At 36.3% G+C, this 72,089-nt stretch overlaps 1 non-coding gene across 1 annotated transcript; it reads left to right on the forward strand.

The window, feature by feature from the left end:
- Positions 1-71,919: 71,919 nt before the first annotated feature.
- LOC141626111 (small nucleolar RNA R71) lies at positions 71,920-72,026 on the forward strand. Its single transcript, XR_012535835.1, has one exon. It is a non-coding gene; the product is annotated as a small nucleolar RNA R71 (small nucleolar RNA).
- Positions 72,027-72,089: the final 63 nt, after the last annotated feature.

A 72,089-nucleotide genomic window follows, 5' to 3' on the forward strand; every position in this document is an offset into this window, starting at 1 on the left:
AATGCTTCTCAATGTATCTTTGATAATCCTAAAGCTGTTGCAAACATACCTGCCATTGTCATAATGCCCAGGTGCATTGACCAAAATACAGAAGAATGGTTTAGTATAGGTGATAGACATTATTTTGTGGTGTTATTTTATGTTAGTGGTTATTGAGATGCCCTTTGAATGTTTGTGTAGATGTAAACTGAGCTTGGGTTATTTATAGGCAAACGATGTGTAAAGCAATAGCTACTCATTGGACAAAATAAATAATTCATAGTTTATTTATTTTACAGTTGTATTCAATTTTGTTTTGGATTGACAGGCATGCGCGTGACATTATCTGCTGCAAATCACTGTATTTTGTCATCGAGTTTTTAACAGTTTGTTTTTTTGTAGCGTTGAAGCAAGATATGCTATTTAAACCGACTTGGCACGTTTTAGGGTTTCATTGTTCATTCAATTTTGAAGCATTTAGTTGTTAATTTTTGGACGGTTGTTTACGCTCAGACAATTTTATTGCAATATTTTCGTTTTATAATTTGCATTCACCGTAAGCGTTTCTAAGTGTTGTAGGTTAATGTCGCTGATATTTGTATTTGTTTTAATTTTATTACAAATTTAAGAAAGCTTGAATGTGCGCCGTTCTTTTATGGATATCTAAGTTACTTGACACAACAGACTGCATTCAAATTGCCCGATAGGCAGAGAATTAAAAGGGAAACGACAGACGAAGCGGCGTTTGAAATGAAGGTATGAAGTGGATTATAAATAAGTAAATTAAAAACAAATATTAAGCATGTTGTTTTTATAGATTCTGAAGATTTATAGGGTTACATTCGAAGGCACTGTTACTTAGATGGCTAGATTGATACAACTATATGTGCAAACATCATCTTCGTAAACAAGTTCTCTTCCCGCCTTCTTGACTGTGTGCGGCACCTTTATCCATGTTGCTGTACAAGTGAAATATTTAGAGTCACGCATAGTAGCCACCCACATATATGGCCCTTGACTCGGCTTGTAATTGCCGAACCAGTCGTCACGGCCACGTCCTACTGAATCAAATTTTTCCTGTAATTTGAATGCAAATTTGCAAGCTTCTTCATCGTCACCAAATTCTATGTGCACTGCTCCTGTGAAATGAATTCCTAAGCTACATATAGCAGTGTTTAGTGCTTCAACGGGATATCCATGGTCGCTTAAAGTTTTTGCTAATTTCGTGAGATTTCTGGGAACATAGCGGCCTTGCTCCTCTTTGCCCCTGACATTTTCTAAGATACATGTATATGGGTATACAAACTTGTTGGCCATCTGTAATTTTTTTTTGGGTGGTTGGCGTTGTGAATTTAAGATGTTTGGTGGTTCTCTGAATGAGATTGGCTGCTTATATACACGATCAAATGGGAAAGCCATCTGTTTGGGATGATGAATTTCATTGGTCATTATTAAATGCTTTCTTTGAAACTAGTGGTTATGCGTGAATCTGTAATATTTTTTGTATTCCTATTTCAATGCGCTGCCCTTTAACATTTCTTTGGAAATGACAATGCTTTATTACATTGAATCTGAAATCATTCCCTCATATATTCTTGTCCCCTACTCTTTAATTTAACGCAATTGTTAATCTTTTGGACTGTAAATATAATCCAGAAATATGTTGTTCGAACAACTGGGAGCACGTTTTTAGACAGAGTATGCAAATAGCGTAAGAACCTTATAGGTTATATAATCGGGTGATTATAATTTAGATGGTTGTGCATCTGGGCATTGTTAGTTTTAGAATTAACTGTAAAAACTTAATAAAAAAAAAAAAAGAAATTGGAAATGGTTCTGAATATTGTAGCATAGGTGACAATTGTTAGTTTATTTGTTCATATATTGCTAACTGGAAAAAACTTAAGTTTAATTTAGTGTATACTGATTGAGGCTTGAATTTTTTTAAAACTTAAAAGTAGGTATGATGCTGCTACATTTGTTATACTGTTTATAGTAGCTTGCCTTCAGCTTGATAGGCTGAGAATTCATATATAGGATTGAATTGTTGCTTAGTTATTGACTATAATGAGCTTTGATATGATAGTTCTTATTTAGAATTTGTGTGCCTTTGTGTGTAATACTACGGTTTTATGTGTTGTTGGGTACTCTATCGAATAAGGCTTACTCTGTCGAGTAAGTGAGTTTTGGTTTCGAAAAACTGTACTGCTAATGGGTACTCGATCGAGTAAGTGGGTTACTCGATCGAGTAGGGGGCACTCGATCGAGTAAGTCGTGTTTTACGGGTTTTCAGTCGGGTTCGATTAGAGATATATAAACCTATTTCGATAATTCCTCTTTACTTTTACTCTTATTCTTTAAAGTTTTTACAAATAAAACAAAGCAACGTCGATTGTTCTTCTCTCATTGCTATTCAGATCGTTGTGTTGTCGTTGGATCGTTGTGTTCTTTACGCTGTTCAAATCGTCGTATTGTGGGTAAGATCCTTGTATAATTTTTATATTGTTTAATTGATTTTAGTTGAAACCCTAATAGGGTATTTTGAGGGTTTTGGGAGTATTTTGATAATAGATGGTGATTGTATGATTGTATGTTTGACAGGAGGTGATTTCGTAAGAGGAACGTTTCTGATTAGCTGATTATGACGATCTTGGTGATTGCTTTTCCAGGTAGGGTTTCCCTACTCGGTTATTGGTTACATAGTTGTTTGGTCATGGTTGTGATTATTGTTGATCTTTAACGTGTCGGTATTGTATTGGTATTGTTGTTGTACAATTGGTTGTGTTCTTTGTTTGTGGTTCGCGAGGCGTGTCCTCACCTGAGTGGAGTCACTTGCGGGAGTGGCTTCACGCTCTTGATTCGCCCTCTGTGGAACCCGGCACAAGAGGGGATGTGCACATTAAGGAACATGGGTTATCGCTCGGATTAGATGAGCGGGGATTTGATGGGTACTGCTGCGGTCCCCCACTGGCGGCGTGGAATATCTGTTGCGGTGGGTATTCTGGCAGGACTACACACTTTAATGTGTAGTCAGGTGTGTGGAGATATAATGGAGTTGGGAGTTGTGTGTGTTGTATCTTGTGTATCTTGTTTTATGTAATCAGTAACTGACCCCGTTTTAAATGTTTTGAAAACTGTGGTGATCCATTCGGGGGTGGTGAGCAATTGTCTAGCAGGTATACTATGAATGCGCGCGGATTAGGTAGGGATGGAGTCGCCACGAGTCTGATAGTAGTCTTCCGCTGTGTTATCATAATACCTTTGTTACTTTAGTTGTATTTTGGTTTTAGAACAGTTGTACTTACTTTACAGTCGATTTTGATGTAATCACTTTAAACTTATTTATTTAAAGTATGTTCTTTTATGGTCAATTTGATATACATTGCCTCGGGTACCTTGGTGTATGGGGGTGTTACAATGTGTTTGTTTTTCCAACCTACGATAGTGTAGATACCTCATTTCTACACCTCTCGCCAAACACCCAGTGAAGATTGGGCCGCATGTTTAACATATTTCGCGATTTTATGAGATTTCGTAAATCGGTTAATAAAAGCTAACTCATACACTTTTGTATACCCCTTGGGTGTCATCTAGGTGTCATTACGGTTGTTTTGGCAGTAATTAGAGTTCATTTGGAGTCCGGGTCAAAAACCGTCTTCATTTCCTAAAACCGTCGTATTCCGAGTCAAAAAGCAATGTGCTTGTCTACCTAAGGTTAGTATGTCATAAAATGTTATGAGTATATTTCATTTTGAGTCCCACGTCACTTATTTGGGCTAAACTTAGAGTTTACATTAAAAAATGTGCATTTCATTTAGCTAAAATGACAACCCGCCTTTAGGCCCGTTTTACGAGTTGATAACGACATTTTTGGGTCTGGCCTATTTCACGGAAAGTTCTAGATCATTCTTTTAGCTTTCCAATTCCACCTAATCACCTTAATCCGAGTCTTTAAGAGAACGTTATGCCTAAAATACGACAAGCTGTCAAACGCGTTATCTTGCGCAGAAGGATACTACCTGGGAAATGACGCAGTAAGTACTGTGCCTCTTCCAAGGGACGCAGCACCTGCTGCGCCTTTTCTCAAGGCATTCTTTTCGTCCACGTTTCCGTGTTTCAACCTAAGTCGTTGGTTTCCGGATCTTTCTTTCCTATTCCTTTCCAAATTCTACCCTTACCATAATTCCTCCGTGTGTTTAATATAAATAGAGGCCTTTGCCTGACATATTTTTCACGCGAGTGTCCGCCCTTCTCTTCTCCATTTGTATTCTAGACCTTGATCTACGCTTTTGGCGCCTACATGCTTGATCAATCGACCACGTAAGCTCAGATCATTCTGAGTACCAGTCACGTTTGCATGACCGACCCATTTACCACTACACAATCAATTAATCAGTCTTTTTAATTCCTTTTACAAGGGCACTTTCATATTTGCATAGATCGAGTCGAGTTACCACTAAAAGCCGATTTAGTTAAATCTCGCTACGCTAACATGTAGGTCTGAGGGTGTAAAATCACAATTTTATTTATTGTACTTTTTATTTTATAATTAATGTAAGATTTATATCATAAGTATGCTCAAAACCACCTTTTAAAACGTTTTGACGGAAACAGCAGAGATCTGACAAGGGGAAGAATCGCATCAACTGATGCGCCTTCTGGAAAGGCCGCAGCATCTGCTGCGCCTCTTCCAGGGGCTGCTTTTAGTTGTTGCACTTCTTCTTCTTCCTCGGGTTTTTGCTCCTTTCGCCTTATGTTTTCTTTCTTCGTTCTTTTTCTCCTATTTCATCTAGTAATTTTCAAATTAGTCTTTTATAAATCTCTTTAAACCTTTTCGACTTAAATCCCTTATAATTAATATTTGCGGGTTTCCGTCGCAAATTCAAACCCGGATTTTAGAGACTCAATTTATCCATATCAAGTCCCAAGAATTCGTCTTTTGTACATATTTCTCTTGATTTTTCCATATTTTGTTTTCTTGTGCTTTCACCCGTCTTGAATCCGAATTTTGTATATAAATAAATTCCGACATCATAATTATGTAATCCGCTGTAATTTTCTAGTCTTTTATCGTTTTATGACGGTCCCAGATGCATGTAATCAATTAAATCACTTCTATTCGAGTCTAACATCAATAAGCTATCCTAATCAAACAATTAACGAGTATGACTTTCACAGTCAGAAACCAACTGAAGAACAGTCGCATGAACTGATGCGCCTCTTCTAAGGGACGCAGCAGATGTTGCGCCTGTTCTGGGATGGTTTCTGCCCCTAAACTCTTCTCGTTTTGACATAGTTTTTGTAATTAGGTTTTAATCGACTATTATTCTTATTATCACCATAATTCGACAGATTTTCCATAATTCGACATATTTTCCATATTTTCTATTTTGTTTTTATTTCTTTATTTTTATTTTCCTAATTTATTTTATTTCCTATTTTCTTTTAATTTCCTTATTTAAATCAATTTCCAATTTTCTATTTTTCCTTATTTCATTTATGCTTTTCTTTTCTTTTATATCTAAAACTCTTTTGGGCATGTTTATGATGCAAATTCAAATATCCATTGTAATTTATTTCTTATTCCTTTGTAATATTTCTTATTATCTTGTATGATTTTAATTATATGGTATTCACATGTAATTAATCTAAATTCCAATTTCGACATAATTAGTTACTAAATTACGTGTTAACCGACATAATTTAATCTCACATGTTAGGATTATTCTATTGTTTGTTGCATTGCATGCATATAATCGACGACACATCAACTATGACCAATTTCCGTAATCATTAGCAGAGGCCGCTATCGAGGCGGGCGGGATTAGGTGTTCAGTAAAAGGACTTCCTAATACGTAACCCTCACCCCTTACTCCAGATCTCTGTGAACATCCGTGTTCATTGGCATCCATGAGAGTCATTCTAGACATAGAACACTAAGAGTAACGAGTTCTTAGTGTTCACGTCATTACTTTGTGTCTTGACATGACATGAGATATTCGAACGGTTCCAATTTTCCATAAAAATTGGTGGCGACTCCACAAATACACACTTATTCTAGCGCTTCCGTGTGCACCGCGGGTGGCCCATGTCCACAGTTTGGCGACTTCGCTGGGAATTATACACTTACGTGTCACCCAGGGTGAAACTTGAATGAGGTTAGGGAATAGTTTGTACGAGACAGTTGTCGGTTTTCATTACTCGACCTTCTTAGGTCGTTTCATTCGGCTTTCATAGGTTTAACCCAACCATTTTGACCAATCGTCCCGTCTGGACAGTCAAAATTCTTATCTGGGCCTAAAGATGGATAGCGATTAACGTCACCCATACCACAATGCATACTCATGTTTGTATTAAGGGCTTTCACTACTCGAGGAAATGGACTAGGAACCGACCTTACTCTTGTTTGGCACGGACCTCTCCATAGACAAGGGTTTGATTGCTTGGTATGGCAACCCACCCTTTAAGCCAAAACCCTTTAAATGCACTCAGCATACCGTTGTAATGCCCATATGTATCTTTGTATCATATACGTGATCACCTTTTTCTAAACAAAACCATGACGAAATTTTGTGAAATAAAATCCTTTTCAAAATGTAAACATTTTCAAAACAGCGCAAAACCAAACCGAACTCTGTCCAAATGTCGAGTCAAACTTCGGGCCTCAAACCCATTTCAAAACCTGTGCAAAAAAAAAAATTTCCAAAATTCCAAAAAACGTTTTAAATCAAAATATTTTCAAACCATGTAAATGTAAATGTGTAAATTCAATTGAGTTAAGTTAGAGTCAAAATTCAAACTGACTATGTCCTAGTCGGAACTTTGTCGAGTCATGAACCCGTCTTCCTTTACATTTTGGGTCTTTTCAAATTCGAGTCAAGTCCTAAGGCGTCACGCGTCATTTTGGACCCCCCTACCCCAATTCAGTTAGGATCTAAACATATCCGACACCCCGAGTCACACGTGCCCGAGTCATACACAAAAGACTTATTAACACCTATAAGCACACCTCGGGTATCTACACTTATACCCGAGTCTAGAATCAACACGTGTCATCAATCCCATCAATAAGGTCAGCCATATAAGGGTCACTCCGTCAAAGTCAATACTCGAGTCTAAATTAAAGTCAAGCACCGTGAAGTCGCTCACGACATTTCATGAATTCACAAGTCGACGTCTAGATTTTGTTGGAGTATGTGTCCTCGACGATAATGTGATCACATGTTTAAATCTCATATTAAGAATGCTGAAGGGAAAGTAATATTTTATTGTCAACTGATCCACATTAATCTCATATTAAGAATGCTGAAGGGAAAGTAATATTTTATTGTCAACTGATCCACCTTGCATTGAGTGGGAGATAGTAATAGGACAAGAGAATTGGTGACGCACACTTGTCGAGGACAAGTGGGAGATTGTTGGAATATGTGTCCTCCGACAATAATGCGATCACAACTGTCGATCATGATGATCACATATTTAAATCTCATTTTAAGAACACTGTGGAAAGTAATATTTTACTGTCAACTGGTCCACACATATCAGTAATGACTGGCTGACTAGAGTTTGACATTACTGTCGTGCGACGGTGGTGATCAGTTGATCCCCTTAGGTCATACCTAAAGGGTAACACTCTTAATTGAATATTTAATTGATCGTATGACGATACGAGTTAATTAAATTACTTAAAATTGACGGACGGTTTTGGAAGTAATATTTACGTGTCTTATTGTAATTTGATTAAATAAGATACGGTCTAAGTAATTGAATTGTTTTATTACTTAGATGAAATTATTGTTTACAGAAACAATTGAATCTGAATGAATAATTTATTATAAATACAAGATGTTGTGATTTATAAATTGGTAAAACATTTTGGTACAAGTAATTGTGAATTACTATGTTAATTTTTAAAAGTGACATATTTTATTAATATGTTGATTTTTAATTGTTAAAAAATACATTTTATATATAAGATGTCATGTAATGTGTCACAAGTGACATATTGACAAAATCACAAATAAAATGGATTCAACCATTTTATGTGTGTGTACCGAAATGAAGGGTGTATTAGGATAAAAATTGTGTTGATTATTTATAAGTGGAAAACATAATTATAAGACCTAAACATAGCCTTTCATACATAGCTTTCTCTTGGGAAGAAAAGGAGAGCATGCATTGGGCTATCTCCCCTTCCCATTTCGGTTTCCCCACATGAAAAAGAGCAAAAGTTTTGCTTATTTTTCCACTCTTACACTACATGCAAAACTAGTGTATTATTCATTCATTCACATAATAACTTAAAGAAGTTTAGAAAGAGAAACAAATACTCCAAAAATTCCTCTCCTCTTGGCCGAAAATTGAAGAGGACAAAACAATATTTTGGGTCAATTTTATTAAGATTAGTATTGTTCTAGTAATAATAATATTAGTGTTTTAAGAGGTTATCTTGGGTATAATTCCTTCGGAGGGATTCTAAGCTTGAATCCTTGTTCATCCAATATTAGGAAGCTCAAGAACAAGTAAGAAGGAGATCTTACTTGTGCCCTTTTAATCCGAAAATCCATAGTAAGAATGACGATTTCTTCTCTATTTCTACTTTTGTTTGCATGCATAAGATCTAAATTAATTTTATGACTATAATATTTGCTACATATATGAATATGTTATTTAATGAGATTAATAATTTCCTACATTTACCTCTTTCCATGTAATTGCTTCTTAACATGTTATAATGCATTCTAACCATTTATAAGACGATTAACCATTCTTACTCTTTCACCACATGCATAACTAAGATGAAACCATATTATGTCATAAACCCTAATCACCAATAACATGTTATAATGCAACTACGATGAGACAAGTGCAATTAATGATAATAAATGCATAATTAAACACTCATCTTATTAGAGCTAAGTAGGAAAAACCCTACCTTAAGCTTATCTTCACAAAGCCTTAAGCTAACCACTAGAACTGCTCCTCAATGAAGTTTCCTACACACATTCATTACTACACTCATTACCATAATCCACTACAATAAACATACAAATTATACCCCTTAATTCCCCATAACCTAATTAATTGTGAGATAATCTACTAGGATAAATTAAGTTTTACTAATATAAGATTTGGGAAATAAAGTGTAAACCGACTTACAAACAATGTGGATGAACAAATGAGAAAAGTTGGCAAGAATCCTTCACTTGTGGAGACTAGGTTTTAGAGGATAAGTTTGGTGAGTGTTTTAAAGGGAAATTAGGGAGTTTACACAGTGGTGGGGTTAGGTTCAGGAGAGAATTTAGGTGAGGAAATCTAAAAAGATAAGATTCGAAAGCGACACTCAACCAACCAATTTCTCGTGTAAACTAAACTCGACCGGGCACTCGGTCGAGTGGCCGGTCCACTCGATCGAGTGGGGGCTACACTCGGTCGAGTAGATGGTCACTCGATCGAGTGACCGACTTTCAGAACTTCCCGCCTCCAGCCAAATCCCACTCGGTCCTCCACTCGGTCGAGTGTGCTCCACTCGGAAGACTGGATTGTCTACTCGGTCAAGTGAGGTCTTTATAAATGCGAGGTATTACAATATTCCCTCCTTAAAAAGAAATTTGTCCCCGAAGTTCACACCCGACACTATAATCACCAAAATTTATATGTCCCTTAATGCCCTAAGGGTATATGACGTTAGGTCGAAATAATCATGAAACTAGTAAGATATAATAAACTAAGGTGTGGTTGTGTCAACTTAAGAAAGAAAGAAAGAAAACTTGTGCTTCTTGTACTAGCATAATACGCCATACCCCTCTAGAAACACGGTTACGACCTCGTAACCAAGTCATACCTGAGCAAAAATGTGACGGTATCGTTCTTTCATGGTTTCCTCGGCCTCCCATGTGGCCTCTTCTACTAGATGGTTAGACCACAATACTTTCACTAACGTCGTCTCCCCACGTCTTGTCTTCCTTATCTTCCGGTCTAGGATCTCTTTGGGCGTTTCCACATATGTTAAGGCATCATCCAACTCGATCATCTCCGCCTCAAGTACATGTGAAGGGTCACTTATGTATTTACGCAATTGAGACACATGAAAGACGTTGTGAACCCGGTCCAAGGCCGGTGGAAGTGCTAAACGGTAGGCCACTTCCCCGACTCTACTCAATATCTCATAGGGACCAATAAACTTTTGGCTTAACTTTTCTGTTTTCCCAAATCTCATGGGTGAAACCTTGAGTAACACCTTGTCTTGTAACACCTACTATTTTTCTAATTTGGTTTCGTAATCGTATTTAATTTTCTATTACAATTTAACCGGTTTTACTCGGAATTTAATCCTGTGCAACTTTTTATTCTTATTAAGTTGTAATTTCATACATTTCATTTTATTTATGAGATTTAAATTTTATTTCTTATTATATGATTTTGGTTTAATATTTTAATAAAACCCGTTCTTAGTCGAGTTTTAAGCCTATTTTATAAATAGTGACCTTTATACAAATGATCATTTTTAGATCACACATTTCGAAAATCATGGACTGAGGCACAAGCTAGAACACCGAGTAATATATGATATGTTGGCATCTTTTAATATTTATTTAGTTAATATCTTTACGTATGCACAAATTTTTTTGTCGGCAAATCCTTTCCTCATTTGCTATGTACATGATCTTTCATAATGAGGAAAATATCTCCTTAATCCTACTCCTTTGAACCTTGATTTAGGGGGGTTTACAAAAAAAGAAGGCAAAGTCTCTTTTCTCTTCTCTTCATTTGGACGTGTAGTACCATTGTTCAACACATAATTGTTCATTATTTTTTTTTCATTATTCATCCAATTCTAAGGGTACTTAATCACTCTTAATCGTTATCTTTAATTAGTTTTTATTTTTATTTGATTAATATATGATTTTAATCATAAATGTATATGTTTTTTTTCGAAGGCTACCGTCAAGATCAGCTCGATGACGAGTATTTCATTGTTTCGAACAGCGATTAGAGGTAACACGTGATGTCTGACGCTATATTTCATTAAGTGAATTGAGTAGTTGCATGTATTATACTTGTTTTAATGTTTTTATATGATTTTAAGGACTTTGTATATTTCGTAATTATGGATGAATGATCTATTATTTTATGGTTTTTATTTCTAATTCATAACATGTGATTTTATGATATTTAACAAGATCAAGTTTATTAAAAATGGAATTATTATGTTATTGTTATTATCGTTACTATTTTGACCAATTGGGTTAGTTTTATCAATCAATTATGAAAATGTTTAAAAGTTATAGATTCCGATGTTAAAAGATTTTGTGCAAAATAGAATTGGCCGAGACTATATTTTAGTTTTTGTGTCGAAATTTCTTTATTGTTCCGTATTAGTGTCTTCAATAAAGGTTCAGCAACTTTTAGAATCTGTCCGTCAGCTTGTTAAATTTATTTCTCCTTTATAAATTGTCTGTCTTCGACAATGTTGAAAAGAGACTCCTATTTAATTAAGTCTAGAGTGTACCAGTAAAATTTCATAATTTTTTTACGTGTCGTTTGTTCACAATAAAATGTTTATAAACAGCGCGCTGAAATACTCGCGAAACGGACAGTAGCTCAAAGATTATTTCGAAAACCTATTTTATCCTTTGAAACTATTATGGGTCGTTTTTGTAAATAAACTTTTAAGAATTTAGATAATGTTAGAATTTTACTTTGCCCCAAAATGATTTGTTAAACCCGTTTTATGAATCGATGCATTTTGTGCGACGTTTTCTGTCACAGTTTAAAAATCAGTTTCTAAACCCATGTTAAGTTCGTCATTTGGAAAATGTTTATTTCACAAAGGTTGTAGCTAAGAGTCTTAAGAATCCAATCCAATTTGTCTTGTATCATTTCAATTTTTCTAAAATTAGTTATGATTTTTACACTAGGGCTATTCTGTTTTAGAAAATCTGTAAGTTTTGTTTGTTAAGGTTTTTGATCATTTCGGTCCTATATGTCCTTTCCAATTGAATTGATTTCCATTTTAAGCATCTCTTTAAAAGTGATTAGGACTTTTATATAATGATTAAGGATATATGTCTCAAGGCCTATTAATAGCTATTTTGATATAATACTTAGTTTAACGGTTTACTATTTCGAATAGTTACTATTTTCATGAGGTTTCTATTTTAAGAAGTTTCCATTTTTGAAAAGTTACTATATTTGGAAGTTCCTATTTTTGAAAAGTTTCCATGTTTAGAAAGATGCCTTTTTAGGAAAGTTTTCTTTTAAAGAATTTGAATAATGAGTACCATTTGAATTGGGTTTGAATAACTTATTGAATAAGTAAGGTGTAAGGTTTAGAATAATAAGCTTAGGTATCTTGGACATGCTTTAAAGGTAGCCTCTGAGCCGGATACTTATGTGTTGTGTCTTGGACATGCTTTAAAGGTAGCCTCTAAGCCGAATACTTGTGTGTTGTGTCTTGGACATGTTTTAAAGGTAGCCTCTGAGCCGTACACATTTGTGTCGAACGTTGGACATGCTTTAAATGTAGCCTCTGAGCTAAGTACTTGGATTTATTCCGAACTCTTATAACTTATCATGTTTTTATGTATGTTGATATATTAATGTTTTAAGTTTTCAATTACTTTGATATACTAGCATTACTTGTTAAACTTGATGAATTGTGGCTGGGAGAACGCTTGAGTTACTCCCCACTGATTGTGGTTGTTATGTATATAACATGACAGGTGTTGGATTTTTGCCGGGATTCAAGTGAGAGCTAGCGAGTAGTAGATCTTACTCTTTTATTATATTTATGTTCGATTTGTTACACACTTTTGAGGTTTTAATTTTAGCCCTTTCTAATAAAAGTGGCATTTTTATTGACTTATCGTTTTGGGAATGTTCCCATGGATTATATTTATTTTAATCCGAGTTTGATATATTTAGTTTATCAATGTGTTACTTAATCCCATTCGACAGTGTTTCCGCCACTGTTTTGCACTAGATTTTGTAGGGGATTACAGTTGGTATCTGAGCATCACTGCTCCCGACGATCACACTTTGATCTTTAGGCAAAAAGACCAATAATAATTTGACAATTTAAAATGAGATTGAAAGAGATGGGTAGAAACCAATAAGGACTTGAATGCTAGTCTATATGTTTTTGAATTCAGTGATTTAGCATTGACTCTATGTTATCTCTTTTACCAAGATGTATGGACATGGACGTGGATGAGGTAGTGGCCCGGATTAGGACGCTATCAACCAAGCACTTCTCGCTTCGCTCAACCAGATAGCTACTCACATGGAGAATATGGTGCCCCACGGGTGTGGGAATAGAGGACATCATGAGTTCAGTTTTGCCTATACTACTGGGCAAATGGCAAAAAAGCAAGTAAACATCTTACCAAGGCGTGGTGGATCCCGAAGTCATGGCATCATGGATCCGCCAGATGGAGCGTCACTTCGAGATTTATGTGGTACCCGAACAACACAAAGTGGCCCTTACTGCTCACTACCTAGAGACTGAGGCAGACCGATGGTGGAGGTTAGTAGGTCTTGTTGCGACCCTTACACCTGGCTTTGGATGGATCAAGTTCGTAGCTATGCTCGAGAATATATTTTACCCACTGGTCGAGACTTCCGAAGCAAAAAGAATTCTTGGCCTGCAGACAGGAGAAGAAATCAGTCCAGGAGTACACTGACGAATTCAACAAGCTAGCTCATTTTTCTGCCGAGCTAGTACCACCCGAGAAACAGAGAGTCTTCTTCTACCGTGAATGAATGAGCACCAATGTCGCCCTTTATATTCATCCTGATGTCGATTCTATGCAGAAAGTCTACAATGAAGCTTTGTGGGTCGAAAGATCTCTGAAGCGCGTCAAGGAGGAAGTTTCCCCTGCACCCGTTACTTCCTACAAGAGGCCTTACCCCTTTTCCTTTACTTCTTCAACTCCGGCCAAGAAGTTTCTTTCTCATGGAGATGATGGATATAAGAAGACCGATTTTTCTCCCCGTGATGATTGGAAGAAAGACGATGACAAGAAGGACGATGGAAAGAAAGAAGTTTTCTGCTTCGGTTGCAGCAAGCCTATCCACCGAGGATTTACTTGTGGAGGAGTTGCTATTGTCTTCTATCATTGCAATGAACCAAGCCACATATCCAACAAATGCCCAAAGAAGAAGACCGTTGCATCCTCAACTGCTACGAAGACTAAAGTTGCTCCTCGACGTAAATCACCCCACTAATTAACATAATAATTTCCTAAATCACCCCACTAGTTTCGGTCATTTAGAGATAAAATGGATTCCATTTTATCTTTGTCAATTTGTCACATGTCACATGTCATGTAAAATTGTTATGTATTTTTAACATATTAAAAATCAACGCATTAATAAAAATACGTCATATACAAAATTGACTTAGTAATTCATAATTACTAGTACCAAAATTATTTACCAATTATAAATCACAACATCTTGTATTTATAATAAATTATTCATTCAAATGCAATTGTTTCCGTAAACAATAATTTCATCTAAGCAATAAAACAATTCGATTACCTAGACCGTATCTTATTTAATCAAATTATAATGAGATACGTAAATATTACTTCCAAAATCGTCCGTCAATTTTAAGTAATTTAATTAACCCGTATCGTCATACGATCAATTAAATAATCAATTAAGAGTGTTACTCTTTAGGTATGACCTAAGGGGATCAACTGATCACCACCATCGCACGACAGTAATGTCAAACTCTAGTCAGCCAATCATTACCGATATGTGTGGACCAGTTGACAGTAAAATATTACTTCCCAATTGTATTCTTGAAATGAGACTTAAACATGTGATCATCATGATCGATAGTTGTGATCGCATTATTGTCGGAGGACACATATTCCAACAACTTTTTATTTAATTCTGGTTAGTACTACCAGTTTCTAGGACGAAACTTTTTTTTAGTGGGGGAGATTGTAACACCTGCTATTTTTCTAATTTGATTTCGTAATCGTATTTAATTTTCTATTACAATTTAACCGGTTTGACTCGGAATTTATTCTTGTGCAACTTTTTATTCTGATTAAGTTGTAATTTCATACATTTCATTTTATTTATAAGATTTAAATTTTATTTCTTATTATATGGTTTTGGTTTAATATTTTTATAAAACCCATTCTTAGTCGAGTTTTAAGCCAATTTTATAAATAGAACGACCTTTATACAGCTGATCATTTTTAAATCACATTTTGAAAATCATGGATTGCGGCACAAGCTAGAACATCGAGTAATATATGATATGTTGGCATCTTTTAATATTTACTAGTTGGTTGCACCGCGCGCTACCTCAATATATAGAAATCGTGTATGTTGAATGTTATGTAACGTATATTTCTCCGGTTTCTCTGTTTATATTTCTCTTGTTTATTGGGTTATATATTTGGGTTATTATGTTTTAGTTAATTATGATGATGTTAAAATATCAACATTGAGCTTGGAGTGCTTTTAAATCGGACATTTGAACTTTAACTTCCATTGAAATGATGTCGTTACATTTTGATCTATTAATAATCATTTATAGTGCGCTAAAGTTTTCCTTCCATTTTTGTGCGGCTTTGTATAACAGACTTTGAAATTTCAGAGGTACATTTGAATAAATGTTGCTACAACATTGCCATATGCGCTGATTTCTTCACCAATAGCTTCATATTCGGCTGCATTTCTGAGCACACTTGATACCTGTACATATTGTACATTTCTGGTTCCGAAGTATTGTTGATCATACTCTGTAGCAATCCAAAGGTATGGTTGGTATGGTTGTGGTTGTGTAGGGTCTGTGGTTTGGAAATTTGCGCGTCCATGATTTGCTTTCTCAAACATTTTGGCTAGCTTAAAATCAGAAATGCACTGGTCAGTTGAACAACCAAAGTCGAGTATAACGGCTCCTGTAAACTCATCTTCATTTGCAAGGTAAAGAGTGCGGATTTTTGTGACTAAGTAGCCAATGCTTCTCAATGTATCTTTGATAATCCTAAAGCTCTTGCAAACATACCTGCCATTGTCATAATGCCCAGGTGCATTGACTAAAATACAGGAGAATGGTTTAGTATAGGTGATAGACATTATTTTGTGGTGTTATTTTATGTTAGTGGTTATTGAGATGCCCTTTGAATGTTTGTGTAGATGTAAACTGAGCTTGGGTTATTTATAGGCAAATGATGTGTAAAGCATTAACTACTCATTGGATTAAATAAATAATTCATAGTTTATTTATTTTACAGTTGTATTCAATTTTATTTTGGATTGACAGGCATGCGCGTGACTTTATCTGCTGCAAATCACTGTATTTTGTCATCGAGTTTTTAACAATTTGTTTTTTTGTAGCGTTGAAGCAAGATATGCTATTTAAACCGACTTGGCACGTTTTAGGGTTTCATTGTTCATTCAATTTTGTAGCATTTAGTTGTTAATTTCTGGACGGTTGTTTACGCTCAGACAGTTTTATTGCAATATTTTCGTTTTATAATTTGCATTCACCGTAAGCGTTTCTAAGTGTTGTAGGTTAATGTCGCTGATATTTGTATTTGTTTTAATTTTATTACAAATTTAAGAAAGCCTGAATGTGCGCCGTTCTTTTATGGATATCTAAGTTGCTTGACACAACAGACTGCATTCAAATTGCCCGATAGGCAGGGAATTAAAAGGGAAACGACAGACGAAGCTGCGTTTGAAATGAAGGTATGAAGTGGATTATAAATAAGTAAATTAAAAACAAATATTAAGCATGTTGTTTTTATAGATTCTGAAGATTTATAGGGTTACATTCGAAGGCACTGTTACTTAGATGGCTAGATTGATACAACTATATGTGCAAACATCATCTTCGTAAACAAGTTCTCTTCCTGCGTTCTTGACTGTGTGCGGCACTTTTATCCATGTTGGTGTACAAGTGAAATATTTAGAATCACGCATAGTAGCCACCCACATATATGGCCCTTGACTCGGCTTGTAATTGCCGAACCAGTCGTCACGGCCACGTCCTACTGAATCAAATTTTTCCTATAATTTGAATGCAAATTCGCTAGTTTCTTCATCGTCACCAAATTCTATGTGCACTGCTCATGTGAAATGAATTCCTAAGCTACATGTAGCAGTGTTTAGTGCTTCAACGGGATATCCATGGTCGCTTAAAGTTTTTGCTAATTTCGTGAGATTTCTGGGAACATAGCGGCCTTGCTCCTCTTTGCCCCTGACATTTTCTAAGATACATGTATATGGGTATAGAAACTTGTTGGCCATCTGTAATTTTTTTTTTGGGTGGTTGGCGTTGTGAATTTAAGATGTTTGGTGGTTCTCTGAATGATATGGGCTATTTATATACACGATCAAAAGGGAAAGCCATCTGTTTGGGATGATGAATTTCATTGGTCATTATTAAATGCTTTCTTTGAAACTAGTGGTTGTGCGTGAATCTGTAATATTTTTTGTATTCCTATTTCAATGTGCTGCCCTTTAACATTTCTTTGGAAATGACAATACTTTATTACATTGAATCTGAAATCATTCCCTCATATATTCTTGTCCCCTACTCTTTAATTTAACGCAATTGTTAATCTTCTGGACTGTAAATATAATCCAGGAATATGTTGTTCGAACAACTGGGAGCACGTTTTTAGACAGAGTATGCAAACAGCGTAAGAACCTTATAGGTTATATAATCGGGTGATTATAATTTAGATGGCTGTGCATCTTGGTATTGTTAGTTTTAGACATAACTGTAAAAACTTAGTAAAAATAAGAAATTGGAAATGGTTCTGAATATTGTAGCATATGTGACAATTGTTAGTTTATTTGTTCATATATTGCTAACTGGAAAAAACTTAAGTTCAATTTAGTGTATACTGATTGAGGCTTGAATTTTTTTAAAACTTAAAAGTAGGTATGATGCTGCTACATTTGTTATACTGTTTATAATAGCTTGCCTTCAGCTTGATAGGCTGAGAATTCATATATAGGATTGAATTGTTGCTTAGTTATTAACTATAATGAGCTTTGATAGGATAGTTCTTATTTAGAATTTGTGTGCCTTTGTGTGAAATACTACGGTTTTATGTGTTGTTGGGTACTCTCTATTGAATAAGGCTTAATCTGTCGAGTAAGTGAGTTTTGGTTTCAAAACACTGTACTGCTGATGGGTACTCGATCGAGTAAGTCGGTTACTCGATCGAGTAGGGGGCACTCGATCGAGTAAGTCGTGTTTTACGGGTTTTCAACCGGGTTCGATTAGAGATATATAAACCTATTTCGACAATTCCTCTTTACTTTTACTCTTATTCTTTAAAGTTTTTACAAAGAAAACAAAGCAACGTCGATTGTTCTTCTCTCATTGCTATTCCGATCGTTGTGTTGTCGTCGGATCGTTGTGTTCTTTACGCTGTTCAGATCGTCGTATTGTGAGTAAGATCCTTGTACAGTTTTTATATTGTTTAATTGATTTTAGTTAAAACCCTAATTGGGTATTTTGGGGGTTTTGGGAGTATTTTGATAATAAATGGTGATTTTATGATTGTATGTTTGACAGGAGGTGATTTCGTAAGAGGAACGTTTCTGATTAGCTGATTGTGACGATCTTGGTGATTGCTTTTCCAGGTAGGGTTTCTCTACTCGGTTATTGGTTACATAGTTGTTTGGTCATGGTTGTGATTATTGTTGATCTTTAACGTATTGGTATTGTATTGGTGTTGTTGTTGTATAATTGGTTGTGTTCTTTGTTTGTGGTTCGCGAGGTGTGTCCTCACCTGAGTGGAGTCACTTGCGGGAGTGGCTTCACGCCCTTGATTCGCCCTCTGTGGAACCCGGCACAAGAGGGGATGTGCACATTAAGGAACATGGGTTATCGCTCGGATTAGATGAGCGGGGATTTGATGGGTACGGCTGCGGTCCCCACTGGCGGCGTGGAATATCTGTTGCGATGGGTATTCTGGCTGGACTACACACTTTAATGTGTAGCCAGGTGTGTGGAGATATAATGGAGTTGGGAGTTGTGTGTGTTGTATCTTGTGTATCTTGTTTTATGTAATCAGTAACTGACCCCGTTTTAAATGTTTTAAAAACTGTGGTGATCCATTCGAGGGTGGTGAGCAATTGTCTAGCAGGTATACTACGAATGCGCGCGGGATTAGGTAGGGATGGAGTCGCCACGAGTCTGATAGTAGTCTTCCGCTGTGTTATCATAATACCTTTGTTACTTTAGTTGTATTTTGGTTTTAGAACAGTTGTACTTACTTTACAGTCGATTTTGATGTAATCACTTTAAACTTATTTATTTAAAGTATGTTCTTTTATGGTCAATTTGATATACATTGCCTCGGGTACCTTGGTGTATGGGGGTGTTACATTGGGTTTGTTTTTCCTACCTACGATAGTGTAGATACCTCATTTCTACACCTCCCGCCAAACACCCAGTGAAGATTGGGCCGCATGTTTAACATATTTCGCGATTTTATGAGATTTCGTAAATCGGTTAATAAAAGCTAACTCATACACTTTTGTATACCCCTTGGTTGTCATCTAGGTGTCATTACGGTTTTTTTGGCAGTAATTATAGTTCATTTGGAGTCCGGGTCAAAAATCGTCTTCATTTCCTAAAACCGTCATATTCCGAGTCAAAAAGCAATGTGCTTGTCTACCTAAGGTTAGTATGTCATAAAATTTTATGAGTATATCTCATTTTGAGTCCCACGTCACTTATTTGGGCTAAACTTAAAGTTTACATTACAAAATGTGCATTTCATTTAGCTAAAATGACAACCCGGCCTTTAGGCCCGTTTTACGAGTTGATAACGACTTTTTTGGATCTGGCCTATTTCACGGAAAGTTATAGATCTTTCTTTTAGCTTTCCAATGCTACCTAAATCACCTTAATGCGAGTCTTTAAGAGAACGTTATGCCTAAAATACGACAGGCTGTCAAATGCGTTTTCTTGCGCCGAAGGATACTACCTCGGAAATGACGCAGTAAGTACTGTGCCTCTTCCAAGGGACGCAACACCTGCTGCGCCTTTTCTAAAGGCTTTCTTTTCGTCCACGTTTCCGTGTTTCAACCTAAGTCGTTGGTTTCCGGATCTTTCTTTCCTATTCCTTTCCAAATTCTACCCTTACCATAATTCCTCCGTGTGTTTAATATAAATAGAGGCCTTTAACCTCACATATTTTTCACGCGAGTGTCCGCCTTCTCTTCTCCATTTGTATTCTAGACCTTGCTCTACGCTTTTGACGCCTACATGCTTGATCAATCGACCACGTAAGCTCAGATTATTCTGAGTACCAGTCAGGTTTGCATGACCGACACATTTACCACTACACAATCAATTAATCAGTCTTTTTAATTCCTTTTCCAAGGGCACTTTCATATTTGCATAGATCGAGTCGAGTCACAACTAAAAGCCGATTTAGTTAAATCTCGCTACGCTAACATGTAAGTCTGAGGGTGTAAAATCACAATTTTATTTATTGTACTTTTTATTTTGTAATTAATGTAAGATATATACCATAAGTATGTTCAAAACCACCTTTTAAAACGTTTTGACGGAAACAACAGAGATCTGACGTGGGGAAGAATCGCATCAACTGATGCGCCTTCTGGAAAGGCCGCAGCATTTGCTGCGCCTCTTCCACGGGCTGCTTTCAGTTGTTGCACTTCTTCTTCTTCCTCGGGTTTTTGCTCCTTTCGTCTGATATTTTCTTTCTTCGTTCTTTTTCTCTTATTTCATCTAGTAATTTTCAAATTAGTCTTTTATAAATCTCTTTAAACCTTTTCGACTTAAATCCCTTATAATTAATATTTGCGGGTTTCCGTCACAAATTCAAACCCGGATTTTAGAGACTCAATTTATCCATATCAAGTCCCAAGAATTCGTCTTTTGTACATATTTCTCTTGATTTTTCCATATTTTGTTTTCTTTTGCTTTCACCCGTCTTGAATCCGAATTTTGTATATAAATAAATTCCGACATCATAATTATGTAATCCGCTATAATTTTCTAGTCTTTTATCGTTTTATGACGGTCCCAGATGCATGTAATCAATTAAATCACTTCTATTCGAGTCTAACATCAATAAGCTATCCTAATCAAATAACCAACGATAACAATTAATGAGTATGACTTTCACAGTCAGAAACCAACTCAAGAACAGTCGCATGAACTGATGTGCCTCTTCTAAGGGACGCTGCAGATGCTGCGCCTGTTCTGGGGTGGTTTCTGCCCCTAAACTCTTCTCGTTTTGACATAGTTTTTGTAATTAGGTTTTAATCGACTATTATTCTTATTATCACCATAATTTCTATTTTGTTTTTATTTCTTTATTTTTATTTTCCTAATTTATTTTATTTCCTATTTTATTTTAATTTCCTTATTTAAATCAATTTCCAATTTTCTATTTTTCCTTATTTCATTTATGCTTTTCTTTTCTTTTATATCTAAAACTCTTTTGGGCATGTTTATGATGCAAATTCAAATATCCATTGTAATTTATTTCTTATTCCTTTGTAATATTTCTTATTATCTTGTATGATTTTAATTATATGGTATTCACATGTAATTAATCTAAATTCCAATTTCGACATAATTAGTTACTAAATTACGTGTTAACCGACATAGTTTAATCTCACATGTTAGGATTAATCTATTTTTTGTTGCATTGCATGCATATAATCGACGACACATCAACTATGACCAATTTCCGTAATCATTAGTAGAGGCCGCTATCGAGGCGAGCGGGATTAGGTGTTCAGTAAAAGGACTTCCTAATACGTAACCCTCACCCCTTACTCCATATCTCTGTGAACATCCGTGTTCATTGGCATCCACGAGAGTCATTATAGACATAGAACACTAACGGTAACGAGTTCTTAGTGTTCACGTCATTACTTTGTGTCTTGACATGAGGTATTCGAACGGTTCCAATTTTCCATAAAAATTGGTGGCGACTCCACAAATACACACTTATTCGAGCGCTTTCGTGTGCACCGCGGGTGGCCCATGTCCACAGTTTGGCGACTTCGCTGGGGATTATACACTTACGTGTCACCCAGGGTGAAACTTGAATGAGGTTAGGGAATATTTTGTACTAGACAGTTGTCGGTTTTCACTACTCGACCTTCTTAGGTCATTTCATTCGGCTTTCCTAGGCTTAACCCAACCATTTTGACTAATCAGCCCGTCTGGACAGTCAAAATTCTTATCTGGGCCTAAAGATGGATAGCGATTAACGTCACCCATACCACGATGCATACTCATGTTTGTATCAACGGCTTTCACTACTCGAGGAAATGGACTAGGAACCGACCTTACTCTTGTTTGGCACGGACCTCTCCATATACCAGGGTTTGATTGCTTGGTATGGCAACCCACCCTTTAAGCCAAAACCCTTTAAATGCACTCAGCATACCGTTGTAATACCCATATGTATGTTTGTATCATATACGTGATCACCTTTTTGTAAACAAAACCATGACGAAATTTTGTGAAATAAAATCCTTTTCAAAATGTAAATATTTTCAAAACAGCGCAAAACAAAACCGAACTCTGTCCAAATGTCGAGTAAAACTTCGGGCCTCAAACCCATTTCAAAACCTGTGCAAAAAACAAAAAAACGTTTTAAATCAAAATATTTTCAAACCATGTAAATGTAAATGTGTAAATTCAATTGAGTTAAGTTAGAGTCAAAATTCAAACTGACTATGTCCTAGTCGGAACTTTGTCGAGTCATGAACCCGTCTTCCTTTACATTTTGGGTCTTTTCAAATTCGAGTCAAGTCCTAAGGCGTCACGCGTCATTTTGGACCCCCCTACCCCAATTCAGTTAGGATCTAAACATCTCCAACACCTCGAGTCACACGTGCCCGAGTCATACACACAAGACTTATTAACACCTATAAGCACACCTCAGGTATCTACACTTATACCCGAGTCTAGAATCAACACGTGTCATCAATCCCATCAATATGGTTAGCCATATAAGGGTCACTCCGTCAAAGTCAACACTCGAGTCTAAATTAAAGTCAAGCACCGTGAAGTCGCTCACGACATTTCATGAATTCACAAGTCGACGTCTAGATTTTGTTGGAGTATGTGTCCTCGACAATAATGCGATCACATGTTTAAATCTCATATTAAGAATGCTGGAGGGAAAGTAATATTTTCTTGTCAACTGATCCACATTAATCGGTAATAATTGGCTGACTAGAGTTTGACATTACTGTCGTATGACGGTGGTGATCAGTAGATCCCTTAAGGACATACCTCTAGGGTAACACTCTTAATTGATTAATTAATTAATTGTAAGTTAATAAAAGTTAATTAATTCCTTAAAATTGAACAAATGATTTTGTGAGTGAGAATACGTATCTTATTGTAATTTGATTAAATAAGATTCGTACTAAGTAATTAAATTGTTTTATTACTTAGGTTTTATTATTGTTTATGAAACAATTAAAATAAGAATGAATGGTTTGTTATAAATACAAGTTGTTGTGATTTATAATTCTATGACCCATTTTAAGTACTTGTAATCATGAATTACTAGTTAATTTTTGTATGTGATTTATTTTGTTAATATAATGATTTTTAATAAGTTAAAAATGCATTATTTATAGACATGTCTAGTAACATGTCCAATATGTCACACTACACAAATTGAACAATTGACAAACTTAAAATGGGCCCTTATCAACATAAGGATGCCGTGTAAATGGGTGTTTTAGGGAGTTGGTTGTGTTTTGTTCATTTAATTAACAAAACATAATAATACCCTACTAATGATAGGCATGCAAGCCTAATTCTTGAGAAGAACAAACTTGAACATGTATTGGGCATTCTACCCCATGCTACCCGGCCACCCATATGAATAAGGAGAGTTTTTCTCTTCTTATTCCAATAATTCATTCTTACAAAATATTATATTGATAATTGAAATTCTCTCTAAATTGTTGAGAACTTATAAGAAAGAAAAATCACAAAATCTCTAATATTATTCCACCATTACTAGAAGTAGTATACCATAATATTAGTTATATTTTTGAGGGCTCATATTCTAATTTCTAGTATTTAAAATTAGCATATGAATTAAGGGTGATTACCTTGGTACAAATCCTTGAGGAGTAGATTCTACTATTGAATGTAGGGGTTTGTTGGAGCACTTGGATTTTCTTAAGAAGACTAATTTCGTAGGAGACCGATAAGTATATGCTGGAAATCATATTTTAAATATCACATATTTTAGTTTAAAGTTTTAGTCATAAAAACTTAAGGATCTTATGCATGCAAAACATATAAATAAGTGTAGAGGAAAACCGGCTCCTTACATTGAATATTTCGGTTTATGGGCACAAGTAAGGTCTCCTACCTTCACTTGTTCTTGAGCTATGATGAGTAATAGGATGATCCTCCAAAGACTTCAAGTATAGAAGCCACTCCTCTTGATTGCACCCAAGATTATCCCTTATCTCTACTAAATAATATGTGCTAGATATTTGTTTAGTAGTTTACCTTAAAATTGATTACTAATACTCATATATTACATTAATAATATTAGTAATGTGATTTGAACAATTTGGATCATCATTTCTTAAGTTTTTAGAGAAAGATGAACAAAAATATGAGAGAGGAAAGTTATGCATGTGAAAATGAATGAATGTGCATAAAGAGAATTAGTGGAGTACAAAATTCTCTAGTGTAAGAGGGGAGCACGGTTTTGGGGAGGTGGAGGACCAATATATGGTCCTTCCCTTTTTACTTTTTTTCTTATCTAAACCTTAGGCATGTAAGGCTAGGTAAGTAGTGTCATGATGATGTTATTTTAGCTTATTAAAATAAATCACCACCATCCACTAACCCTCTTCATTTCGGTCCACTTATAAAATGGACTACCATTTTATTTTGTCAATTTGTCAATTGTCACACAATATGTCACATGTAGTATGATACATGTTATTAATTAATTTAATGCATATTTATCACATAAATATCATTTCATGAATTAATTAAATTACATACAACAATTTGACTAGTGATACTTGATCACATAAATAAAATGGGTCATATAATTATAATTCACAACATCTTGTAATTATAATTAACCATTCATTCTTATCTCTATTGTTTCTCAAACAATAAACAATTTTAGAAACAAAGCATTTTATTACTAAAATAAATCTTATTTAATCCCATTACAATAAGATAATTATTCTCTCTCACAAATTGAATTGTTCAATTTTAAGGAATTTATTAACTTGTATCGTCATAAAATTAATCAACTTTACAGCTTAGGGCATCATCCTTTAGGTGTGACCTTAAAGGATCAACTGACCACCACCGTCTCACGATAGTAACGTCAAATTCTAGCAAGCCAATCGTTACCGATTAATGTTGATCAGTTGACTATATATAATGAATCATCCCTTACGTATTCTTAAAAATGAGATTTAAACATGTGATCATCATGATCGACAATTGTGATCGCATTAATGTCGGGGACACTCCAACAATCTCCCACTTGTCTTCGACAAGTGTGCGTCACCAATTCTCTTGTCCTATTACCATCTCCCACTCAATGCAAGGTGTCTTTCAGGTCGTACTTGAAAGTGATCACATCGAGAGTGGTTTCCTCGATCTGGAGAATAACTGATTGACCGGAATTATCTACCATAGATACCTTCCGAGCGTGGCCACGCATTTCCAGTTCATTACTCCTCGAGTGGCCCTGAGATATTGTTTAAACCCTGACAAGGGGGTGGACAATTCCTATCGCACTATTCCCTTCGACTAGCCACAGCCATCATAACCCAAAATATGCCCATTTGACCCTATTTACGAAGGTCGTAGTAACATAAATCAAAGCTAATCTGAAACTGTGCCATCTTAGGCGAACAGTCTTTAGTCAAAAGAATCAACTCATTTGAATACTATAGTAGCTCTCGCCACGACCAGGCTTTATAAATTTGCCAGAACTCTATAAGCGGTCACTGCCCGACAAAGTGTTCCTAACAATCTGCATATGTGATCGACTAGTCATCTCACATGACTCTATGGCACTTGAACTTGTCATCAATCGCATCACATTCTAGTCACTTCGCGACATCACCTCATACAAGTGACTATGGGCAAATACCATGTTAATCCGAGTTCACTTTAACGGGGTTCAATATTGTCTCTACAACCCGTTTGGATGTAACAAAGTATAAAATGAGTTTTTAGATTTAAAAACTCGAACGACAAATGTGATTATTACATATGAATAGTCAATACCTGATTACTACTTCATATTTTTATAATCCATTTTAATTTTATATGTAGTTGTTCATCTTAATGCAATTGAAACGACATATGACATGACTCATCATGTTAAGCCTATGAGAAGGCTTTGGTTAGTAGGTTTTAGCAACTCCTTGCTCAACCTTGCTACATACTCGTTTTCCTTTCGTAATGCATACATTTGCGTTACAAAACTTTCTGAGTACGTGTCTATATCTAATCTAGACATAGGCCCTCTAGCCTTAGAATAGCTCCCACTGTTTTCACAATGTGCGGGACTCATCCTTCTTGCACATCTCATGATTGCAAGCGTACTCAATTTCCGTTATAAATATTTCTCATTGTTATTTATTGCCTAGAACGATTCTAGAAAATCTATTTCTTAAATAACATAGCTACAATGGTATCTTAACCATCCTAATGTGTTTTGATTATGGTTTTGTCGGAAACCATGCGCAATTTCAATTGTCAATTGTCACTTGTATAACACCCTTACACAAAATTGCATCAAAAAACACTTAAGGGTAATCTTTATGGCTTACTTGGTAACTATTACTTAAATTCGATTTTGAAACAATTCATCATACTCAAAGTATATGAAGTGTTGTACATCATTACTCATTTAATTGATCCGGCAGCGGAAGCAAATGGAATCAATCAAATATGTTCAACCTTGATTGAACTAGTCATGAATCTTATCAACATAAGACTTCTTATTTGACGCTAATATCATGTGGATTTATCTCCATAAATCTGGATATTAAAGATGTATTATATTTCTCCAAGTCTTAAATCATTCGCAATGATCAATGTGTCATCCACATATAAGACTACTAAAAATTTCCGTAACTCCCACTAAACTTCATGTAAAAACACAACTTCTCGACTTATCGGGAAAATTTTTATACCATGATCAAATCATTGATTCCAACCCATTTATGTCCTACTCAAGACCTTCTCTTAAGTTGCACATTATCTTAGGATTGCAAGAATCTACAAAACTCAAGACATGTATTGAATACATTTCTTCTAATTGAATAAGTGGGTTTTAGATTCACTTGCTATATGTATATCATCATAATGAAACACAATCCCTAAGATGATCCAAATAGACTTAAGCATTTTAACTAGTGCAAAACCCTTTTCTACCAATCAAGCTTTGAAATCTCTCTTTATTAGTGCAAAACCCTTTGTCACTAATCAAGCCTTTTATTTCGAATTTTCATGGCTCTAAGTCTTGTATTGAGTTGTGACTTAAACATTCTCATGTAAGTCATATGTTCATTACTTTCCAGAAGTAATTAACTTGAATCAAACAATTTCTTTGTAAGTTGTAAGCTCTTTACTTTGTTAAAAGTAACATGAATTCGTCATCTTCAACAAGTGATGACTTTAACCTCCTAGGTTTTGAAGAAACAACGTCTTACACAAAACGTCTCATGTAGCCAAGAAAGACCAGTTTCTTGCGACATAACATTATTTGTGGCTCTTGAAAAATTTCTCCTACTCTGTCTTCTAGAAATAAACTTGTATTCTAGAAAGACAGCTTCACGAGCCACAAACCCGTTGTACTCGTGATTATTGTAAGGAAAAATGAGCATTTGTTTCTTGTGAAAAATTACAAGCATAGTACCCTACCATTTCATATCTCATATGAATTGTTTTAGATTTAGTGGAAAAAAAAATAATTTAGACAATATGATAAAATCCCCAAAAGGATCAAGTAACTCAAAGTAACTTGATTGAAGTCCAAACCATATCGAATAGTGTTTGATTTCTTTATCCAACCACACATTATCCCATAATGCGTGCTAAGAGAGATTAATTTGTGATACTATATCACATTTCTTTTGACTTATATCAAAGTCTTCACTTTGATAATCACATCACGACTAGATCGTGATTCTTTGAACTCATTGAATTTCTTCAAGGATTTCTCTATTTACCTTATTAAGTAAACACATTAGCGTCAACTTAAATCGTTGGTAAAAGAAAATGATCAATCTATTTTGGATCAATGATTTACAACCTCGATCTCCTTTTCAACCAAAAAAGGGCACGAGACATCTTGTTTTGAATACAAGATACGCATATACCATAAGATCTAATGGTTTCAAGAGTACTCGATAACTCTTTGCGTTCATCATTCCAGAATCTAAGGTTTAATCTTGGGTTACCAATTTGAGTCTTGCATCATCTTCATGATGTATCATTCTAGTTTGGTTTAGAATATAATCACCTTGATAATGGGCTAGCCATACATCAAATCATGGTGTATAGGGTCACAAAAGTGAAACCTCTTTTGTATCTTAACAAGTTCATATTCTTATTTAGAGTTTATGCACTTAATAGTCATAATTAAGTATAACTATAAACCCTAAACTAGATTGAGTACACAATGACTCTATCTCTCGACATCATCGTTGCTAGTCGTCATATTCTAATCATCCAATGTATCAAATACAATGATGAAAACCACCACCGGTTTCTAATATTGACGAAGTAGTACTACAAAAATTTGTGTTAATCGAATAAACATTTAAAGAAGAAGGTCCCATTAGATGTCCCACAACTAACTTGTTGATTCTTCAATAATTTGGGGTAGTTTCCTTTCTAGCGTCCAACAATTAACACAATGGAAACTTTATCGGTCGGGATTGATAGGTTTAGTATCGTTATTCTCAATAACTTTACTTTTAACATTACCTTGGATCAATTCTAATTTTACTTCTTTAAAACCTTATCCTTTTCTTAACGGTTTAAGAGAATGCTCCCACTCCTTTCAATGAGTCTTTGCTAAGAGAAGCAAAATTGAAATTCACGAAAACTACTCTTCATTCGTTTGATTAATCTTAAAACTTTCATTGAAGTGGTTGCGGTATTTTGGTCAATTTTGATTTCAAACAAATCTAGTTACCAAAATGATGTAACGTTTCAAAGTACTTAACTCAATTAAGCATATGAGAAACAATTCATTATAAGTAGATATGTTAGTCAAGAATCAAAAACCCTTTTGATCACGAATAACTTTTATCTATACTCTTCACAAGAGATCCTTACAATGGATAATACGAGGTTTTTAGAAGAAAAATTCAAATTTTGTCTTTAGTTACGATTATTTAATGGAGATTTGAACTAAAATTGAAATGATATCGTATATGAATTGTGGTAAAGAAATAGAACAATATGATAACGGAATAGTGGAAAACTTAACATTTATCGTTTTATTAATACTTGTAAATAACAAGTAAAGCATTTACATAGTGACCTCTACCCAACTATGATAAATGATTCCGAGATCCAAATTCATATAAACTTGGGCACGGGGTAGCCGATTCATCCCTCATCAATATATATCGGTGGATTAACTCTTTAATCGATTCTACTTTTAGAACTCTCGGTTGATAAAATTACTATAATATTTATCTATAGCCCGGAACACATGCGACTACGGTCACGAATACTTCCGTTGAGCTCAATCCAAATTTCAAATAAATGTGTCCATGATCCCAATTCACATTAACTTGGGCACGGGGTGGCCGATTCATCCCTTATAAACATGAATTCGGTGGATAGACATTTATCACCCACTTCCCCTACGTAACAAGGTTTGTACCCCGGTGTAGCCGAGCGCACTCTCTCACGAAATAGGTTTTCATGGTTTCTACTTTTTGGTAAGGCTAAGTCTCAATTGTTTATTTTAGCGAGAGGTCATGTCAATTTATTATCTATCACGTTTTAAGTGAACTAAAGCGGTGAACTACGATAATTGTTATTGACACGGTCGATAAATTCGATTAAAATGCATGTTTAGTTATGGCGATTTAGCGATGCATGCAACATATAAATAAAATGCAAAGCATAAAAATAAAATCCTAGTATGACCTTCCTAAAATAGTAAATCTAATAAAATATTACAAATTCGGAAACCAACTCATTTGGTCCCTTGAACTTTGGTCTTGGCACACACTTAAAGGCAACACTTTCTTTGATGGATCGCCTTCTCGAATGGCACCGTCTTCAAGGAACTCCGGAATAATTAATTTACAAAATGAATTACATAATTTATTATTATACATTTGTAATTAAAAATAAATCTATTAAATCACAAAACGGTGATACGAGATCACAATAATTACAACCGAATCGATATTCCCATACATTTCGGGCAATATCAATTAAAACTAAGGCCATACTAAGTAAAATTACATAATTCAAAAATTACATAAAACTAAAATATGACAATCATAAATAAAATGCAGCATTATAATATGTATGAACATGCTAGATTTTATGCTAAATCGCCTTTAAAGAGCCAATATCGTATATTAATCGGTTTTTACGGATTTGCGTGATTTAACCTTTTAAAATCACAATAATTACATAAATTCATATTTATGTACAAGTTAATTACCCTAACCATCTTAGGACTCAAAATTAGTCTCCGCTAACATTTTGACAATAATTAACCTTGATTTCTTAATATTGTTCATAAATGGACCTAAAATACAAAATTCATGCTATAAACCTCAAATTAAATCATAAAAAATTCAAATAATTTCAAAATTTGAAATTTAAACTCATGAATATTCTGGAAAAATACCATGACACTTATAATGTTCAAAACATAGGTTAAAAATTTCGAAAATTTATCGAGAAAAACAATGTTGCGGTTTATCGATTTTAACAATTATGACCATAAAAAATATGAGAAAAATTATTTTTATCAACTTTTCACTTTTAGATCTGAAATATATGATAAAATGCAACATGTGACGTTTTTCCTTAGTCATGAAGTATGTTTTAGCATTATTACTAATTATAGTCACTATTTATGTGATTTTTCATCAAAAATTCATAAATCATGCAAAAAGACCTCATTATAGCCAAATATTTCGCACACATCTTGTAAAATTTCATGTGACAACATACTAAATTTCCATGACCATATTCGAAATATAACTCATATTAACCTATTTACCCATTTAAATACGATTTTAACTTAAAAATCCATATTTCGAGCAAAACAACTCATTTTATCATGAACATTCACAGGACATCAGTAGATAATATATGTGAAAACATATCCAAAAACCACTGAAAAAATCAAAGTTTATCTATTTTTCGTCCAAAATTGACATTTTTATCATAAAAATCACATTTTAATGCCAATATTGTATAAAATGAACAATAAAATCCATAAAAAAACCAAAATGTCCTAAAAATCACTTAGAACCAGAAACTTTTAACATGCAAAATTATTTCATAATTTATCTTCATAAATCCTAAATAACATGTTTTATATGTTAATTAAATTAACTCGGAAAAACTAACCCGATTTTGCATGCAATAACCGTGATGCTCTGATACCACTTGTTGGAAATCATATTTTAAATGTCACATATTTTAGTTTAAAGTTTTAGTCATAAAAACTTAAGGATTTTATGCATGCAAAACATATAAATAAGTGTAGAGGAAAACCGGTTCCTTACATTGAATATTTCGGTTTATGGGCACAAGTAAGGTCTCCTACCTTCACTTGTTCTTGAGCTATGATGAGTAATAGGATGATCCTCCAAAGACTTCAAGTATAGAAGCCACTCCTCTTGATTGCACCCAAGATTATCCCTTATCTCTACTAAATAGTATGTGCTAGATATTTGTTTAGTAGTTTTCCTTAAAATTGATTACTAATACTCATATATTACATTAATAATATTAGTAATGTGATTTGAACAATTTGGATCATCATTTCTCAAGTTTTTAGAGAAAGATGAACAAAAATATGAGAGAGGAAAGTTATGCATGTGAAAATGAATGAATGTGCATAAAGAGAATTAGTGAAGTTCAAAATTCTCTAGTGTAAGAGGGGAGCACGGTTTTGGGGAGGTGGAGGACCAATATGTGGTCCTTCCCTTTTTACTTTTGTTCTTATCTAAACCTTAGGCATGTAAGGCTAGGTAAGTAGTGTCATGATGGTGTTATTTTAGCTTATTAAAATAAATCACCACCATCCACTAACCCTCTACATTTCGGCCCACTTATAAAATGGACTACCATTTTATTTTTTCAAATTTTCTATTGTCACGCAATATGTCACATGTAGTATGATACATGTTATTAATTAATTAATTTAATGCATATTTATCACATAATTATCATTTCATGAATTAATTAAATTACATACAACAATTTGACTAGTGATACTTGATCACATAAATAAAATGGGTCATATAATTATAATTCACAACATCTTGTAATTATAATTAACCATTCATTCTTATCTCTATTTTTTCTCAAACAATAAACAATTTTAGTAACAAAGCATTTTATTACTAAAATAAATCTTATTTAATCCCATTACAATAAGATAATTATTCTCTCTCACAAATTGAATTGTTCAATTTTAAGGAATTTATTAACTTGTATCGTCATACAATGAATCAACTTTACAGATTAGGGCATCATCCTTTAGCTGTGACCTTAAGAGATCAACTGACCACCACCGTCCCACGACAGTAATGTCAAACTCTAGCAAGCCAATCGTTACCGATTAATGTTGATCAGTTGACTATATATAATGAATCATCCCTTACGTATTCTTAAAAATGAGATTTAAACATGTGATCATCATGATCGACAATTGTGATCGCATTAATGTCGGGGACACTCCAACAATATAAACCTTTCGGCCCTCATTGTAAGTAGATCGGTTTTCTTCTTACTTTGCATTTTATTGTTATTCATGCATAAGATCTTGCTAGTTTATGACTAAACTAAATTTATATAGTTATTAGAATTGTCTAATAAGAGGTCTATGAATCATTCAATTGGTATCAGAGCAATGGTTGTTGCATGCATAATCGGTTATTGTTTTTCCGAATTAAAATGTTAACTTATAAAACTAGAAATTTGTGTTTTATGAGGATAAACACCACGGAATTTTTGGCATGAATAACATTCTGGTCCTAAATTGATTTTAGGTCATTTTGATGATTTCTGGTATTTATTGCTCTTTAATATAATTTTTTTTTTATTTTATTGAATAAAATGACACTTAAAATACTAAAATTAGTTAGGCTATGATTCTGACCTTGAAATTTTTACACGACCTCACATGCATATTTTACACATTGTATGTAAAATTTCGTATAAAATGGTTTTATATTGCATGATTTATGATTTTTTACATGATAAAAATTGATTAAATAGAGGTATGTTGGCTAAAATTGGTTAGACTTCGATTCTGTCCATAAAATTTTAGTATGTTGACACATGCAATATTTACACACTGTATGTAAATTTTGAGATTAAATGGTTTTATTTTGCATGATTTATGATTTTTAGATGTAAAAATCACATAAATAGTGACTATTTTAGCAAAAATAGCTAAAATGAATTTTATGGCATAAAAACTTTTTTCAATGATGTTTATATGATATGAACATCAGATCTAAAGTTTCACGTCAAATTTCGTTTGATTTGGGTGATTATTGATTTTTATATAATAAAATTGATAAATAGCAACTTTAATAGTCATTAATATGAATTCGTTTTCTAGGGCTCTAAAATTTGTCATTTTTAGGTTATGGAAATTTATATAGAATATTCAAAATTTTAATTTTAATTTTTCCATAATTTTTATGTTTAATTTGGAATTAAAGGGTTAAAGTTATGTATTATGCGATTTATTCGTGAAATAAATTAAAAATAGTCTATGGGAAAATTTTATTAAAATTTTGAAATGTTGGAAATTTTCTAGAATATACAAAATTATGATTTTGAAATTTTTCGAATTTTATGACTTATTGGGAATTATTTCTTTATTATTATTATGAATAAGAGATGTTTAAAGAGCAATAATAAAATATCAAGTTAAATTATTGTCAAATATTTAGTGAAGACTAATTTTTTTGAGTCCTAATTAGGTTGGGGTAATTAACTTGGACACAGATTTGATTTATGTAATATTTTGTGATTTATAATAAGTTATTGATCGCAATTATCCATAAAACCGGACTAAATATACGATATTAGCTTAAATAGGGCGATTTGGCATATTACATGGCATGTTTCATACATATATTAATGCTGCATTTTTTTATGATTGTCATATTTTATTGTATGTAATTTTGAATTTTGTAATTTGTACATAGTATGACCTTAGTTTTTAATTGATATTTCCCGAAATGAATGGGGATATCGATTCGGTTGTAATTAATGTGATCTCGTATCACTTTTATTTTCTTTTTTTTCTTTTTATAATGTATAAAGTAGAAAAGCAATGTAATTTATTTATCTCGGAGATGCTTGAAGACGGTACCATTCGGAAAGGCGTTCCGACAAAGACGATGTTGCCTTGGAGTGCGTGCCAAATGTAGTTCAAGGGACCAAAGGAGTTGGTTTCCGAATTTTTAAATAGTTTATTAGATTTACTATTTTAGGAAGGCCATACTAGGATTTTATTGCTTTGCTTTGCATTTGTTTTATATGTTTGAATGCATAGCCAAATCGCCAAAACTTCACATGCATATCATTTTATCGAGTCATCGACCGTGTCAATTATAATTATCGTAGTTCACCGCTTTGGTTCACTTAAAACGTGATAGATAATAAATTGACAAGACCTCTCACTAAATAATAATTGAGAATTAGCCTTACCAAATAGTAGAACCATGAGTCCCAATTTCATAAGGAAGTAGGCTCGGCTCACCGGGGTGCTAAACTTGTTACGTTGGGTAAATGGGTAGTAAATTGTGATTACATCGAAATTTGGATTGAGCTCAACGGAAGTATTCGCGACCGTAGCCGCATGTGTTCCGGGCTTATGATAAATATTAAAGTAATTTTATCGACCGAGAGTTCTAGAAGTAGAATCGATTAAAGAGTTAATCCACCGAGTTATATTGATTAGGGATGAATCGGCTCACCGTGCCCGAGTTAATATGAATTTGGATCTCGGAATCATTTATAGTAGTTCGGTAGAGGTCATTATATAAATGCTTAAAAACTTGTTTAAAAATGTTTACAAGAATTATTAAAAACGATGAATGTTTATTAATTCCTTCACTTCCTATTTTGTAGTCAAAAATTGTTTCTCAATCGCAATGACAACTCCAAATTCATCAACCAACACTAGCTCAAACACTCTCACCAATGTTTCTTGGCTCCGATCCTTCATGGATCAATGTAATTAGAAAAGAATGGGTCAAATTTCGCCGATTGGGAAGCACAACTTCGCTTGGCCGCGGAGGGTGACGACAAGCTTCGTTACCTTACCGAGGCGTCTCCCGCCGCACCTACCGCAAGGTCTACCCCCGCCGCTAGGCAAGACTACGAGACTTACCAAAAGGAGTCGGCCGCGATCAAAAATGTGTTGATCTTCTCTATGGTGGCCGAACTCCAAAGGAGTGCTATAAAGATTAGCACCGCATATGAGATCTATACGAAGCTTGTGACCATGTTTTCACAAGCTCCGAGGATCATTCAATATGAAGCGGAATCCGCATTCTTCGATCTCAACATCACGGAGGGCCAAAAAGTTAGCCCTTATGTGCTCAAATTGATGGAGCATGTTGAGACTCTAAAGATGCAAAAAGTAGAAATTCCCGAAGAACTCATCATTGACCGAATTCTTCATTCCTTGAACAAGGTTAAGGCATATGATCAATTCAGGGTGAATTTTAATATGCAAAACTTGAACGTTTCCCTCGATGAATTGCACAAAATGCTTGTGCAAGCCGAGAGGGACATGTGGCTAATTGTTAGCACCACCAAGGATGTGCTCAACATTAATCATAAGAGCAAAGGGAATTTTAAGAAAGGTGGCAATAAGGGAAAGAAGCAAACTTCCTACAAGAACAAGGGAAAGGCTTTCGAAGCTAGCTCCTCTAAGCCCAAGAAGGGTGCCCCGTCCGTGGACAAATGCCACTATTGTAATGGTGTTGGGCATTGGAAAAGGAATTGTCCAAAGTACCTTGGCGATATCAAAGCTGGAAAAATTGTTCCAGTAGGTAAATAACTATCCCTATCTTTTGTGTTTTAATCTCAACTTTGGTATTTTGATACAAGTTGTGATTTTACCCTTTTTATTGTAATTAGAGCATCCGAGCAAGGACAAGGGCAAATAAAAGCAAGCCTAGAAGATCTTGAGGGAAGCTATATGTAGCCGCCCATGGTGCTAGATCTATGGAAGCTAGGCCTTACTTTGTCTTTATTTTCATGTTCTATTTTGAAACTTTAGAACTATTTTGATTTCCTCGTTCGACTTGGAAATTTGTTTGTTTTCTTTAAACAATGGTTGTATTTTGGATATTGGTGACTTGGTTTGCAACCCATGTCACTCACTTTATCGTATCGTTTGTTCTAAAATTTGTCATCATACACTACTTGCATCGAGAAGCATAAGATTATCGACTTAAATTGATTAAATAGGCAATTATAATGATTGAATCATTATATGTTCATAAGCTATGAATTCGATTCTCCTTATGCCATTGTTACTAAAAGTAACAACTTTCTTATGGAAGATAAATTATAAAGTTATGTTGAGCTATTGAACTTACATATTAGGGAACTAAAATGTATTTAAAATATGTCTCAAATGGGTCACTAAAAGTTATCATGTGTAATATTTTCCTCCTTTACTATCATAAGTACAAAGTTGTTTGTGGCTTATAAAGCTATCTTTGAAGAAAATACATGTATTTTTCTAAAGATAGAGTGGGAGTGAATTTAGCCACAAACCTTGAACAAACCTTGACTTGATGGGATCTACGTGAGGAGACCAAGAGAAGATGTTCTTAGGTATGGAATCTACATGAGGAGACCAAAAGAAGATGTTCTTAGGTTAGACTCTTGACGTGAGGAGACCAAAAGAAAGCGTTCTTATGATAACTTGAGACTTATGAAAAGACAAAAGAATATGTTCTTGGAAAATAAGATTTTGATCTATGAAGTGGATATACCTAGAAATTTTAAAATTCGACATTTTACTTAAGAGCCTTATGAAACTAATATGGTATCTATGCAAGCAAATGGATTTATTTGGGATTGTTGAGACCAATCTAAAGTAAATAGAACTTTATGATCAAGAGTTGCATAGATAGGCATATTGATGTCTACAAAAGCTGTGTTAATTGGTAACTATGCTAAAAACATTGCTATACCTCACCGTGAAAATGAATAAGTTAGATATTATAACCTCTTTCCAAATGGGTATTTAGAAAGGGATATGTGAATGACAAATTTGTATGGTGATGTGAATATTATTTGCGCACATTTAGTCCCCTAATTGAGCCTAGTTTGCATACTATTATAACATTCCATAGCCATTTTATCCGTCAAATGCTTTCTATTTTGCGTTCCTAGTGCATTTCGTATGTTTTGTAGGAAGGATGATAATTAGATGGAAATTCACGTCTATCGTGCATATTTAGAAGCTTTTTGATGATATTGGATGGACTAGCATGAAGAGGAAGGCAAGAATGATGACCAAGGATGTAGGAATAAAGAGTATATAGAAGGATCATAGGCTTAAGGGCAAGGATGACGAGAAGGAAGTCATTGCAAGAAGAAATTGCTTGGAACCAAATCAAGGGTTACTCCTTTGGCTTTGAAAGTATTCTAGATGAAACGGCGTCGAAAATTAAGTGATCTAGGCTTTTGAATCACTCCAATAGGAGTCCGGATGAGAAAATGACGTCCGTTTTACAATCCGAGCTCAAACAGAGAAGTTGTCCGCCAATCCGCTCGCCCCGAGACTCAAGACTCAAGACGCTCGTCCCCTGAGACAAGACGCTCATCCCCCCCTCCAGGACGATCGACTTGAAGCCTTGTGATCCGAGCGTCCCGTGCTCACGACGCTCGTCTTGAGGCCTTGTGATCCGAGCGTCCCGAGACCAATCCGCTCGGATTCCTATCCAGTGCCAACCGTCCCTCGGCCTAGACGCTCGGGATGAGCATATTTCCTGGAGACCACCAAAAAAGAGACTAGCATCTCCCTTCGAGAGGAGCATTTCCTCAACTCAACAATTAACAATTTTATTTACTAATCTACCCTTCCTTAACCTAATGATGTACCACTATATATACTCCATTTGTAATAATCAAAGGATCAACCTCTCTTAACCAAGCTTTCTTAGATTAAATCAATTTTCCTTAGATTAGATTAGAAGTAGATTAGAATAGATTATCCTTTAATCTTGCCACAAAATTACAAATTAATCTTTCCTTAATTATTTTTCAAGTTTATTTTGAGTAATTCAAGTTTATTATTGGGTAATTAGAAGATCACTTGGGTTTATTGGGAGATTGACAACCTTCCATCAATCATCAAGTACTTCTATTATTATTTGCATTATTATTTTGAAATCTTCATAGGTATAATTCTCTTAATCCTTGTTTTAATTATTGTTAGTCTTTCTTACTTGTTCATCATGTTTTGCCTTGTTAATATGATTGACAACCTTGTTAGCATGTTAAACTTGATAATGAGTGAGTAGTCTCTTAGCTAGGATTAATGGGTAATTAGGGGAAACCAACATGGGGATTGATTCATGCTTAATCTAATATGTTCACATAATTAATTTGCTTGCTTGTTGTGATGTCAACCTATGCACATGTTATATTTGATGAAATGCTAAGCCTATGAATCCTTGCATTTACAACTATCTCTTATCTATTCAACTTGACTTGTAAGATATAAACCAACTCAAGTCTAGTTAGACCATGCATAGAAGTGATTAGGGGGAAAGTAAGTCAACTTATAGGTGTTGTAAAATCTAATCCATTCGGCTCCGGGACCCAACTCTTCCTAAGAACCGTAAGACATACACCAACTCGGTTTCTTTACAACGTTAATTGCTTGCAACTTTGTGAACATGTTTGTATGGTTAACTCCCATGAATCCCCTATGAACCCATGATATCCTAGTACTTTTAATCATTTGTTTACACCCTCCCTTTAATTGCTTGTTTTACTCCATTGCTTGCATTAGTTTAGAACTCAACTACAAACCCTAACAATTGTGACACTAGCATAAATTGAGATAGATAGACTTAGAACCCAAAGCACATCGTCCAATGGATCGACCTCGACTTAACCACTAACTATTTGTTTTTAAGAATATAAATGTGTTTGATGGGATGTGTGATGACCAACTCTTGTCCATCATATGGTTTTAAATAATACTTAAAACAGTAATGATTATTCCAATTCATATAATGTTTCGAATGAGTTGTCAAAAACGAAACATGTGGAATTGAGTGGGAGTCAGTAACAGTCATGTTTAGATATGAAGTTTAGTGGAAGCAATCATCCTTCATGAATTGCATAACATATTACTCATAGGGATTGACGAGCATATACTGTCTTTCATAATGAAGTATTTAGGTTTTGAATTCTGGATGATATTGGACATTGTGTGAATCTATTAAAACATGGGATGTTGGATTAACACTTAGATGGGTATCTTATGTTGATAATGATCTTTCATCTTAATGATATCAACAAGTTAAGTAGTTTATTCATATCGATGAATATAGAATTACCATGATAGAGTCATGGATATTTGCTGCACCTAAGAACTGTTGTTTACATGAAATCGATTATTAATGTTTCCGCCATTGGCATAATCATGTATGCCATAATGCACATGTCCTAGATGAATCACATGCTTGGAGCATGATAAGTCGATAAAAAGTTAACCCGCATGAGAGTCATTGGTAAGCCTCAAGGAACCGTCATGAATTCTCAAGGAGAGCTAATGGTCCATTCTGGAGTTTAGAAGTATACTAAGTTGTATGTTAAGGATACACAAACTCAAATATCCGAACTCATTAGGATATGTGAAAATCCTAGGCTGATTTTATTGACCTAAGGAGTAAATGACTAGAAAGAGTGTTTTATAGTCAATCATTGCAGGATTTTACAAGAAGAATCTAAGTACATTGTGATTAGGTGGTGTACTTTAAAAACTACAAGTAGTGAGGTCCACCGAAACTCACATCACAAGTTATATAAAAATAGCAGGAGCTTCTTTCAAGCTAAAGAACGTGAGTCTAGCATGGAGTCTAGACATGTACTTAGTAAATTTCATGCTATAAGAGATAACATGAAATTGAAGGAAATCGCAATTCATAAAGTTTGAACATTTGAACTCATGGTATGTTCACAAGCTAAACTTTTATTGCATTAGGCAACTCTATAAATACACTTATGATTATAAGACATAGAGTAGTAATATGGTATTGACTACTCGTATCTGATAATCACATTTATCATTTGAGTTATCGTTAACTCATCTTTTACTTTGTTATATCCAAATGGGTTGTTGGGACAATATTGAACCCCATTAATGTGAACTGGATTAACATAGTATTTGCCCCTAGTTGCTTATATGAGGTGACGTCTCGAAGTTACTGGAGTGTGATGCTATTGATGGCGAGTTCAAATGTATTAGAGTCATGAGAGATGACTAGTCGATCACATAGGCAGACTGTATGGGACACTCTGTCGGGCTAATGACCGCTTATAGAGTTCTTGAAATTTTTATAGCCTTGTCATGGCGAGAGCTTTTATAGTATTCTTATGAGTCGATTCTTTGACTAAATACTGTTCGCCTAAGATGGCACAGTTTCAGAGTGACTTTGACTCATGTTCTATGACCTTCGTAATTAGGGGTCAAATGAGCATGTTTTGGGTCATGATGAGCTGTGGCTATTCAAAGGGAAGAGTGCAATAGGAATTGTCCACCCCGTCAGGGTTATCTTATATCTCAAGGCCACTCGAGGAGTAATGAACTGGAAATGCGTGGCCACGCTCGGAAGGTATCTACGGTAGATAATTCCGGTCAGACAGTTATTCTCAAGATCGAGGAAACCACTCATGATATGATCAAATGCAAGTACGACCTGGAAGACACCTTGCATTGAGTTGGAGATAGTAATAGGACAAGAGAATTGGTGACGCACACTTATCGCGGACAAGTGGGAGATTGTTGGAGTATGTGTCCTCGACAATAATGCGATCACATGTTTAAATCTCATATTAAGAATGCTGAAGGGAAAGTAGTATTTTATTTTCAACTGATCCACATTAATCGGTAATGATTGGCTGACTAGAGTTTGACATTACTGTCGTATGACGGTGGTGATCAGTTGATCCCTTAAGGTCATACCTCTAGGGTAACACTCTTAACTGATTAATTAATTAATTGTATGTTGATACAAGTTAATTAATTTCTTAAAATTGAACAAATGATTTTGTGAGTGAGAATACGTATCTTATTGTAATTTGATTAAATAAGATTGTTACTAAGTAATTAAATTGTTTTATTACTTAGGTTTTATTATTGTTTATGAAACAATTAAAATAAGAATGAATGGTTTATTTATAAATACAAGTTGTTGTTATTTATAATTCTAAGACCCATTTTAAGTACTTGTAATCATGAATTACTAGTTAATTTTTGTATGTGATTTATTTTGTTAATATAATGATTTTTAATAAGTTAAAAATGCATTATTTAATGACATGTCTAGTAACATGTCCAATATGTCACACTACACAAATTGAACAATTGACAAACTTAAAATGAACCCTTATTGACATAAGGATGACGTGTAAATGGGTGTTTTAGGGATTTGGTTGTGTTTTGTTCATTTAATTAACAAAACATAATCATACCCTACTAATTATAGGCATGCAAGCCTAATTCTTGACAAGAACAAACTTGAACATGTATTGGGCATTCTACCCCATGCTACCCGGCCACCCGTATGAATAAGGAGAGTTTTTCTGTTCTTATTCTAACAATTCATTTTTACACAATATTATATTCATAATTGAAATTCTCTATAAATTGTTGAGAACTTATAAAAAAAGAAAAATCACAAAATCTCTAATATTATTCCACCATTACTAGAATTTGTATGGGAGCTGCTTTTTGTCGCCCGTGTTTTACTTAGTTTCGCCCGAATTTTCATTGACTTTCCAATTCTACCCTTACTTCTCTCATCTTTTGAATTTCTAATTCTATCTCCTCCCTTGTTAGCCTCTAAACTTAATAACTAAATTCCATAACTTATAACCTCCAATCATGAACAACCACAATTCACAAGCCAGAAACGAGGCAAATTAATCAATTCGATCGTACACGTGATCAGACCATGATGGTATCATGTAACTTACACGATCAGACCATGGCTGTGACATGTGATTGATGCAACCAGTCCACAGTGTTGTCGCCTGAGTTACACGATCAGTCCACGATGTTGTCATTTACTCTACACGATAAGGTCGTGGTTATGTCGTGTAATTGATTGCTAAGCTAAAATAAACAAAGTATTTCAAATGATAGTTTAAAAATATACATATTATGCATGATTTATTATATAAATCCAACGTACAATAAACTCAAAAATACAAAATTCATTCATGAATTACATTAATAATTACTAAAATAAAAATAAAATAAAAATTAAAAACATTCGCATATACAACCTCATCTACGAGCTTCATCGCACAAAAAACCAAGCGTTTATACATCACCTTTTTCTAATTTTATTGTTTTGCCATCAACTACTGAGTATTAACTTGATTGAATGATACAACAATGGCAGCTTCGTGCAATTGTTAAGACAACGCCATAGGCATGTCGGGTGGCCAACACGACATATCCACTGCATTTTGTATGGCCAACACGAGCAAACAAGGAACATTTCGCGGGAATTGCACGATAAATTCATCACCATGTCATGCCACGAACACGAATGCCCTGTTGTTATATTGTGCCACGAGCAGGACCAACCCCACGGCAAACGACCTACCGCGCATCCCTCACGCAGAAGAGAACCAACGACCCTCGACGGAACCGTAACTCGAATCAAATTTTCATTTCCAGAGTTCCTTAATTGTAAAATGTAAACATTCAACTATAGAGTATGAAATTTACATATTAAATTACGAATAACACAAACAAATTTTCTGAATTTGCTATTGAATGATCATATTATATTGATTCTATACCTAATTAAAACCATCCAAGTAAATGAATTAGAATATAAACAGATTAATTCACCTTAATTGGTGTTAATGTTGTTTTTGTTGTAGTATACATTGATAATTGCTTAGTTGAGTTCGTGGAAACGTATACAATTATTACCATTAGGTTGTAAATTGTAAAAGGGTAACTATGTAAGGTTAAATTTATAGAGGGGTAATTTTGTAATTTATACGGGCGATATTAGTAATTTTTGGGCGACAAAAAGAAAAAGTGATTAGTATACCATAATATTAGTTATATTTTTGAGGGGTCATATTCTAATTTCTAGTATTTAAAATTAGCATATGAATTAAGGGTGATTACCTCGGTACAAATCCTTGAGGAGTAGATTCTACTATTGAATCTAGGGGTTTTGTTGGAGCACTTGGATTTTATTAAGAAGGCTAATTTGGTAGGAGACCGATTAGTATAAACCCTTCGTCCCTCATTGTAAGTAGTTCGGTTTTCTTCTTACTTTGCATTTTATTGTTATGCATGCATAAGATCTTGTTAGTTTATGACTAAACTAAATTTATATAGTTATTAGAAATGTCTAATAAGAGGTTTATTAATCTTTCAGATTTGTCGTCTTATCCTCATAGTTACTTGTCCCTTCCTGTCTTCATTGCTTATTGCCTTAGTATGCGTGATCCCATGTCGAATCGAGTTGTAATGCGCGTCATTTCTGTCGAGTAGGAATCCAGCAACTTCCGTCAGTCAGCAAAGTCACGAAGCAGCTCAAGACAAAATCACAGTGTCTCTCCAAGACGTTTATGCCATGGTCCTGCGAGTTCAAGCTACAGTGGAAAATTTGAGCATTCGCGTCCTCACTCTTAAAAATGGGATGGTGGAAAAGAACACGTCACCTAGAGAAACCTCTAGTCTAGGTCGTCCAAAGCTTACCTCTTGCAATAACTGTCGTCATAGAAAGCCGAAAATAGCTGAGAGGAAACCTGGGAGGCATCAAAGGGTGCTTTCTGATTTAGTCATGTCTTATGACGATGGTTTTAAGAGACTCTCTGCCCAAGGCAAGCTACATCCAATAGGGCCGATTCCGGATCAACCTTTAGAGAAGCAGATGAACCTCTGGAAGGGCAACAAATACTGCCTATATCACAAAGGTAGAGGCCATGATATTGAAGGGTGTTTTCTCTTGAAACACACCATCCAGGATATGATTGAAGAGGGCAAGCTTCCAGTGCCACCTTCTGTCAGGCAATCCAAGAAAATCGACCCTCTTGGGTCTAGCAGCCCTAAACATATTGAAGAATCATCCCTAGATTATTCTCACCTCCTCGCTCCTCATGATAATGAAGAAATAAATGTCCTCGAAGACGACGATATCAAAAGTGGAATGCTCATGCTTTCAATTGCCTTCAACAATAAATATTCCAAGTTAGAGGGAGCCATTGATAGCCTAAACTCTCGGCTTTCCAACATAGAGAATCAGTTTGCTGAAATGGGTAAGAAGCTTGAGATGAAAAGTGTCCAGACAAACCCTCAACCCGATAGTCCTAAAGCAACAAATGAGAATTTTATCTCTAGTTCCTCTCATCCAGGAATCAAAATCAACAATGGCAACCACATGGAGCCTTCGTCAAAGATACCTAACAACTCTTCCAGATCATTCACAAGTCTGGGCATACCTTATGCCCTAGCCTTAAACAAATTATCCTCTCTAGGTCTTCTTTAACCAATAGGGCCTACCCCAGATCCGGAAAAGAAGTCTAAGTTTTGGGATTGCAATTCGTATTGTCAATACCATAGAGGAAGGGGGCATGACACCGAGAGTTGCTACAAACTAAAAAATATCATCCAGGATAATATCGAGAGTGGCGAGTATCATGTATCGACCTTTGCTCAAACTGACATTAAGTGTGATAAAGCTAAACTCATAGAAGCTTCACCCAGAAGACCGGGACAGGCTCCTAAAGCATTCGCTAACCTTGGCATCCCTTATGCAGCAGCGCTACAAATGCTAGTATCACAAGGCAAATTACACCTGCTCGGTCCAACTCCAGACCCTGAAAACATACTGCCTAGATGGAATAGTAATGCATATTGCAAGTATCATCGTGGTAGGGGACATGATACAGAAGCATGCTTTTGTTTGAAGCATATGATCCAAGATATGATTGAAAGTGGGAAATTGTCCCTCTCAACCTTTAACTCACAAGGCGGCTTAGGCAATCCTCATGGATATGCCACTTATCAGGAAACTCTTCTTGACCATTATCCTTTTAGTGTTCCCAATGATGAGGACGAGGTGCTCAAATGGGTGAATGCTCAAAGCCAGATGCCGAAGCCAGTTGCTGGAAGCGTAAATGTTCAAGCGTGGGCCGATGATTACTAGCCTGGATCTGAGATCGAGTCAAAGTTCGAGTCCTAGGCTTTCTATCCCATAATTATTTTCTAGTTTTTTTTTCTTTGTGTCCATTTCCATTTCTAGTGACAACCTGGGGGTTGTCCCACGAGTCATGTCTTCTCGAGTTTATGTTAAATACATTCATTCTTCTTTTCAATAAAAGTACAATTTTCAATCCACATATTTTATCTTATCCTTTTCCTGTGACAACAAGAATTAATTTGAGACATTATAAAATGAACAACAACAACATGTCAGACGATGTAAATACACTTAAATGATGTTCCATTCCGAGTTGTAGGGGACCTGAAACTTCGTGTCCATTTTCTTACCTATTACATATCTGACAATAGAGAAACCTCACTATACCCCAGTTTAGGATGAGCCTACCTCAAAAGATTCTAGGACAAATCTAGACCGTCTCCCTGTTAAAAATCCATGACGGAAGGCAAGCCCATTCCCCACAATAAACAACCCGTGTTACTAAAGACCAACCTGTTTCACACCAAAGTGCTAGTCTGACCCAATTCCATGGTAGCAAGCAAATCTAAGACGATACGAGCCATGATCAAAGACAAAGGCTCACTCAAGAGAAATGACCAAGATCAATATCCAAGGCCGCAGTTTTGCCCGTACTCCAAGACAAAAGAGTCAAAAGAAGAAGGCTCAATCAAGTAAGTCAATGTCGATATCCAAAGTCAAAGTTATCTTCAAAAGCCTGAATCAAAAATCTGAGTCTAAATCAAGAACAAGTATGAAATCAAATGCTAAACGGAATACTGCTGAAGTCTATATAGAATCAAGACGTTGATGAAGATGGTCAGCTAGCACCCTCACTTAGCCTTTCACACATTATACACCCTAAGTCCTTCTCGAGACCGTTACAGGGAGATAGTTAGGAATTTTTAGAATCCTCTCAAGCTCGTCAAGTGTACCCATCCTTTAAGGCCAAGACATGGAAACTTGATCCCACGTCATTTTAACCGACCTTTATGTGCTCAGGCTACATCAAGCCAAGAGACCCCATTTCCAAGCCACATTACAAGCCATAACCCCATAAAGCCTTAACACCACAAAATCAAGCTCCAAAGATTTGTTCATCAAAGCCTCTTATTTCCGAGCCCCACATTCCAAATATCCAATCCAATTTCACCTTGACCCAGACACGGAGTCTTCAAGTACTTTGCTACTCAGAACGGGACATACCCAATTCATCCTTAGGGTCCACTTCTAGGTATGCTCACATGACAAGGAAATTTTTGCAAAATTAGTTATACCTCTTTGGTCTATGATCAGAGGGAGTTATCTCAAATCGATTCTTCGAGTCATCAAAGGAATATACTCTCCTGACCCATGCACTTTAAGGTCCTGACAACATACGCTTAGGCACACACCTGAACTACGAGCATGGTTTAATTTCACCTCTTCAGGTGGATACGTAGGCAATCCTTTCTTACACGAGAAGGATACAACCACAACACCCAAACAAAATTAACCAAACCTCAGAACTACGATCTGGTTTGATTTCACTCCACGTGAATACGTAGGCAGTCCTCATGGACACAACCGTCCCAACTTTTAACTTTTAACCTCAATTATCAACCACCTCAAACATCAACTTTCAACCTCGATTTCAACCTTCCAACCACAATTTCCATTTTTACCTCTTTACTGGGGGCGCCTTCTTGTCGCCCAGTCTCTTTTTTACCAAATTCCATGGTCATCTTCTCATCCTGGGGTCTTCTCTTCCGAGATGCCACCCTTCCTTTATTCCTCTCTTATTTTAAGTCGAACTAGTACTCGGTTTGGACAATGACAAAGGTCTTAGATCGATTCTCCAAGTTATCGTGCCTCAAGAGGGGTCTCTTTTACAGCAAGCGGCGGCAAAAAGGTGTCCAAGTAGATAGCTGATCCACGGCTCATGCCTTGCCTTTATATGTCCCTATCATTCTTGTAATTCTTCTACCTTGGGAACTGATACGCGTTGTCACCCATACTTGGCTAGGGGTTGCGCGTACCTAGGCAAAGTCTGTCAGAGTCATCCCCGCATCGCGTCCTAGTTGGTCTCCGTCCCCGTCAGTCACGTGTTTAAAGCCCGTTTGAATATGTGTAACACATTAAAAAGGACAAATTTTTTTGAGCAAGTTTTAAACAACTTTTATAAACAAACAACTTTTCCAAAACCTATGTGTTTCCTCTTTCGAGGTCCATGTGCTAATTGCTTACGTGCATATGTGTTTATGTGCTATTTTCTTCCTATTAGATCGCATTCTTGTGTGGCTACTAACCATGCAGGTAAGTATCAGAAGCAATGCTCGCTCCAACTGGGGGCTTCGCTCAAGTCTTCATTCTCCACAACGTAGCAGTATTTTGGAGTATTGTTCAAGTCTTCATTCTCCTCAGTGCAGCAGTATTTTGCAGTATTGCTCAAATCGTTATATCCAGCGCAACAGTATTTTGCAGTATTCCTCACTCAAGATTTCTCCCATGACGATCAAGATGTTCCTATTCGTCAATATATATGTTCTCCGTGGTGGCATTTTGCAGTAGTAATGCTCAAGATTTCTCCCATGACGATCAAGATGTTCCTAATCATTGATGTGTTCCCCAACGAGATTTCGTTGCCGCTAACAGCCCACGTATTTATCGGAAGCACGATTTGCTTAAGACCGACGAAAGCAGATTCAACCTCAAGTATTTTGCCAGAGTTCGCTTGAGACCGACGCAAGCAGATCCCCCAGCAGTTTCTACCGACGTCCTGCTATCCTCAATATTATTGTTTCCTCACGGAGTTCAGCAAAGGTGTCGTTCTCCAGAAGTTCCCAAACCAGAGCCTCCTTCCTTAGGTTCGTAAACCCAATGTTAGAATTCATACCCTTTGATTCTTAGATCCCAAAATAGCTTATCTTAGGTTCGTAAACCTACAAGCTATCACACCAAATGTTCGTAGGTTCATAAACCCATAAATCCTTTTGAAGTTCTCATACCTTTTCCTTTTTTCCTTAGAAAGCCTAGACGCATGCGTTCAAAACAAGAATTAGTAACCCAGTAAGTTCCTAAACATAACCTTAGGATCCCAATTCCTCTTAGGTTCACAAGCCTTTAAGTTCCCATACCAGCATGTTCTTTTAAATTCATATACCCATCTTCATACACCGAGTTCTTTAGGTTCCCAAACTTCCCTAGAGTTCTTGCACTTCTACCCTTAGGATCATAATCCTTTAGGATCACTTTTTCTTAGAGTTCCTAAACCCAAACCTTGGTTACCCCTTAGGTTGAACTTATATTTGGCCTCCTTCCCGTCGACGTTTTCCTTTAGGGCCCCACACCCTAGCACAATCCTTACATATCTTTTAGGTTTTACCCTCAGCTTCTACGCACTTCCAGAAACATCTCGGGAAAGAAGTCTCAGGTATGATTTATTCTTATGGCTGGCGAGCTTCCTTACGTAGTCTAATGGACATTAAACGACCATCCCTGGTAGTCGACAGACTTTAAAATGTTCCCGACGACAGGTCCTTGGCTCAGACCCCTTGAGCCGCCCCGCATCCAAATAGTCTTCAGGTTGTAATCTTCGATTGACCTGATGGCTATACTTTGACTTTCGCCTTGTCCAAGCCTCAGTCAAAGTGGGGGCTCTGTAGATACCTCATTTCTACACCTCCTGCCAAACACCCAGCGATGATTGGGCCACATGTTTTGCATATGTCGCGATTTTATGACGTTTCGTAAATCGGTTATTAAAAGGTAACTCATACACTTTTGTCTACCCCTTGGATGTCATCTAGGTGTCATTACGGTCGTTTTGGCAGTAATTAGAGTTCATTTAGAGTCCGGGTCAAAAACCGTCTTCATTTCCTAAAACCGTTAAATCCCGAGTCAAAAAGCAATGTGCTTGTCTACCACAGGTTGGGTTGTCACAAAATATTATGCGTATATCTCATTTTGAGTCCCACGTCACTTCTTTAGGCTAAACTTAAACTTTACATTACAAAATGTGCATTTCATTTAGCTAAAATGACAACCCGACCTTTAGGCCCATTTTACGAGTTGATAACGACTTTTTTGGGTCTGTCCTATTCCACAGAAAGTTCTAGATCTTTTATTTAGCTTTCCAACGCCACCTAAATCATCTTAATCCGAGTCTTGTAGAGAAAGTTATGCCTAAAATACGACAGGCTGTCAAACGCGTTTACTTGCGCATAAGGATACTACCCTGGAAATGACGCAGTAAGTACTGCGCCTCTTCCAAGGGACGTAGCACCTGCTGCGCCTTTTCTCAAGGCTTTCTTTTCATCCAAATTTCCGTGTTTCAACCTAAGTCATTGGTTTCCGGATCTTTCTTTCCTATTCCTTTCCAAATTCTACCCTTACCATAATTCCTCCGTGTCTTTAGTATAAATAAAGGCCTTTGCCTCACATATTTTCCACGCGAGTGTCTGCGCTTCTCTTCTCTCTTTGCATTCTAGACCCTGCTCTAAGCTTTTAACGCCTACGTACTTGATCAATCGACCACGTAAGCTCAGATCATTCTGAGTACCAGTCACGTTTGCATGACCGACCCATTTGACCACTACACAATCAATTAATCAATCTTTTTAATTCCTTTTTCAAGGGCACTTTCATATTTTCATAGATAGAGTCGAGTTACCAATAAAAGTCGATTTAGTTAAATATCGCGAGGCTAACATGTAAGTCTGAGGGTGTAAAATCCCAATTTTATTTATTGTACTTTTTATTTTGTAATTAATGTAATATTTATATCATAAGTATGCTCAAAACTGTCCTTTAAAACCACCTTTTAAAACCTTTTGACGGAAACAGCTGAGATCTGACGCGGGGAAGAATCGCATCAACTGATGCGCCTTTTGGAAAGGCCGCAGCATCTGCTGCGCCTCTTCCAGGGGCTGCTTTCAGTTGTTGCACTTCTTCTTCTTCCTCGGGTTTTTGCTCCTTTCGCCTTACATTTTCTTTCTTCGCTCTTTTTCTCTTATTTCATCTAGTAATTTTCAAATTAGTCTTTTATAATTATTTTTAAACCTTTTTCGATTTAAATCCCTTATAATTAATATTTGCAGGTTTCCGTCACAAATTCAAACCCGGATTTTAGAGACTCGATTTATCCATATCAAGTCCCTAGAATTCGTCTTTTGTACATATTTCTCTTGATTTTTCCATATTTTGTTTTCTTTTGCTTTCACCCGTCTTGAATCCGAATTTTGTATATAAATAAATTCCGACATAATAATTATGTAATCCGCTGTAATTTTCTAGTCTTTTATCGTTTTATGACGGTCCCAGATGCATGTAATCAATTAAATCACTTCTATTCAAATCTAACATCAATAAGCTATCCTAATCAAACAACCAACGATAACAATTAACGAGTATGACTTTCACAGTCAGAAACCAACTCAAGAACAGTCGCATGAACTGATGCGCCTCTTCTAAGGGACACAGCAGATGCTGCGCCTGTTCTGGGGTGGTTTTTGCCCCTAAACTCTTCTCGTTTTGACATAGTTTTTCTAATTAGGTTTTAATGAACAATTATTCTTATTATCACCATAATTCGACATATTTTCCATAATCCTACATATTTTCCATATTTTCTATTTTCTATTTTGTTTTTATTTCTTTATTTTTATTTTCCTAATTTATTTTATTTTCTATTTTTTTTAGTTTCCTTATTTAAATCAATTTCCGATTTCCTTTTTTTCCAATTTTCCTTATTTCATTTATTCTTTTATTTTATTTTATTTCTAAAACTCTTTTGGGCATGTTTATGACGCAAATTCAAATATCCATTGCAATTTATTTCTTATTCCTTTATAATATTTCTTATTATCTTGTATGATTTTAATTGTATGGTATTCACATGTAATTAATCTAAATTCCAACTTCGACATAATTAATTAATAAATTACATGTTAACCGACATAGTTTCATCTCACATGTTAGGATTAATCTGTTGTTTGTTGCATTGCATGCATATAATCGACGACATATCAACTATGAACAATTTCCCTAATCATTAGTAGAGGCCGCTATCGAGGCGCGCGGGATTAGGTGTTCAGTAAAAGGACTTCCTAATACGTACCCTCACCCCTTACTCCAGATCTCTGTGAACATCCGTGTTCATTTGCATCCACGAGAGTCATTCTAGACATAAATGATAAGGGTAACAAGTTCTTAGTGTTCATGTCACTACTTTGTGTCTTGACATGACACGAGGCATTCGAAAGGTTCCAATTTTCCATAAAAATTGGTGGCGACTCCACAAATGCATGGTTATTCGAGCGCGTCCGCACGCGCCGTGGGTGGCCCATGTCCACAGATAGTGCCTGATTTCAGATGGATAACCACAGATTTAATAGATACGGTTTCAGGTTTAGTGTTCAATTTACACTTCCGTGGAGAAATGTTTATGTCAATGTTACCTTCAGTACAAATGCTTTTCAACTTAGACAAACTCTGTATTTATTTAGAGTAAGACGAAAACAGCTAATTTGAGCGCGTTTAATTTGTCTGCGTTTAGTTTGCGCAAACTTGGAATTACAAGTGTCTTTCAATGTTTGTTTTTTGTTCTTTGGGTGTTTAATAACTAATGGTCCCTTCTTTCACTTCTTTTGTTAGCTATGAAAAAAATGAGAGTTGAGTAAATGAGATTAATCTAGATTGCTTTGATGCTTATTATAAATTAGCTAACGCTAAATGCTAAGTTGAGCTTAGATATTCTAGTTGAAAATACATGGTAATACAATTAAAGTAATCGTGCAAACATAGCGTCTTAGCTTAAGTCACAGAAACTTTTTTTTTATTGTGGATGTCTGCAGCATCGGTTAATGGAACTTGGTCATTGTCTTAGAGGTACATCACGCTAAACACGACAAGAACATTAGCATATGCGCTGTTAGCCTCTTAATTAGCTAGCAAGTCAGCTTGATCCTTGAAAGAAATCAAAACTAGGACATAGTCTACACTACCTCGCTGTATGTAGTCAGCGTCGTTTGCTGTAGCAATCCAGTGGTATGGCTGCTTATCAGAATTGTCGTTGCTTGTCCAGCTTGCGCGAGAATGGTTTGCCTTATCAAACGTCTTAGCTAGCTTTAAGGCTGAAATACAATGTTCTGTTTTTCCAAACTCGACTATCAGAACTTGTGAACTCATCTGTAATCCACACAGGCTTTAGTTTGGTGACCAAGTATCCTAGGCTAACCAAAGTATCTCGAAGTACACTGAAACTTTTACAAACCTGGTGGCCGTTGTATTTATGGCTAGGTGCATTAACCAAAATACATGAAAATGGCTTTGCAAACCTATTAGCCATTGTAGATGCTTAGTAATTTATTGTTTTGAAATATCACAATTTTAGAATCTCAACCCAAAATTCTAAGAAAATATTTTGAGCTGTTTGTTGGTGGGATACCAGATTGTTTGGTTTGATTTGTACGCAGCTGGTATTAAGCTGGGGTTAACGGTTTCATTAATTGCCAACAGTAAACTTATTCGCTTGTCATATATGGATAAACGCAATAGTTGAAAATCAATTTACTTTCTATTGAAATTTGCATATCTTTAGTTGAATTTCAAAGCAGTCATTATGCCAATGCATGCTTTAGATTGTGTCTGGTCCGTTGCATGCAACTGTCACTTTTTAAAGAGCCAATTCTGAGTGCCTGTGTCAGTGTGGGAATCTGCAACCCGTGAAGTCCTTTTCATTGGATTAGTCACATATACACACGTCAAATCTGGTGCTAGTTATTGAGACCACCTTTTTGGAACGTTGTTTACTAAAGTGACATTTAGTTCAGCTTCATTTGATGCTGGTTCAACTACAGTTTTTTTTTGGGTTTTTTTTAATGGAAAACTCAGTAATTGTAATCAAGGCTTGAGCTCATTAGTTTGTGACATGTTTCTTGAATTAGTATTATTGTGCCTTAGCAATAACATGTTTAGATAAATGCTTACATTATATGTGTGGAATAGTGTTGGACTTGTATTTTAACTTTTAAACTGATGATAACTTTTTAAAGTTTTTCTGCCATTGATGAGATATTGTTGGAGGGCAACATGCCTAATTTCATGTCTTTAGATAGTTGAACAAATAGTACAAATTAGGGTATGTTTTTCGCATAATCTAAATATAGCTGATATAGTCGGAGTCCATTAACAACCTACTGATATTTTTGGGTATTACGAACTAATGCGACTTTTTATGGGTAGCTAACCCGCATATCTGCTTTGTTCAAGTATTCAAAATGCGCATAGGCTAAAATGACTTGTCAAAAGTATATCAGCTGGTCCTGGACAGTTCTTATTTAGCTGAGAGACACTTGTTGGAGCATCTACTTGAGGCTTTGAGTGCATGAGAGGGATGCTGCTGGTACCACCTTTATGTAAGTTGGAGAGTTTTAAAATTAGCTCTCAGTCTGTAGAAGGTAGTTCTCCCTTTCCTGGTAAAAAAAAAGATTTATTATGAACATTCATTATATGCATATGTTTGGGTGAGATTGGCTTTAATGCTGAATGCTGAAAGTATGATTAGCAAATCGCCTGTTTAATTTTCAATTGAAGATACATGTGCTGACATTAAGCGCAATTTTGATGTGCTAACTTGTAGGCTTTTTCAGCATTTTTAGTTGTAGCACCAAAGTAATAGGCTCCAATCCCATCCATTGAAAGAAATGGTAAGTTCATTCTGTATTTAGAAAATTTGAGGTATGTAAGCTTCTTGAGTCTGTTTATGTTGGTTGCACAATTGCATAATTACTTACCTGGGAGATGAAATAACATTCTCCTTAAAACATGCATTACATGTGTATGCAGTGCCGATGCTCTCATAATTGCATGTTCCGCAGTTGCTACAGCCAAGGTATAAGTACACATCTTTAGCGGTAAAATCAGGTAGCGGCACACATAGCCATAGTTCCTCCTCTTGTAAAGTATCATTAATCTTTGAGTTTAGATTAACAGATATTCTTAGTAAGGTGTCCCTTAGAAATTATTTTGAAACCTGGTTTTTTTCTAACGAATTCAGAAAGTGGCCATCAACACCCCTGTATAATTAATTACACAAATTGGTCTATTGTTGCCAAGATAGTTGCTTACTTTCTTCTTGAGCAGCAGTTCTATTGTAGTTATAGTGCGATCAGGCCCTGGGTGGCGACTTTGGAATACCTGGTGATACTTTGCAGGTAGTAGTTTTTGGTTTGCCTTTTTCCTAGCATTGAAATTTTTTTAAAATATAGTCAGGCGTTAGCCACATAAATAGTTAGTGTGTTTATGAGTTCTTACCACTCCCGAAGTGCATCAGCTTCTTGCCCTTGTGGTTCTACCGCAATACATGTCAAATGTGTTGTTGAAAGGGCAAATCTTGCATGTTTAGGAAGGCCATTTAATGTAATTTTTACAAACAACATATACTCTTCAAATTATTAGTTAATTTACTATTACAATTAGAACCTCTTCGGCAGGATGGCCTTAGAGCTGCAAAGCTGACAACCGGGAAGGATGTTGCAATGGACTGCAGGGCCTTGCAGTGCTCAATAGCTAAATCTTCTCAAGCCGTCACTATCATTACTTGTTCAGAGCTACATTGAAGGAGCAAAAAAGGGTTTGTTTAAGAAAAACTTTTTAAAATTACCAGGTAGTAATAGGTCATGATGTTTAAAAATCACTAATGCACATATTTTTGGGGGTAGGAAATTGCTAACCTGTGATCAACAATAATAACTTCACAAATATTCTCAGGTTGGCCAGTGCACCTAGAAACTTTCAAAGTCTGGTCCACATATATAACAATTCCGAGAACATCTAGTTTATCAGAGAATTATAATTAGTAACTAATGGATTTTAGTTGGTGCTTTGTTTTTTATACTTGTATTCAATATAATAAAGAATGTATAGCTTATTTACTGAACTCTTACCGCATCGATCATTTAGTTCAAAAGTCCTTGGAAAAGATGCAATTAACATGTACTCTAGTTTAATAGGAGGTGGTGGGTCTGAAATAGGCATGACAAAGGTTTTGCTATTGAAAGACAGTTCATACATCTGCCTATCTGGACTTTCCCACTCCTCAACAGGCATCAACTTAACTTGAGCATTTGAAATTTCGTATGGCATGTCATCTTTCATAATATCTTGAAAAATTACAAGGTCTTCTTCAAACAGTATGGTCTGAACCTCAGAGCCCTGCAGCAGTAGCAGTAGTTTTAGGCACTGAATAAAAGCTATATTTCCTCGATTAGAATGAAAAATAGAAAGCAAGCACACTTGTATGGAAAGCATTATCTATGAAAGCCTGTAAGATATACCTTAAGCTTTTGTATTAGTCGTTAAGAGAAACTGTAAACCCACAGTCTTTGATTTAGACTGTGTCCAAACATTTTTGTAATTCTATTTCTGTGTGTGTTTCCCGTCGCTAAAAACTATATTTACATAAACAGGAAAATGTTTGTAAAAAAGGTCACCTCTTGATCTTCAAACTTGAACATTTGGTAATCCAGACCCTGCCCTTCAATTGATTTGTGCATATTTATTTTCTCAATGACCTTCAGTCTGATATAAGATGGTCCTGTTTTACCTACAAGTTCATTGGTGGATCTCCTGACAGGTTTCATTTTGATCTGTGTAAAGAGTTTATAAATATTTAGTTGATACAAATGTTTGAATAAACTAACTAAACCTAGGTTTCTAAGCTTGAAATATGTAGAGTATGTAAAAACATATGACTTACAGTGACGGATCAAGAATTGTGTGAATAGCCCAGCTATATTAATTTTTTTCCTTTTAATGAATTAATAGAGATGGTGTAAATGAGCTACTGTGTTACACCTTGCTGAAATTATTGTGCCAAATGCTAATATTATATTACCAAAAGAATGCATATGATTGCCAAGGACTCCCCAGCCATAACTATGGTACTTTTTGGGTTCATTTTTGGTATAAGTGCAATTTTTGACTAGTGTTGTCCCGTCCATGGTCAGTTGACATTCACCTAGCAAAGATTTTGTCAGTTTTGGGTATTTGTTGCTGAGTTACAAAATATCTCCTAGCAAATATGAATTTAGTTTTATGCTTAGGTCATTATTTAGAGTGGTGCCAATTTTTTTCATAGTTGTGTGTGCATCTGCTACCTAAAATGGTTACAGCTAGGCCCCAAGATTTTGGATTTGGCATCGAAATTTTGCACTGTTTATTTCATCAGTGCACCTGTATTAACTCCTGTAAATACCATTATTCTGATGTGCAAGCACTCGTTTGCGTAATTGATTGTAGCGGCCACATATATTTTTGGGGGTGAACATATATTTCATAAAAGGGGCAGACATGCATATACACAGCTGAATAATATGGTTAATGGTATATGTCTTCTAATTTCCAGAGATGCTTATAGTACATTATCCAAAACATTCATCACACGTAAGTTGTCACTGCAATTACAGGTTCAAAGTTCCGCATGTAGCGCGCTGTTTTACTTCTGGCCTTAAATAATAGGACATTATATTTGTTGTCTTTCTAATGAATGACATATTACTAATCGGCTTTCAATACAAATAATGACTTGTTTTGTTTTCTCAGTGGTTCAGTTTCCTGCACCAGTTCGGCAGCCCACGAAATGACTTTTTTGGATGGTCTAATAATCGTCGTTCAGCCAGCGATCTTCCTAGTTTATGTTAGAGAAATTTTCTTGAGCACCCAGAACAACTTTCTAAATCTGGCAAGAGATGTTGGTGGCTCCACCTTTATGTATACCGGATTACTTCTAATTCATCTTTAAATTTGTGGTAGGTAGTCTTCTCTTTCCTGCATCATTAAAAGGTTTATTGATTGTTTATTGTGGTAATGATATAACAGTGGAGTCGTAGTGTATGTATGGTTCTTTTACTTGGCAAACATTTACACATTTAATATGTTTTGTTACATGTGTAATGAGCCAATATACAGTTATAGGTGATCTCTTAAACTTGCTTTTTAAATTACCTGTTGAGACATTGAGTACAAGGTTGTCACGTCCACTTCTAGTAGCATCTCTGCATTTTCATCTGAAGCAGTGAAAACATGTGTTGCAGTTTCATCTACTGCCCAGAAACTTACACGCATCCTGTATTCATAAACTTGTTAGATTCTAATTGCTATAAGTTAAAGGTTGGATGTTCTGTCTATTTGCTTGCGTTTTATACCTTGGACAGGATATCATATTTTGTTTCAAGCACCTTGTACATTGATACACCACACCTATGTCTTTGTTATTGGTTTTGTTGCAGTTACTGCAACCAAGGTATAAGCAAACCTTGCCAGTGTCAAATTCATCAAAGTCAGCTTTTATCCAGTGTTGTTCTTCCTGGAGAGTATCACCCACCTGTCAGTTAATATTGTCAGTGTTTGTTCAGTTTACATTGTTTTCGTAATGGTTAAATAGTTTCTGAAACTTGGCGTTGGCCTATATTTAAATGACCATTTGAGTTGCACAGGTATAAGCATTCTAAACACTCCTTTAAACATGAAATAAAATGTTGAAGTTCAGGAACAAGCACAATACTGATTTATTCTGAGATAGCTTGTTCCTAATATGGCAGCTTACTTTTTTTTAAAGTATTTGTGCTAGTTTAGTAATCTGGCGCTCTATTCATGGGAATCGCGTGTCCAAGACTTGTTGTTGCCTTATAGCCAGTAGCTGTTGATGAGCCTGTCCCCTGTATTATTGGGTTTGTTAGGATCGGTTAACTGTGATTGATGTTCATAGTGTTTGTTTGTTAAATTCATTACCAGGCATGTAGTAAAGCAGCTTTTCTACCAAGTGGATGGAAGTCTACAATTGTTGTAGGCGTCGTTGAAAGTGAGAACCCTGCAAATTTACCGATGCTAGATTTATTAGTTAATCAGTTGGTAAAACGTTGTCGTGGCTTTTGATTTCTTCACTACCTATTTATAACCACCTTTTCTGTAGGGCGCCCTTAGGCTTGTGAACCCAACAACTGGGAAGGATGTCCCCATTGATTGCAGTATTCGGCATTCGTCAATTGTTTTGGCTTTCCAAGCTAAAACTGTCATTACCTGCTCAGAACTACACGAAACAACTTGAAATTAAAATTTGGATGCAGCAAAGGTTGGTATGCAATTTTAATTAGCAAAACTGTTAGGTTCATGCCCTAACGTACCTCTAATCAAAAATGACAACTTCACTAATGTCCCAGGTTTCGCCATTTGAACTAGGTACTTGGCAATTTGCGTTGACGTCTAAAACTATCCCTAGTATATCTGCCATTAGGTTAGCATGTTATTAGAAACTGAGTAGCCATTAATTATTTATTTGAGTTTCGCCAGCTTCAGATAAAATCTCTAGTTTATTTAATAAGGGCTTACCATAGCGATTGTCCGTTGAGAATGACCTTGGAATGGATGCAATGAATTGATAGTTATTTTGGCAAGCAAGACTCTGATCTAAAATAGGCTGAATTATGGTAATGTTGTTGAATGATAGGTGATACACTTGATCACCGCCATTTTCACCGTCCTCTTCAAGTAGGGCTAGCACCGTGGGATTATAAATTTCGTAAGCCTTTCTATCTTCTATAACATCTTTATACTTTTGTATTTCTACATTGTATAGGATACAGCGCAACTTAGCTCCCTATAGCAAGTTAAGGGAATTATCTAATGAGTAACGTGTCTAATTTCACACATAGAATGCTGTTTGTTTGGTCTGGGACACTAGTAGAGTGGCTTATATTTACAATTGCATAACCACTAAAGTGTTCCTAAGCCTAATGTATTAGAGGAACCAACGTTTAATATATATACTTTAACTTGGTTAACAATACATTTATGACTCGCTTATAAACTGCACGGCAAACACCTAAATAATTTGTTAAATATTTGTTATTGTTCGGTTTATTGCTTATAACTCAAGGAAGATTGATTTCATTTGTTAGATTTGTTAAACATTCAAGCTAAATTTAGAAAAGTTACCTCATCGCCCTGAAATGTTATTATCTCGTATTCCATTACGGTCTCCAGTTCATAACGCCCGGTTGTTTTTTTCTATAACCTTCAATCTGATTGCATATAACTCAGCCTTCCTTGGCAACCTTCCTTACAGAGTTCATCTTGATTTGGAAAATTAGTTTCTAGGTTAGTCACTCAATGAATAGTTTATATCAGCAACACGTTGATTGGTGATAGTATTTTCAAACTTGGATTTTTTATATGAAACACTCACTTTTAATGTTATATGTTGTTGTATTGTTTGATTAGCATTAAGAATCTTTATTTCAGGGAGCCTGGGTGGCTTGTTAAGTAATAATAGATTTCTGAAAATCACGTGTTGCATTACCCATTAACCTGTATGCGTATGGGCATGGTTGACATGATCAGATTCTTCACTATTTCTGTATTTTCTGCACTGCTCATTGTCCTTTTTAGTATTATTTTGGCATTCAAATACATTTATTGTTATATTTGTATTCTAACTATATTATTCGACATTTGAGATTATTGTTGTAGTGCAATTCTAAACCTCCGGATCTCGACGATGCTATGACTGTCGATTCTAACGGTTTAAGGTTGTTTCTTCTTCCCAATGGTAGCGCAATTGTTTAAAAGAACCTTTGATCATTAGTATATCATAGTGTTATATTACCTATGTGTTTATATTTCGCCAAACAGCTCGGATTTTATACTGGATACCACATATGGGTGAATTAGAGTCTTTAAAACCCAAACCATAGGTGGATCCACAATTTTTTTGGGGGTGGAGGGCTGGTTCCATTGTACTTTATAACCAATCTAACAAGCAGCAAAATAACTTCCCTTGAAAACCAAATTCATTGCAAATTTAAAGGATTTATCATGCAAGCCAACCCTAAATGATTAGCATAGACAGTGTTTAAAGTAGCTGTAATTTAAACGGGTCCCTCCATATGAGCACATATTTTACATTTTCCTAGGGCTTATTCCATCTAATAGGCATTAAGAGGGTGTTGGCCCGAACAAAACTGGATTGGACACTCCTACCGAAAATGACCTTGCTTCACTTGAACAATGTTATGTTCCAGATTGGATTGGCCCTAAATTGTTTTGCTTAAAGCAATTTAGGCAGTTGTGTAATACTACGGTTTTATGGGTCTTAGGGTACTCTATCGAGTGGGGCTTACTCTGTCGAGTAAGTATAGTTTTACGCAAAACAGTAGTCTGTCTGATGGGTACTCGATCGATTAAGCTTGGTACTCGATCGAGTAAGGGTCACTCGATCGAGTAAGTGACTTACTCGATCTAGTAAGTCGGTTGACGGGTGATTTTCGACGGGTTTGTTAATAATGCGGATTGGTATATAAGACTTCCGTCACTTTTTCTTAAAACACTTTTTCAACCTAAAAACTTTCAAGAGACGATTAAGAGTTACGTTCATTCATCCTCGCCGCATTATTAGCAAATCCCGAAGCTAGGAGTGTCGGATTTCGTCGTTCTTTACATCTTTGTGATCCTTGAGTTGAGGGTAAGCTTTACATATAATTTTTATATTGTTTTGTTAAAGTTGGTTAAACCCTAATTGGGTGGTTTGGGGGTTTTGGTGGTTTATGTGAATATAGTTGTGATTATAAGTATGTATGTATAGGAGGAGGATTCGTTGAGGAGAGATTCTGAGTTAGCTGCTTGATCGTCTATTATCAGTGTTTGTATTCCAGGTAGGATTTTCCTACTCAGTATTAGTTACATGATTGTTTGGTGATTATTGTTGTGACTATTGATTACGTATAATGTTGGTTGATCTGGTTGGTTGTGGATTTTCTACTGTTGATTAGTTTGTATCTGTCTGTGATCTTCGGGGTGCATCCCTGGCTGAGTGGAATTACTTACGGAAGTGGCTTCATTCCCTTGATTCGCCTTCTATGGAACCCGCCACAGGAGGGATGTGCACATTAATGAACTTGGGTTTATCGCTCGATGGAGATGAGCGGGGGTTAGGTGGAAACGGTTGCGGTTCCCCACTACCGGCGAGGAGTACCTGTTGCGATGGGTACTCTAGCAGGCCTACACACTTTAGTATGTAGTCAGTTATGTGGAGATTGGAGATGGAGACTGGGGTTGTGTTGAGCTGTTTGAACTTTTTGAACTTTTTGTGTACTTGTTTCGTTGTGGCTTTGTTTTTGTGTAATTAGTACTGACCTCGTTAATTGTTTTAAAAACTGTGGTGGTCCATTCGGGGGTGGTGAGCAGTTGTTGAGCAGGTATGAGGAGATACGCTTGGGTCAGCTGGGATGAGTCACCATGATGCAGTCTTAGAGTCTTTCGCTGTTTTGGACTAGTTGTTTAGCACTTTTGGATTTGGGAACATTGTATTTCACTTTTATCAGTTTTGGCTTTTGGACATGTAATCATTTTAAACTATATTGCTATTTAAATATGTTTCTTCATTGTCATTTGATTATCACTGCCTCGGGTAACCGATATGGTGACGTTATTATACCTTAAGTGGTCCTGGTAAAGCACTTGGAGTATGGGGGTGTCACAAAGTGGTATCAGAGCGACGATCCTGAAACCTGTAACCTATGAATCTAATGAAGGTAGGGGGTCAAACTAAAATGAACCCGGAGTAAAAGTTGTAGGAGCTAATGCAAAGGCTTTGGAGACATCCTAAAGTCGCGAACTCGCCCTACAATTTTGAACCGGTCACATGGGGTATGTGTCGGGATCGTTATGTGTTATTCTTGTGGTTTGAATACTATATAGTAGTGTGTGGTGTGAATCGGTGGATGTATGCATGTGGTAGATGGGAGATATGAATTGAAGGATGATGATGACATGAGTCGTATGTGGATTGATTGAAAGCATGATGTTTGATTTATAATGTGGCATGTTAGATTTATGAAAAAATGTTTTGTTGATATATATAAATTGATGCGTAAGTACATATGTTGTTGTTGTCGTTTTGCTAAGAGTATAGAAAGTTGGGAGTGTGAGTTGAACATGCGGGTAGTGTATACGAGTCTGCATGACTCGATCTAGTGGGGGCACTCGATCGAGTAGGTGAGAGGCTCGATCGAGTGGGTGTGACTCGATCGAGTAGGTAGTTTTCGCTTCTGGGCAGAAGTAAGTTTTTGGGCGCTCGATCGAGTAGGTGGTGGCACTCGATCCAGTAGGGTCGGCTCGATCGAGTGGGTAGTCAGCTCGATCGAGTACCTTTTTGGGAGCTTTCTGGTCAGATTCTGAAGTCGAGGCACTCGATCGAGTGGAGGGGGCGACTCGATCGAGTGACCTCAACTCGATCGAGTGACCTCAACTCGATCGAGTGGGTTAAGGGGCTGGATCGAGTAGGTTCTATACAGGACATATGCGTGTTTGAGATGTGGGATGTGTGTTTATGTTTACCTTTCTCTTATATAGTTAGAAGATGTCACCAGAGAGAACCGCGTTGTATGCTAGAGCTGAGAGTATGACCGTTGATGACATAGTGAAGATGTTGGAGCACCAAGATGCTCTCACAGAGGCTTTAAAAAGGGTGGGAAAGGATAGAGATGTTGATTCTTCTAAGATCAGCATTCACATATCGAGGTTCAACTCTAAGGAGTATAAGAGGACAGGGGCGCCAATATTACTGGATAATTGGCACAGAGAGATGGAGAATATAATCAATCTGGTTGATTGCCCAGATGAGCTTCGAGTGGAACAGGTGATGCGAGTCCGTTTCGTGTTCACAAATTAAGATGTGGTCGTTGGGTCACGGTCGAATCAAAACACAATTTATAACTTCACAAAAAAGTCTACAATTAGTAAAGAGGCAAGTAAAGGTCGGATCCCAAGGGACGGGTATTGAAATGAGATTTCTATTGCAACTAGTGATGTCTAAGGGGTGTCACAAATTGGGTTGATGTAGAAGGTCACTAAACTAAAATAGCAATGAAAATAAACAAGCAAGATGAATTAAAGGGGTGTAAAAAATTGATTAAAGGCACTAGGGTGTCATGGGATCATAGGGGAATCATGGGAATTGATCATACAAACATGTTCTCAAAATATAAGCAAGCAATTATTGTTGTGATGGATTGAGTTGGGTTATATCTTACAATCCAAGGAAAGTTTGGGTCCCGGAGCCGAATCGATTAGATTGTACAAGACCTACAAGTCGACTTAATCTTCCCTACTCAACAACATGCATGGTCTAGTGAGACTCGAGTTGGGTTATGTCTTACAAGTCTCATTGAAAAGATAGAAGATGATAGTAAATGCAAGGATTCATAGGCTTAGCATTTCATCAAATATAACATGTGCATGAGTTGAGATCAAAACAAGCAAGCAAATAAAACATGAAAGCATATTAATTTAAGCATGAATCATTCCCCATGTTGGTTTCCCCTAATCACCCATTTAACCCTAGCTAAGAGACTACTCACTCATTATCATGTTGATCATGCTAGCAAGGTTGTCAATCATACCAACAATATGAAACATGATGAATAAATGAAAGTAATTAACAATAATTAAAAAGGGATTAAGAGATTATACCTACTAATGATTCCAATAATAAAGCAAAGATAAAAGAAGTACTTGAATGCTTGATTGAGAGGTTGTCAATCTCCCAATAATAACCCAAATAATCTTCAATTACCCAAAATAAAGGATAAACAAAAGAGAGATTAAGGAAATAAAACTTGTATTAGAACTTGATTAATTGTTGATTACAATACTAAAGAGAGATTTGATTGATATTAACTACTCTAATTATTGATAAGAAGAACATGCTCCTCTAATTAGACTAATGGGGTATTTATAGTGGAAATTAGGGAGGATGCATTAGGGTTAACTAAGGGCTAAACTAGTAATTACACTTTTTAGATTGAGCAAGGAGGAGCCGGTATTTTTCGAGAGAAGGGCTTCTTTCTTTGTAGCTTGGAGAAGAGGAAATCGTGCTGTGCTGGAATCCGGGCGGAATAAGGTCGGGACGGGCGGAATCTGGCGTTGGAATCCGAGCGGATTCAAGGGAATCCGGCCGGATTGTCGAGGTGGAATCCGAGCGGATTAGAGCAAAGCCGCTCGGATTGTGCAGCTGCGGGACGGACGGATTGGTGACAATCCGCTCGGATTGTCACTCAGCAACATATCTTCTTCTTTTCTTCCCTTTTCTTCATAAATTCCTTGGGGATTTCCTTGGGGACTCAAGGATCCTTTCTCAACATTGCTCTTCTACTATAATATGTACAAAGGCCTTCTAATCTTGTCTCTCCTTGATGCTTGGTCATTGAATTCGATCAATTTAGTCTCGTTTTGCCATGAAAATGCAAGATTCTTACTCCTTTCCTACCAAGGGATCAAAATCTCAAAGAATATGCAAAACAATGAACTAAAGATAAGAAATGACCCAAATATGCACTAAAAAGCATGGGCACAAGGCTAATTCGGGGGCTAAATATGCGCTAATTATGGTCACATCAAATATCCCCAAACCGAACCTTTGCTCGTCCCGAGTAAAGAGGTGACAAAGACTAGGACCAATACTAACCTATCCTAATAATATAGCCGATATGAGACAATTAGTGGGTCTCACTCCGCCCCTTCAACTCACAACAAGACAAGCATGAGGTAGGATGCCTTCTTGCAAGGCAAGGTGGGTCTTGCCAAAATGGCGACACATCCAAACATTAAGCACACAAAATCACATAATGGATGCATCTACAAAAAGAATAGCCACTCCCTCATCAAGTGGCGGAGGCACTAAAGAGGAACAAATTTAAGAGCATGTAATCCTTCACAAATACTAGTTCAACAAATTACTAAGTCTAAGAGGATGGCACTAAATCACCTCCAAATGGTGTTAAACTAGACTACTTTCGTCCTCAATTTCCAAATGCTTTCGTCAAGGGCGATCAGATGGTGGTGGAATGATGATCCCTATGATGCTAGTAGCATATGACATGACAAGTCTCGAATTCTCTACAAAAGTAAAGGTCATGGATCGTCCCAAGCTCGACCAAGTGGCTTGACAAAAAGGCTTTTGGGGATGAAATGCTCAAATCTTTATTCACAATGGGTGGATATGACTAGTATTCAAAATTGACCTCATTTCACTTTCACATTTCAAAAATTTAAGATGGGGTTTGTCCCTTCCGGGCTAGTGTCCTTTGCTTTCGCCAATCGCTTATTAGGCAACCGGTTAACCTCTAGATAATAGCTTTTCGGGGTGATAGTCACTCTGTCTCTGGGCGGCCGAATTCACAACCGTATGGGGGCCCAATTCAATGGATCCCGCACCAAAGCACATCGAAGTGGTACGCCTCCATCAAAAAAACTTAAATTTCTCAACTTTCAACAATTCATAACATTTGAGGCTTCCTTGGCATTACATTACTTCCACATGACAAAATTTCTTTGAAATGAGCACTTCAAGCTTATTGATAGAAAATATTTTTGGGTTGCCTTACCACAAGGTCAAACAAGGTCACCTAGACAAGATAACCAAGTCCACATCGCATCACGGGATTGGATAGGTGACTCACATGCAAACCCTTGACTAGGCCTTGGGTCATGGGTCAAAAGACACTAGTATGACACTATCTAGGGTGTTTTACAACCATTCTAGTAGGCAAAGTCTTAAGTTGAACAAGTATTTGTAATGGCTTAGTTGCTCTTGTCAAAGTTCCTAATTAGGCATTTTTCAAAACATTTCTAACATGCAACTACATGCCATGATGCAACTAATATAAACATCCTAATGCAAGTGATTCTATCAACTAATATGACATAAAAGCTAAATGCAAGTCCTAAGTTCACATTGTTATACCACCTCAATCAAAATAAAGCCACATAGTCATTAACATAAAGAGGAAAAAGGAGATTGGAAAGATCATACCATGCGGTCTTCAATATCCTCATGTCTCGGATGTGGCGTAGTCAATCAATGTGAATAAGGGTAGAACAAACACAATATATACAAGACGATATATACAAGACTATAAAAGGAAATAAACATTTTTTGGGGTTTTCAATTTTCAAATTTTTATGATTTTTGAAATTTTTCAATTTTTTTGGATTTTTGAATAAGAGTTCAATGTTAGAATTCCCATCCCCACACTAATATGGGCATTGTCCTCAATGGCCAAAATGATGGAAATTATGCAAAGATGATGCATGATTTCTACACTAAATGCAATCTATACTAAGCTACACTACATGATGCATGGTTTTTGTTATGACGGAGAGGATAATTTAGATTACCTCCCGTTGTGTATGCATTAACTTCCCCAAACCGAGTGAGACACTATTGCTAATGTCCAAGGATGGGTGTAGTTCATGCACACACTATGCAATGCATGAAACTAATTTGTCATTTTGGATTTTGAAAATGGGAACAATAAAATGAGAACACCTCAATGGTACCAAGGTGTGAGTCCTCTATGGTGCTAGGACTACTCCAACAATGATCAAAATTATAATTAAAACAAAGAGAGAAATAGACAAACCATGAGAGGGTAGGAGTCTCCAAGGCTTGCTAATCTTCCATCATGCTATCACCATCACTTTCCTCATTAGAAGTGGTCACATTGCCACTTCCCTTGTCATTTGCTTCTTCACTTTCTTCCTCATCTTGCTCATCATCATCTTCACCATCCTTTTCTCCTTCTTCACTTGCTTCTTCATCAATGTTATCATCAACTTCTTCATCATTACCAACAACCTCATTGTCACCCAAAACGACCCTAGATGCACCCGGAAATAGGACTTCTCTATCCGCCCAACTAGGCAAAGGACAAGATGGATCAAGTAGTCCTTGCCTAGCTAAGTGTAGGAGGGGTGGATATTGAGCCAAGTAGGCATTTTTCCGATCTTCAAAGGCTTGCTTGTGCATTTCTTGCATGAGAAGAGTCACATAATCTTTTCTAGCTTCAACTCCTTCCGGCTTGAACTCTTCATACTCAAAGGGGTAAGGTGGTATGACAATGGAAGAGGAGGGAGTTTCAAGATCACCCTTTTGTTGTTGAATAATATACTCGGCCTCTTTAGAAAGGGGAAGTAGATAATTGGTCCGGTGGACGATTAGACGACAAATCTTTGAAGGCAAGGTGAACGATCTAGCTTCACTAGTGAGCCATCCATACTTAGTGTCAAGGGGGTTATGGGCAACCCACTTGAACTTGTGTATCATAGTATGCATATCAACAAGATGGCCACCCTCCTTTGCTTTGTACTTGTTATCCTTATTGAAGTTAGGATCAAAGTGCTTAGCTAGGATAGTGACTAGGCCGCCATTGACAATAACGGTAGTGCCTTTCTTCCCACAATCAATGTTGAGCCATCTATCTACCAAGAGCCTCAAAGAATTGTAAGGCTTGGTGTGTACTCTTCCAATGTTCAAAGCCGATTCAAGGAGAATAAAATCAAGTTTGGTGAAATGATTGGTATCTTTCCTTGCAATTATGGTGTTTCCCACGACCTTGTGCCATACTCTTATGCCCGGATGGTGGACCAAAAGAGCACGACTCGCATGAAAGTCCTCAAATTTCCTCCCGGAAATTGCCTCCCAAAGAGGTTCGGGGTCATACTTTCCATAATTCTTAAAATAACGCGGTTCATCACTAAGACCCAAAATTTCACTCAATTCCCTAAAGGTAATGCGTCTACTAACATTAGCTAGACGAAACTCGAGATTCTCCCTATTCTCAACTTTGGTGACTTTCAAAGAACTCAAAAATTCAAAGGTAAGGGAGGGGTATGTCAATTCCTTTGTTTTAAACAATTTCTTCAACCCCATGGCATTGAAAAAGGCTCTAGTTTGCTCAAGAACACCCAATTTTTCTAAGGTATCTTCACATATAAATTTGGTGGATTGTAATGACTTCATAGCAAACTTGACAAAGGTATTTCTATGGGTTTTGAAATAAAAGTTACCTCCGGATAATGCAAAAGTTGATCGATTTCCAGAGTAGAAGGTGTTGTTGCTCCCATAGAAGGTTGTTGTTGTTGTTGCACTTCCAAGTTTGGTGTTGCTACCACCATAGCCAATGCTTTCTTTGTTTGAAGAGCCTTTTGCCTTTGTGAGAGTGCCTTAGCCTTTGGTGCCTTTGTTGCCTTTGTTGCTCCCTTAGTCCTTGCCATTGATGAACTAACCAAGAAAAGAATGAAAAATCTTCAATTTGTAGTATACCCAAATCGATTTAAAGGTGAAAGGCTTTGCCTTTATGAAATCAAAAATCGACTCAAAGGTTGAATATTTTGTGCTTGGTTTTGATTTTTATTGAAGAAGGAGTGATTGATTTGTTGTTGGAAGGATGGTTTGATTTGTTTTTGGTGAATGTTGTTGAGGGTTTTTGTTTTTGTGATGGAGAGGATGAGGGTTTTGATGTTGTGGGTAGTGTTTATGAATGAATGAATGAATGAATGAAGGTGGGAGGGGTTTTAAAGAGACCGAAATTTTCGAATCTGCAGGGGTAATCCGTGCGGATTCTACTCTTTCTGGGCTTTACAAAACTCGCCTAAAGACGGGCGGATTCGGTGGAATACGCTCGGATTTGCTTGACACGGGACGGGCGGATTTGGCTGAAGACGGACGGATTTCAGTCCAGGAGATTTTGCTTGTTTTCCTCAGCTGCAAAGACGGACGTCTTTCTTTCAAGACGGGCGGATTTTACAAGCCGGGCGGATTGCTGCTCAGGACGCCCGGATTCAGTCACAGTCAAGAAATTTTCAAAATTCAGCTCAGTTCAGGACGGGCGTCTTTTTTGCAGTACGCTCGGATTACTGAAGACGGGCGGATTCTGTGGAATCCGCTCGGATTCTTCCTCTTTGTACCCAGATTCATTCCATCCGTGCACAATGCACTTCCCTTACCATTCTTCTATTCTTTCTTCAAGTCTTGTGTTCTTCATTGTAGGGGCACTACTAGACATGGATAGCCTAGGCAATTGTCATCCCCACACTAAGGTAAAGCACTACACATCAATTGAAATTGTTTGTTCCTCCCTCACTTCTCTCAAACAAGACAATTATCTTGATCAAAGTAAATAAAAATCCAAAGATGACAAAAAAATGCAATACAAGAATTGAAATATAAATTAGGGAGTTAGAAATATTTACAAGTGGTGGTTTAGGGAGGACTCCACCAAACTCTCATTCATGATGAGATGTCAAGGGGGCATGTCCAAGGTGTTGTTGATGTTGCTCAACACCTTGAAGAAGTAATCAAAAGCTTGTTCATTATCATGGTAGAGGTCTTCAATAGACCTTGGCCTTTGTTGTTGGTCTTGATCGATGGCATGACCAATGTAGGGATTAAAAATCCCATCAAATTTGTCGTCCCAAAGACCACAAACTTCATTAAGTTGATTATTGAAAATCTCTTGCTTAGATGGAGACAACTCTCCCAATTTCTTCTCTTGGCCAATGAGGCCATCCTCTTCTTCCTTGATTGATTTTGATGAGCTTTGCAAGCTCTCCTTGTCACAATTCACTTGCTCTTTGAATGGAGCATCTTCAATTTTCTTCTTCCATTGGAGTTCCGATTTCTTCCTCTCATCCTTTCGGCTATAATGATCAATCATGAAACATGGTTCATGCAAACGAGGAGCTCTCATAGTCTTGTCAAGATTAAAAGTTATGATTTCATCTCCCACTTCTAGAGTGAGCTCACCATGTTTCACATCAATCACCGCACCCGCGGTGTGTAGGAAAGGTCTTCCTAGAATGATTGGAATGTTAGAATCTTCCTCCATATCAACAATGACAAAGTCCACCGGGATGAAAAACTTCCCAATTCGCACGGGGACATCTTCCCATATCCCTAACGGTGTCTTCGTCGATCTATCGGCCATTTGGAGTGTGATATTGGTGCATTTAAGCTCTCCCATCCCCAACCTTTTACTTACCGAGTACGGCATGACACTCACACTAGCCCCTAGATCACATAAGGCTTTGTTGATCGTCGTGTCGCCAATGGTACACGGTATTGAGAAGCTTCCCGGATCCTTTAACTTTGGAGGTGAACTCCCTTGAAGTATTGCACTACTCACCTTAGTGAAGGCGATAGTCTCAAGCTTCCGGATCGACTTCTTCTTTGTGAGGATATCTTTCATGTATTTTGCATAGGCCGCCACGTGATTGATTAATTCCGTGAAAGAAATTGAGACTTCTAAATTCTTCACAATTTCCATGAACTTTCCAAGTTGATCATCAAATTTGGGCTTGGCTTGCCGACTTGGAAAAGGGAGTCTAATCACAATGGGCTCCTTCTCCTTGGCCTTGTCTTCATTTTTCTTTGAACTTTCTTCTTTTGATGATTCTCCATCTTTGGAGCTTTGCACAATTTCTTCCTTTTCACTAGCTTCCACAACTTCATCCTCAACTTGCTTCTTCGGTGCTTCATACCTTGTACCACTTCTCAAGTGAATGGCACTAACCGTTTCATGTCTAGGGGGATTACTTTGAGGTGGTAATTGCCCCTTTTGTCTTTGTGAGCTTGAAGATGCTAGTTGAGTCAATTGTGTTTCCAACATCTTGGTGTGAGCTAGAATGTTGTTGATGGTGGTTTCCTTTGCTTGGCTATCTTTTTGCATTTGAGTGAAAAATTCTTGTTGATTCTTTTGTATTTGGAGGACCGCTTTTTGGACATCGAAACCTTGGTCATTTTGGTGATTGTATGGATTTTGATTTTGGTAACCTTGGTTTTGATTGTAAAAGGGTCTTTGATTTTGGTTTCTCATGGGTGGTGGAGTGTATGTTGTTTGAGGGTTTTGAACATTTTGGCTTTTGTATGAGAGATTTGGATGGAATTTGGTGTTTTCATTGTAAAAATTGGAATAAGGGGTACCACTCTTGTATGCTTGGAAAGCATTCACTTGTTCATTTGTTCCCCTACATTCACCTTGGTCATGTCCCAAAGTTCCACAATTCTCACATATCCCACTTGGGATTGATGAGGATGCCGTCATGGCATTAACATGGTGCTTTGATGATTTTGAGTTTTCCTCAAGTCTAGCCATAGCTTGTTCAAACTTCAAGTTGATTGTGTCAATGTGAGCACTAAGTTGAGCACCCAATTGAGTAACGGAGTCCACTTCATGCTTTCCTCCTCTAGTAGCCTTGCGAGGTCTACTATATTGTGAGTTATGGACCGTCATTTCCTCAATCTTGTTCCATGTTTGATTGTCATCAACTTCGGTGAACATTCCATTTGATCCCATATTGAGTATGTTCCTAGAATCTTCATATAAACCATTCCAAAATTGTTGTACCAAAAATCATTCGCTAAGTCCATGGTGAGGACATGAGCGACAAATTCCCTTAAACCGCTCCCAAGCTTCATACAAAGATTCTTCATCCCTTTGCTTAAAACCCGTAATTTGAGCTCTTAGCATGTTAGTGTTTTCTGGTGGGTAGAATTTTTTGTAGAAAGCTAGAGCCAACTTCTTCCACGAATC

Source organism: Silene latifolia, chromosome X, assembly GCF_048544455.1.
Source record: "Silene latifolia isolate original U9 population chromosome X, ASM4854445v1, whole genome shotgun sequence".
Lineage (NCBI taxonomy): Eukaryota > Viridiplantae > Streptophyta > Magnoliopsida > Caryophyllales > Caryophyllaceae > Silene > Silene latifolia.